General features: G+C 31.9%; 9 protein-coding genes across 16 annotated transcripts in view; 7 read left to right on the top strand and 2 right to left on the bottom strand.

The window, feature by feature from the left end:
• Positions 1-11,426: 11,426 nt before the first annotated feature.
• On the top strand, positions 11,427-12,089 carry LOC133036085 (uncharacterized). The gene has a single exon (XM_061112563.1). The coding sequence runs from the start codon at positions 11,427-11,429 to the stop codon at positions 12,087-12,089; it is 663 nt and encodes a 220-aa protein (XP_060968546.1).
• A 1,096-nt stretch (positions 12,090-13,185) lies between these two features.
• On the top strand, positions 13,186-16,162 carry LOC133035370 (11-beta-hydroxysteroid dehydrogenase 1A-like). Its single transcript, XM_061111208.1, has 6 exons — positions 13,186-13,423; positions 13,532-13,724; positions 14,887-14,972; positions 15,084-15,215; positions 15,311-15,475; positions 15,570-16,162. The coding sequence occupies exons 1-6, from the start codon at positions 13,238-13,240 to the stop codon at positions 15,864-15,866; spliced, it is 1,059 nt and encodes a 352-aa protein (XP_060967191.1). The 5' UTR covers positions 13,186-13,237; the 3' UTR covers positions 15,867-16,162.
• Positions 16,163-17,693: 1,531 nt separating this feature from the next.
• On the top strand, positions 17,694-21,112 carry LOC133035371 (11-beta-hydroxysteroid dehydrogenase A-like). Of its 2 annotated transcripts, XM_061111209.1 has the most exons (6): positions 17,694-18,062; positions 18,844-19,036; positions 19,182-19,270; positions 20,151-20,282; positions 20,412-20,540; positions 20,620-21,112. In XM_061111209.1, exons 1-6 carry the CDS (start codon positions 17,874-17,876, stop codon positions 20,815-20,817), a joined length of 930 nt encoding a protein of 309 aa, XP_060967192.1. In that variant the 5' UTR covers positions 17,694-17,873; the 3' UTR covers positions 20,818-21,112. The 2 variants fall into 2 exon arrangements, with proteins under 2 accessions (XP_060967192.1, XP_060967193.1); XM_061111210.1 differs by lacking the exon at positions 20,412-20,540 and having other exon boundaries at positions 17,728-18,062.
• A 2,093-nt stretch (positions 21,113-23,205) lies between these two features.
• On the bottom strand, positions 23,206-25,800 carry LOC133035744 (11-beta-hydroxysteroid dehydrogenase-like 3). The gene is made up of 6 exons (XM_061111901.1): positions 25,451-25,800; positions 25,173-25,362; positions 24,620-24,705; positions 24,405-24,536; positions 23,672-23,788; positions 23,206-23,583 (listed from the first exon to the last, which is right to left on the bottom strand). The coding sequence occupies exons 1-6, from the start codon at positions 25,634-25,636 to the stop codon at positions 23,371-23,373; spliced, it is 924 nt and encodes a 307-aa protein (XP_060967884.1). The 5' UTR covers positions 25,637-25,800; the 3' UTR covers positions 23,206-23,370.
• Positions 25,801-32,443: 6,643 nt separating this feature from the next.
• On the top strand, positions 32,444-35,102 carry LOC115703170 (11-beta-hydroxysteroid dehydrogenase-like 3). 2 transcript variants are annotated; one of them, XM_061111206.1, is made up of 6 exons: positions 32,444-32,917; positions 33,131-33,320; positions 33,426-33,511; positions 33,595-33,726; positions 34,415-34,534; positions 34,795-35,102. In XM_061111206.1, exons 1-6 carry the CDS (start codon positions 32,729-32,731, stop codon positions 34,795-34,797), a joined length of 720 nt encoding a protein of 239 aa, XP_060967189.1. In that variant the 5' UTR covers positions 32,444-32,728; the 3' UTR covers positions 34,798-35,102. The 2 variants fall into 2 exon arrangements, with proteins under 2 accessions (XP_060967189.1, XP_060967188.1); XM_061111205.1 differs by having other exon boundaries at positions 32,449-32,917; positions 34,776-35,102.
• Positions 35,103-36,750: 1,648 nt separating this feature from the next.
• LOC115715099 (11-beta-hydroxysteroid dehydrogenase-like 2) lies at positions 36,751-38,799 on the bottom strand. The gene is made up of 6 exons (XM_061111204.1): positions 38,336-38,799; positions 38,048-38,237; positions 37,854-37,939; positions 37,604-37,735; positions 37,333-37,449; positions 36,751-37,213 (listed from the first exon to the last, which is right to left on the bottom strand). Exons 1-6 carry the CDS (start codon positions 38,519-38,521, stop codon positions 36,995-36,997), a joined length of 930 nt encoding a protein of 309 aa, XP_060967187.1. The 5' UTR covers positions 38,522-38,799; the 3' UTR covers positions 36,751-36,994.
• Positions 38,800-42,909: 4,110 nt separating this feature from the next.
• Positions 42,910-43,236, top strand: LOC133036084 (uncharacterized). The gene has a single exon (XM_061112562.1). The coding sequence runs from the start codon at positions 42,910-42,912 to the stop codon at positions 43,234-43,236; it is 327 nt and encodes a 108-aa protein (XP_060968545.1).
• A 7,546-nt stretch (positions 43,237-50,782) lies between these two features.
• LOC115711213 (pentatricopeptide repeat-containing protein At1g05600) lies at positions 50,783-60,601 on the top strand. Of its 6 annotated transcripts, none has more exons than XM_061111198.1 (3): positions 50,783-51,054; positions 58,426-58,609; positions 58,728-60,601. In XM_061111198.1, exon 3 carries the CDS (start codon positions 59,005-59,007, stop codon positions 60,508-60,510), a length of 1,506 nt encoding a protein of 501 aa, XP_060967181.1. In that variant the 5' UTR covers positions 50,783-51,054; positions 58,426-58,609; positions 58,728-59,004; the 3' UTR covers positions 60,511-60,601. The 6 variants fall into 6 exon arrangements, with proteins under 6 accessions (XP_060967181.1, XP_060967184.1, XP_060967186.1 ...); XM_061111201.1 differs by having other exon boundaries at positions 50,792-53,600; positions 58,508-58,609; XM_061111200.1 differs by having other exon boundaries at positions 50,795-51,054; positions 58,508-58,609.
• Positions 60,602-69,217: 8,616 nt separating this feature from the next.
• The window catches only part of LOC115708747 (11-beta-hydroxysteroid dehydrogenase A-like), a 2,510-nt gene continuing 845 nt past the window's right edge, over positions 69,218-70,882 (top strand). The window contains exons 1-2 of the transcript XR_009686616.1: positions 69,218-69,557; positions 69,701-70,882. The exon at positions 69,701-70,882 is cut by the window's right edge and continues 91 nt beyond it. The gene's annotated coding sequence lies outside the window, so the exon portion shown is untranslated. The remainder of the gene's footprint in view (positions 69,558-69,700) is intronic.

The following is a 70,882-nucleotide window of genomic DNA, read 5'->3' as shown; positions in this document are numbered from 1 at the left end:
AATGTCAAACATACTTAATTTTGATATTTTTAAGTAATTAGCTACTGAAAAAAAAAAATGCATCTTAATACCCACCAATCCATTAAGTTTTCATCGTCTCACAATTCTATATAGTCTAAAATCATTATAGTATTTGACCTTCCTTAAATAATATGAGATTGTACAACTTATTCGATTTTTCGTTTTACAGATCCAAGACTCTAATTATATGTATTTATATAATTGATCACATGATCATAATAAATAACATGTTTAACTATCCTAATGTAAGTAATGTTTGTGAAAAAAAAAAAACGTAGATTTTTTTTTAAAAAAAATAATTTTGAATATTTAGTGAAAAATTGTACAAAAAAGAATTGATTAAACAAAATTTTCCATAACAAACATGAAAATTAATTTGTCTCCCCCTTTTTTTCCTTACTATTTTCTTTTTCTCACCAAAATTACTTCCAAATACATAGCCTTCATGTTGATTCATTAATTTTGTTTTTTGTGTTTTGTTCGATTTTTGTGATGATACTTTACCATATATTGTGAATTACCAAAGAATGACGTATCACTATTATTATTTTACTTTCATTACTACAAAATTTGTTATAAAAGTGAAAAAAAAAATATTGTGATTAATGAAAAATTATATATTCATATGTACATTACCAAAAAAAAAAATATAAATATTAGTTATAAAAATTATAATTTGCTATAAGTAATTTAAATGTGATTCTTAGTAAGAATTCTATTTTTTCTTTTCCATCAATGTGCTACTTATTGTAAGAAGAAAAATGGGCTAAAATTTCATCACTATTTTTACGGATTGCTTCGTCTTGTCCAAGCTATTAATTAAAAAATAAGTGTCAAATTGAAATTTGGTATTAATTTGGTATTTCTATTCATGATATTTTATATGTTTGACATTCTTCTTCTTCCATTTCTCTTTCTCGTTGTAAAAGGGCTCAAAATGCTATAGCCTATTCACTTGCACGTTTGGCTTTATCCTTTGAATTCTCTCATGTTGGAGGCCTAGCTTACTGCCTTGCCTATAATCTTTGATTTTGTATTGATCTTTTGATCTTTTTGGCTTTGTGCCTTTTAATAAAAAAAATTATTAAAAAAATAATAAATTGTGTGATTCTTGTAGTAACCGAAACAAATTAGCATGCAATTATATTTAAATATTGATTTTTAGTCGCAACTAGTGACTATCGTTTGGTAGGTTGTATAAGAGTCTTATTGCATTAAATAACAAGCAATACTATATTTGGATAAAATATTATATTGTATTAATTATTAAGACCATAAAATTTAATACAATGTCCTATTAGATTAAAAACAGAGAAAAGAAAAAACAGAGGAAAAATAGAAAGAAGATAAAAAGTCACACAATGATTAAAAGCCCACCTCATTGAATCATAGAGCAAGCGAATTTCTTTTATAGAGAGATATTGGGTACATAATAGAATAAATGAAAATTACCAAAAAAGAATTATACACAGAATTTACAGAGAGAATATTCGTAACAAACTTTTGACAATTGTACAATTTGTTATTTTTGGGACTACACAGTGCTAACGATATAATGTCAGCATGATTGTCATCTAGAAGGAAGAATAGTGAGGATATAATTCTAATAAGCTCATTTCCTAACACCCCTTCTCAAACTAGTCCAACCACTTTAAGTTTGTCCCCGAGGAAATGAAAATTGTGACTTGTTAAGCTCTTAGTTGGATAGTTAGCAATTTGATCGTGAGAAGGTATGTATCTGATGTCTAATTGTTTCTTCAGCACCTTGTCTCTTATAAAGTGCATATCTAGTTCAATGTGCTTAGTCCGAGTATGATAGATTGAATTTGCTACCAATGCGCTTACTCCCATTTTATCACACCAACTGATGGGAACATTTGAAATTGGAAAATTGAACTCACTGAGTAAGGCTTGAATCCAGGATATCACTGTAGCAACTTGAGTCAAAGCTCTATACTCTGACTCGGCACTTGATCATGACATTGCTGCTTGCTTCTTTGAGGACCATGATACAAGTGTGTCACCCAAATAAACACAATAACAAATCACGCTTTTCTAGTCATCTGGACAACAAGCCTAATCTGTGTATGAGTTGCCGGTAATATTAAGTTCATTGGAGTACTTGATATGGAACCCATAGTGAATTGTCCCCTTTATGTAGCTTAGTATCCGCTTTGCTACTGACTAATGTGTTGTTGTGGGGGCATGCAAGTATTGACTGAGTTTGTTAACAACGAATGAAAGATCTGGTCAAGTGTGAACTAAATATTGCAGCCCCTGATAGCACTTCGATAGATTGTAGGTTGCTACAGTAAGTCACCATCCATTTTGGCGATGGCTTTGCCAACAACTATGGGTGTAGAACATGGTTTGAGATGTAACATTTTTATTCTTGTGAACAAATGTTTAATTACTTGGCTTGACTAAGATAAAGGTCTGTTTTGTCTCTGTGTACCTCTATGCCAAGAAAATAGTTAATGCTCCAAGGTCTTCGAGGGAGAATATGTTGTTTAGTTGAGTGGTGAATTCCTGTAATATCTTCGAATCATTCCCTGTGACAATTATGTCATCCGCATAAATAAACACCATAATAATTATGTCATTCCATGTTCCCAAAATGTACGTATCACCCTGACCAAAAAGTAGGTTTAACTAACAAATCAAAGAACATGAATAACACTCTTGAGATCGAACCTAACCATATCAAGATTAAGATCATTTGATCTAGGATCAACTAGGTGATATTGAATTGAATAGATATTACGATAAATTTATCATATCTAATCAAAGTTCAATATCGGTCCCTTCCAATGTATACTCCATACATCCGATACTGGTAAACTTTGCCAATACCTTGGAAAGGACATAACACTTATCCAAGGTGTAAGTATACCTATCGCTGATTATCATGCCAGTCTAAATCCAGTGAACTGACAAATCAGGGAATTAAACTTTCGAACATATAATTATGATTATATTCCACTATGTTGACAACACTATAATCATGAACAAATACATATGTTCTGGACTTAATAGAATTTATACATTAAACAATCATGAAATAAATCATGTGAACCATGCAACATAAAATGTGATTCTTTATTAATTAGTAAATCTGATTATATTGAAATAAGTTTTATTTAGGGCACAAAACCCAACAGCTGGCGGCCAACGACCGGGGTTTAGGGTCTAAGGTCCTGGTCAGGTGCAGGGTCCAAGGTTTTGGGTCGGGGTCCGGGGTTCGAGTCCTAGTCTGTGTCCGGGGCATGTTTCAGGTCCAAGGTCTAGGTTGGGTTTCGAGTCTGAATTCAATTTCAGGTAATGGTTGGGGTTGGGTTCAAGTTTATTGTAAAGAATTTATAATTTTACACAACTTATTAGTACAAGTCGATATCAAACCTAGTATTGTATTGAATAATACTAAATACAATTCAACATAATACAATACAGTATAATTCAATACAATACAATATAACTATTTGGTAAAATTCGATACGCAAGTATACGCAATCGAAACAATAATATAATGATAAAGTAGAGTATCGTTCCCACGAAGATTGGTTATCAATTGTCAATTAATTAATTCTTTAGTTCTATTTAATTAATAAAAATTATTTGACAGAAAGTAATTAAAATAAGACAATAATTAAAATTAGAAAAATACACAATAATAAAGACAAAGATTATTATGATATCCAACTATCATTTATTTTACTTCCCAATGCAGTTACCCAGTTTGCCTTCTCCCTATTCAATTGACAAGTTGAGTTAAGAAGTTTATAATCTGGTTAAAACTTATAAACCTAACCTATATAAAAACTTCCTATATTCCTATGGTAAGTTTAATCACAAAGATAGCATTAAGTATATCAACTAATAGAATCATACAAATAACCTAGGTACTTTCATTCTAAATTAATTTACATCCATAACAATTATAGCATATGCAAATCTCACATTCCAAAATTTTGATTTAAATTCATAAATAATAATTATAGATGGTCAGTAAATAATTGTAGAATTAAAACAAATTGTATGGAATTGAATTAAAAGAAGAAAAAGAAATTGAACAACTACATTAATCCATAAAATAAATTCAAGTAGTTCACATAATAATCCTTAAAAATAATTAGCTACTAGAAGTCATTCTAAAACAATAGAGATTTAATTAAAAACATAAAAGATAGAAGTGAAGAGATAGAATACTCTTTAGAATCCTCCAATGGTGCCTTCTCCTCCTTGCCCTCCTTTTATGCTGAGAATTTCTCTAAATTTTTGAATGATGTCAAAGCTTTGTCTTTAGCCTTCTTTAAATGGAGCCAAAATTTGAGTTTCCCAAAAACACTAAACTCGCAGCCTTACAAGCTAGTTTTCACTTTTACGATCGATCTTTGTTGATTTCTTTATTTCCCAGTTTCCAATTTTCTTTCAACGAATAAGTTAAGCCGCGGCCTTACTTACCAAGTCGCAACCTTCAAGGTCATGTTTTTATTTTTTCTTAATTTTTTTTTACTTAAACTTGGAAAGTTCCTAGTTTGACTATTGACCACGAAATTATTAGCAGAAAAAGCTATCTTTGACCCATTTAAGGCAATAAAAAATCCATCCAAGCTAATAGAAGTTTTATTTCTTCATTATATTTTCTCAATTTTTATTCAAAAAGGCTTGCAGAACACCGAAAATACCAAAATTAAAGATCTCTAAATATTTTTCTTAGAAAACAAATAATTCATCAAACAATCATAAATCTAAACAATAAAATAATAAAAAGACTAAAATACACCCTAAATTAGACTCTAAAAAAGTATAAAAATAAACCTATAACTATAATACATTACGATATACCAAAACCCTAAAAGTAATATTTAATACTAAAATTTGTCACAAAATGTAAGCTTTTTTTAGTGTGTATACTAGCTAGACTTGATCAATATATTAGTATTGGATGAAACCTTAGTATAATTTTTCCTAAATTGAAAAAAAGTTTGTCAAGTATTTGAGTTAGAGATAAAGGGTTGGTAAGATTTGCCTTTGGCTATATCTTAGTAGTGATCTAAATATATATCATGACTATTAAGATGTAATTAAAAGTATTAGTACTATATATATATAATAATCTTTAAGCTTGGTACTCGGATTACAGGGGTTAATATATCTGAACCAAAAGCTTATATATATAATCGATATACATTTATATAATTGTATTATGTGTAATATATATCTCTGAATTGCTTAATCAGATATGACACAGTTCTGACAAGGACTTATAATAACAAAATTCTCATGTCTCTTATGTAACCTTTTGTGTGGCATTCCACAATGTGCCGTCTACTAATAAAATTATGATTGAAAAAAGCTAACTAGCTAATACTTTAAACAAACAAAAGAAGAAAAAGTATACTATAAATGCTTTCTAAGTGGAAATTATGCTTTATTAGATGTGGAGAGAAAAAGTAAATAATATCAATTAAAGTTCACTCTTTATTATGTTTTTCACCCAATAAGTGAAGTTGATCCCAAAAGCTTCTGCTCAATTAATATATATATAAATCAAGTAAATATCAAGAAATACATGATAATAAACAAAATCACAAATAATTAATCACTATCTTGATCTATACATAGTCATGAATCATGATGATATATAAAACCATATATAGATATGGATTTTGGAAATTTTGTTTTTCATTATATATTTAATGTGATTAATTAATGGAAAAGAAAAATGATAGCTCAGTAATAAAATGAGTATTGTTCGAGTCAATACAAAACTCCACAAGCCAATAAGCTTTTACATTCAGCATAAATCTTTTGAAATTCATTCTTCTGCTATTTATACTAAGGAATAAAAACAGAGAAAATAACAGATTGCTAGTGCTCCCGCGAGTTCCTCAGCTCCTCTCCATTCTAACAAACTCTTGCATCCATCGAGGCTTCACGCGCTTGCGAGTTCCACGCGTTCCCACTCTCTCTGCAATGTTGGTTTGCCCAGTTTCTTGTTCGTTAAGTTGCTGGTTCTCCTCTTCGGTTATTCCCTCCTCTAACCAGCCCTTTATGCTGTTCTGGGCTTTGTTTGGGTCAATTAATATTGGGCCTGGCCTAATACTACACCCCTCCTCGACAAAGACCTTGTCCTCAAGGTCATGGAGATCATACAATTGGCAAAACTCATGAAAATTCTCCCATGTTGCATCTTCAGGTGCACTTAAAGTCCACTGTACCAAGACTTGGAGCTCCTTGTCACTTTTCGTGCCTACTGTTCGTTGAGCCAGGATTGCCTGTGGAATCATGACAGGCTTGTTGTTGATGCTGACATCTGGTAAAGGATAGCATTGTGGAGTTGAGTTTCCGTGAAATGGTTTCAGCAATGAAACATGGAAAGTTGGATGTATACGACTCCCTTCCGGTAACTCCAATGTATAAGCCACTGGACCCGCTCGCGCCTTCACTTTGAATGGGCCAAAATACCTTCTGCAGAGTTTGGAGTTGAGACGTTTTGCCACTGTGGACTGGCGGTAAGGTTGTAGTTTAACCAAAACCAACTCGCCAAGATTAAATTCCCAATCTCGCCTTTTTTTATTCGCTTGTTGCCTCATTCGGTGCTGTGCTTGTAGAAGATTCTGTTTTAGTTGCTGTAAAATGCGATCTCTAGCAAGTAAATCTTCCTCTACTGCTTGGATACTGGTGGAGCCTCTTGTATATGCTGGAATTGAAGGAGGATCTCGGCCATAAACTGCTCTGAACGGAGTCATACCGATTGCTGAATGGTGACTTGTGTTATAATGGTATTCGGCCCAAGCAAGGAACTTACTCCACTGGCGAGGATTATCTGCTGTAAATGCCCGCAAATACTGCTCCAAATATCTATTAGTGACCTCTGTTTGACCATCTGTTTGTGGGTGATATGCCGAACTCATCTTCAGGGTAGTGCCCATCAGCTCAAATAATTTCTTCCAGAACATGCTGGTGAAAATTGGGTCACGGTCGGATACAATCGATCTAGGCAGACCATGTAGGCGTATGACCATGTTAGCAAATAATTCTGCTACTTTGGTGGCTGTATAGTGATTCGCCAATGCTCCAAAATGAGCGTATTTCGTAAATCTATCGACCACAACTAGAATATTAGTAACACCACCTGAGTTTGGCATCCCAACAATAAAATCCATAGCGAGATCTTCCCAAACTCTTTCTGGTATTTCCAAAGGCTGCAGCAATCCAAGAGGGGGCGTTGGCGAGTATTTCACTGTTTGACAAACAATACAAGATTGGACAAATTTCCGCACCTCTGCCTTCATATTGGGCCAGTAAAAATTTGCACTTAAGCGCAACAAAGTCCTGTCAACTCCTGCGTGTCCAGCAACTGGTGATGAATGAAATTCCTGCATAATTTGTTGTTTCAGATTAGAGTGAGGGCTGATATAAAGCTTCTGTTTAAAGTATAATAGGCCATCACGTGCTGAAAATTCAGTAACTCCATTACGTTCCACTAGAAGCTGGTTGTGTAAGTCTCGCATGTCAGGGCAAGTGATGTTTTCTCTCTTTAATTCTTCTAAAAATTCGAAACAAGCTGATGACACAGCTGCTGCCAACAGAGAAAAAGAACCTTCATGTTGCCGAGAAAGAGCATCAGCTACTGAGTTTTCTTTGCCCGCCTTATATTCAATTGAAAAGTGAAATCCGATGAGTTTCCGAAGGACTTGTTGCTGCTCGGGTGTTTGAATGACCTGTGTAAGGAGCTCTTTAAGACTCTTATGATCCGTGCGAATGGTGAAATGTCTACCCAATAAATATTGTCTCCACTTTGTAACAGCTTCTACAATTGCCCGTAGTTCCCTAAAATACGCTGAAGTACCAGCGAACTTGGGTCCCAATTTCCTACTGAAAAAGGCGATGGGATGACCTTGTTGCATGAGTACCGCCCCTATTCCCACACTTGAGGCATCAGCCTCTATAATGAACTCTTTGGAAAAATCGGGCAGCGAGAGAACGGGAGTCTCCGTCATTGTTTGCTTGAGATGATGAAAAGCAGCGTCTGCTTGAATGGTCCAATGAAAACTATCCTTCTTCAGTAATTCTGTTAAAGGAGCTGCAATAGAGGCATAATGTGCAACAAATCTGCGGTAATAACCGGTAAGCCCCAGAAATCCCCTCAATTGTTTGATGTTACGTGGTTGTGGCCATTCCAACATGGCTGAAATTTTGGAAGGATCTGCCTGCACCCCTTTAGCCGACACTAAATGGCCCAAATAATCAATGGTTGGCTGAAAAAATTTACATTTGTTAGCTTTAGCAAAGAAACAATGATCACGCAGTATTTGTAATACCATTCTCAAATGTTGGCAGTGGTCCTCCCAAGTGCGGCTGTAGACAAGAATGTCATCGAAGAAAACTATCACACAACGGCGCAAAAGAGGCTTGAACACCCGATTCATGGTTGCTTGGAAGGTGGATGGCGCATTTGTAAGTCCAAATGGCATGACGGTGAATTCGTAGTGACCTTCATGCGTGCGAAACGCTGTTTTATGGATATCTTGCGGAGCCATGCGAATTTGGTGATAACCCGCTCTCAAGTCTAGTTTGGAAAATACCTGTGCACCCCCCAACTCATCCAACAATTCGTCAATAGTGGGTATAGGAAATCGATCCTTAATGGTTATATTATTCAGCGCTCGATAATCCACACAAAAACGCCATGACCCGTCCTTTTTCTTTACTAACAACACAGGTGAAGAATATGGGCTGTTACTTGTCCGAACAAACCCATAGCTCGTCATTTCGCCTACTAACTTCTCAATCACATCCTTCTGAAAATATGGGTAACGATAGGGTCTAACTTTGACAGGCTGAGTACCTGGTTGTAAGCAGATGCAGTGGTCTGTACCCCTATATGGTGGTAGTTGAGTGGGCTCTGCAAAAACATCAGTAAATTCCGTGAGAATACCCTTCGCTAACTCGGGTAAGGTGGCCTCGATCTCCTGTATCTCCCCAACTGCTTGCTGATGGTTGTCACGGCCTGCTGCCAACATAAACATTTCAGTCACGTCTCCTTCCCGTACCGTAGAACGTAGCTGAGTAATAGATAATTGAGGAGCATCGGACTTCGACGTTCCCGCGAGTTTTATGTTAGACCCCTGCCATTGAAATTCCATTGTAAGCTCCTTGTGATCATGAATGCATGGGCCAAGTGTCTGTAGCCATTGCATCCCCAAAACTACATCAATTCCCCAAATAGGCAGAATATATAAATCCACCGTGAATTTATGGCCCTGTAAGAGTAGCTCAACCCCTCGGCATAACTGTGAACACCATAAGGAATTGCCATTGCCCATATATACTTTGAACCTCTTCGTTTCCACACAAGTCAAACCCAACCTGGCTGCCAAAGCTTCTTGGATGAAATTATTATTACTCCCTGTATCGATTAATACCTCCAACTGCTCCTTGCCATGAAAGGCTTGAATCCGAAATATCCTGGGATCCGTTGAGTTAGCGAGAGAGTTCAGGCTAACTTCTTCAGTTTGAGAATCATCACTGTCCGTTAAAACTTTCCCTGTCTCGTCATCCTCGTCCTCCTCTTCGTCTCCCTGTGTGCAGAGATTTAGCACTCGGTTTTTACACTTATGACCGAAGCTGTATTTCTCGTCGCAAGTAAAGCATAAGCCCTTCTCCCTTTTCTCTTTAATCTCAGCCGGTGATAACCTTTTAACTGGCAAGGAAGGGGCGCTCGGCATTGAAAACTTCGTAGTTGCCGGTGTACTTGTGTTGGAGCCGCTGGAACCCACACCTATTCCCTTCTGAGTTACCGGAGTTGGTGGATGCATAAACTTAGGTGACCAATTCGAACGTCCGGTTTCCCCTCTAATCCGACCCACGAGCTCGTCATTACGATCCTCAAACAATTGTGCCTTCGCCATAGCGTCGGCTAAATCAATGGGTTTAGCCAATAGTAATTCTCTGCGAATTTCATTCTTCAAGCCCCATACAAAAAAATTCAGAAAATACTGTTCTGAAACTCCTGTGATTTGAGTCATCAGTGACTCAAATTCTGTCCGAAAGGATGAGACACTCCCGGTCTGGACCAGCTTTGAAATTCTCCCTAAAGGATCATCATAAATAGAGACTCCGAAACGCATCCTCAGTGCCCGTATAAATGATTCCCAATTTGAGAACCCTCCTCCTTTCTCCATCCACTGAAACCAAGTCGAAGGAGCTCCCTCAAGGTGAAATGCGACCATGGCCAATCGTACTTCCGGTAAGACCCCGTGTAAATCGAAGAATTTGTTGATTTTATAAATCCAGTCTTCCACATTTGTACCATCGAAGCGATGAACCTTCACACGCAACACCTTCAGTAGAGAGTTGACCTCTCGAGAATCAAGAGTAGTTGTTGGTTGATGCCCCGACGGAGATCCGATTCCACTGCTAGCTTGTCCGTGACCGCCGAGCGATTTCGATAATGGTGATTGCAATTGGTCCACTCGTTCATCCAGGCGAGATACCTGCTCTTCCAATCTCGCTGAAAACCGAGCAAATTGTTCCTCTGAATTTTTCTGAAAATTCTGAATCATGGCGGCCAGTTCTTCGTTCTTCATGCTGGAGGTGAAGAACCAATGAAAGCACCAGTGATAGCTCAGTAATAAAATGAGTATTGTTCGAGTCAATACAAAACTCCACAAGCCAATAAGCTTTTACATTCAGCATAAATCTTTTGAAATTCATTCTTCTGCTATTTATACTAAGGAATAAAAAACAGAGAAAATAACAGATTGCTAGTGCTCCCGCGAGTTCCTCAGCTCCTCTCCATTCTAACAAACTCTTGCATCCATCGAGGCTTCACGCGCTTGCGAGTTCCACGCGTTCCCACTCTCTCTGCAATGTTGGTTTGCCCAGTTTCTTGTTCGTTAAGTTGCTGGTTCTCCTCTTCGGTTATTCCCTCCTCTAACCAGCCCTTTATGCTGTTCTGGGCTTTGTTTGGGTCAATTAATATTGGGCCTGGCCTAATAAAAAACCCCATTTGTTCAAAGATATATATATTTGAAAAAAAAATAAAGTAACAAGAAGGGGGAAAGTAAAGTGTAGCCTAAAATACAAAGTGAGCAATAACTAAACTCCCATTAATGCTTTTTAAAAAAAGTCACCTCCCCATACAAAATAACTATATAGTATATCATGTTATTAATATTTATAATTACCAAAGTGACCCCAATATCCCCACTATATATAAGGCAGTCTTAAGAATTTTTATATGGTCAGGCAGATGAAATCTCCCTCATGTATATTTTATCTAGGCCTTGAGCCCTTCCTTCTAAAAAAATTAGTCCTTTTGCCAAACATTAGTTTTACTCCATAACCCATATTTCCAATCCATTTTGGGAAACCAAAAAAAAAAAAAACCCATCAAAATGGACCCAATCAAGCTTGAAAAGATTAAGGCAATCAACAAATATAGAAAGAATGAGCTTTTGAAGAATCTCTTGTTCTATGCCTTGACAACAATAGCAAGTCTATACTTGTTGAGCCCTCTATGGCTTCCCTTCATAACTTCTTCAATGGAGGTCTTATTATTTGTGTATGTCCCAAAACTCCCTTCACTCTTTTTTAGCTCCAAATTTGTTTTCATAGTGGGAAATCTCATTATTGTTGCCCTTATTGGAGAGTCCAAAATCTTTTCATCCTCACAAAATAATAAGTCATCTCCAATTATTAGCACTAGTACTAGTAATGATCACTCTTACTATGAAGAGTACATAAGCACTAGTGCTAAGCAAATCATCAAATACCAAGTAGTTTCAGCTCCTCCTCATGAGGAAAAGAAAGTAATATGCATTGAAGAAGAAGAGAAGAAAATGATCACTTGGGCAAAAGTAGATGATGATGATGAGAAAAAAATTGTGGTTGTGGAGAAAAAGTTGGAGGATTTTCATAATGATGATGAGGTTATAACTACTAATTATTTGCCCAATGAGGATTTGAAGAAAAGGGCTGATGATTTTATTGCAAGGGTCAACAAACAAAGGGTGTTTGAAGCTAGAGAAATGCTTTCTAGTGATGATTTTGAATATTAATGGACTATATATAAGATGCATGTATAAATTAATATTGGGAAGAAGATAATTTTATGTTATATGTAAAATAAGTAATGTGTTTGGAGAAAATCCATATTATTAGTACTGTAGATTAGTTATAGGTTTTTTTTATTCATTGGTGTTTCAGACATGTCACTAGTGAAGTAATATCTCTATGATAATTATATATATGATATGCATGGATGCTTGCATTATATAACTAATTAATTCCTTATGTATGTATATTCAAGAAGTGTGTGTTTTCTCTTTTTGAAAAATAAATGGGTTGGCCAAAAGAAGCTAAAAAAAAATACAAAATATGGATAAATTTGATCGCCTTTTAATTAAAGGCAAAGAGAACCAGTTCTTCTTTTTTTTTTTAATGAAGAAAAAAACTCTAGCTCAAAACAACACTTGTATATGTATTGACTTAACGAGCATAGCTCTTTCGATAAATCGTTCTAGAAACTAGAGTGGTAAATAAGGGCTGAACTTTTTTGATACGGCACAAGTCCAAGAGACACAAACACACTATATGAAAAAATATAAATTTAAATATCACATGAAATAATATAATAAATTGAAAATTTAAGCAGGTCACACACAAAATGATAAGTTCGAAGACATTATACGTAAGTACAAATAAATTAATTTAAAAGTACAATATCTTAAAAATTCTTTTAATTTAATAATAATAATAAAATACATATATATTTACTAATAAATATTTAAATTTTTAATTATAATATTTAATTAGAGTGTTAAATTTTTTTAAAAAAAATTAAAGAAATTTTATCAAAAAAAATTATGTATAAAAATTAAAACATAGAATTTCGCCGCAAATTGTTATATAGAAGGCTTATCCACCGTTTCAAAAGCGGATAAAATCATGAAATGATCAAGGCATGAAAGCAAGACACCTATTCATTGTATTCAAGTGATTTTCTTAGTTACTAACTCAAAAGTTTGGATCAACCCAAAATAAGAGCCTTACTCTTCTACGTGTCATATCCTTGCCATGCAACACCTCCACACACCACCTTCTTCTTCCTTCTTCTACTACTTCTTCACTTATATATACCAACACCAAAATTCACTACACAACCTTTTTCCAACAAAAATAATAATAAATATTAATAGGTTTAGCCATGGTTGAACTAATTCACAAGCTTTTGAACTTGTCAGCACCAACATTCACCTTCTTTTCACTCCTCTGTTTCTACCCACCTTTTATGTTCTTCAAGTTCTTTCACTCAATTTTCAACTCTATTTTCAGTGAGAACATTTCTGGAAAAGTTGTTCTAATTACTGGGGCTTCTTCAGGAATCGGTGAGGTACATAAAAATTCTCTCTTTCTTTCTTCTCCAATTATTTTGATTATGTAAATATATATACATGGTTTTTTATTTTTTATTTTTCCTCTGTTTTAATAAAATTTGTAGCATTTGGCTTATGAGTATGCGAGTAAAGGGGCTTGTTTGGCTCTTGTGGCCAGAAGACAAAATCAGCTTCGAGAGGTTGTTGAACATGCTCGAGAGATTGGTTCACCTGATGTGCTTATGATTGTTGCTGATGTTTCTAAAGTGGAAGATTGTAAAAGACTTGTTGATGACACTATCGATCACTTTGGTAGATGTATGTCATAATAATTTCTATATCAAATTTCACCTTTGTTTAAATAATCTATAATTTCATGTATTAATGTTTGTTTTTTACTTGTTTTATCATATATGAGTTAATGAATAGTTTTTTTGTTGTATAGTTAGTGATATGTGGTTAATGGGTTTAGTGTAAAGTTTTAGTTGAAGTGGCCTTTTATAGTTGAAGTCCAGGGCCAGTCTTTGAAGTCCAGGGCCGGTCAGTCTTTGAAGTCCAGGGCCGGTCCTAAGGTATAGGGGCCTAAGGCGAAATCAAATTTTAGAGTCCCTATATATAGTTTAAGTATTATAAAAATGATAGTTTTAGTGCTTAGTGTAATGGTAAAATTTTAAAAAACTCTTTAAGAGGTCAAAGGTTCAATCTCTCGTAACTACACCAAATAATTTTTGTTATATTTTTTTCTTATTTAATACTTTATCTATGTATTAATTTTTTTTTTTTACAATTTCGGGGCCTTGAGCGTTCGGGGGCTTGAGGCGCATGCCTAGCCCGCCTACTCTCAGGGTCGGCCTTGTTGAAGTCCTGACTTTAGAAATTTCGCCTACCCCCAGGACCAGCCTTAGTTGAAGTCCTTTCTTTAGAAATTTAAGTGGAATATTTAGTAGGTTAGTATGGTAGTACTAATTTTTATTATTTTTTTTATTAGAAAATTTTCTATAATAGACTAAAAATTTAAAAAAGAAATTACAAAAAATATATATATTTTTTATTTTTATGATTATTTTTTTTTTTATTTACAAAAAAAAATGAACACTTCAATAATGATATTCCTTTTGGTTATTTTATACATAGTTGTTTTATAGTTGGGGTGATTGTTGATTTTTGGTTCTTCTTTTAAGTTAATTTATAGTTTTTGGGAGTTTTTTTTTTCTTTTGGATTGTTTTTTAGTTGTTCTCTTATTTTTATAATTTTAGAACTTTAAAATCGTAATTTTGTAATAAAAATGGTAGGTCTTAAAATTGTAAATTAAAAAAATTGAAAAAATCTCCCATTTTTTTATTATTGCAATAGATCAATCCAAGTATAATTTCTATATTATTCAGTTACTTATACTGTTTTTTTTTTCTTATATACAATATAGAATTGTATGCAATGTAGTATCTGGTGTTAAAACAAAAAGTTTGTTGTTAATTGCAGTGGATCATCTTGTGAACAATGCTGGGATCAATTCAGTTTCCTTGTTTGATGAGATAACAAATATAACTTCTCTCAGAAATGTTATGGTACTTAAAATAATATATATATAAGTGACTTCCTTGAAGTAATTAGGTAAAGATTACACAAAGTTATGACTCAATATATTATGTGTTATTGCTTTGTTGTGTTTTTTGCAGGATACAAATTTCTGGGGTTCAGCTTATACAACTCATTTTGCAATTCCACACCTTAAACAAAGCAAAGGGAAGATAGTAGTGCTTTCTTCCTCTGCTTCTTGGTTACCAATTCCAAGAATGAGCTTATATAATGTATATATATAGATACAATAAATTATGGTTTTTTATTACTTTCCCATTTCTATTTTTTCTTTACTAAATATTTAATCATATTGGTTTTGAATTAGGCAAGCAAAGCTGCATTGTTTGCATTGTTTGAGACATTGAGAGTTGAGCTAGGACAAGACATTAAAATAACCCTTGTCACTCCTGGTTTCATAGAGTCAGAACTCACACAAGGCAAATTCCTAGACAAAGAAGGCAAAATGATCTTTGATCCTGATTTGAGGGATGTAAGAATCTTTTCTTTTTTTTTTTTCTCTTATGTGGGCATTTTATTACTCTTTATATCTTAATAATAATGTAAGTTTTGGGGTTTATTTTTAGGTTCAAGTAAGTGCTATTCCAGTTGGGACATGTCAAGGTTGTGCAAAAGGAATAGTGAAAAGTGCTTTAAAGGGTCAAAGATACTTGACTGAACCATCTTGGTTTAAGGTCACTTATATATGGAAAGTGTTTTGTCCTGAGATTCTTGAGTGGGGATATAGATTGTTTTATCTGAACAAACCAGGAACTGAGGCCTCAGAAACTCCAAGCAAGAAGATCTTGGATGTGAGTGGTGCTAAGAACTTTCTCTACCCAGATACTCTCCAAGCTCCTCAAGAGGTTGATAAGATTGATTGAAAACTTTGCTTTGCTTTTTGAGTAGTGTGTGAGAAGTGGTTTAGTTGTGTATTTTGTAGTATATATTTAGCTTGAGAAGATATGAGTTTTCTGTTTATAAGAGTCTTTTGGCAAATTTGAGTGTTGTCTCTTTTGTTTTTGCTACTAATTTTGTGTATCAAAATAATAGACGGAATGTACATTTGTAGATTATAGACCACATGTTGTTTTCAATGCTTTGACAAAATAAAGAATTTTATATCATTGGCTGAGCACTATTTCAATTAAATAGAATACACAATGAGAAAGCATAAAAATTGCATTTCATTTTATATTTTCTGAAAGGAATTTCATGAAATATTATAAGGCATATAGCCAAAGCGGAGCAATTTTTTTAATACATTTTATTGGATGTGTTTAATCATTTTTTGTACTTAAAAATTATTATTGGATTTATTTGGTGTACAATTTATTAGATGTATTTTGTTTGATTATTTATTTTTACTTAGAAATTATTATTATTGGAAAAAAGTTTAGTATACCCTCCAATCAAAAGGACCAATATTTTTTTAGTATGACAAATTAGGTCTTTTTTTTTATTAACAAATAGCGCTTAATTGTGTCTAGAGTTGTTAGTTGTTTCTTATGAATACCTAATTCTAGATTGATGTAAATACTAGTCTTTTTATACTATTACACACTACTACAAAAATAGTTTTTCTCAACGTTTTTAAATAGTCGTTTAAAGCATTCTTGTCAGTTATCGCAAAACAGGTAAAATAAGCGATAGTTAAAAACCGTCGCTAATATGGACTTCTCGACGGTTTAAAACCATCGTTTATACTTTGGTATAGGCGACGGTTTTTAATCGTGCCCTATATTATAAATTGGTATTAATTTATTTTTAGGTGTAAAATTAATTATTAGATAAATATTTAAGGATGGTTATTGAAATTTTCTTATTTAAAAAATATTATTAGATACATAATTAAATTTAATATAATAGAGATATATTATAAGGTGCACCTTATAATTTTTTCCGGGGCAAGTTGAAAAATGCCTCTTTTATTAATCAATTAACCAAATTTGCCTCTAATTTTATATTTATTTGAAATATACCTCTTTTTATGTGTATTGTACCCAAAATACCCTGACATAAGAGAGTCACGTGGAGAGTATCTTGAAATGACAGGGGCAAAATTGGTACAATGTTTAAAAAAAGAGGTAAAAATGATAGACTTTAAAAAAGAGGGTAAAAATGAAAGAGGACAATATAAAAAGAGTATAGAGTATAATTTCCTCATTTTTTCCTTACAAAGAGAGAGGTAGAAAAATAGGAGTTGGTAGAGAGTTAGGGTTAGGGATTTAGGGTTGTAAACGCCAATGGGTTTAGTCTTATTTAATTTTTTTTAAAAAAAAAAAAATTAACCCGCCAACCCAACCAATCTGATCATCATACAGGTAGATTTTGGGTGTAATTTTTTTTTATCTTAAAACCTCGCAAATAATAAACTTGTCTGATGTTGAACTCTAAAACTAATCCCATAATAATACTAATTGGATAAATATTAGCAGTTTTTTTTTATTTTTACACTTCAAAACAGTTTTTTTTTATTTATTTACATTTTTATAAAATTTTACATAAAAACTCAAACAATAAATTTAAAAAACAGTATATGGAGTAATTCCTTTAAGTATTATGTGTAATTAAAAAATAATTAATCTAGCTTTGTGGTGGTTTACATAGGAAAACCCACAATAAATGTCAAGTGGTAGTGTGACAGTTACAACATGCCAACATTGCCGGTGGCACAAATTATGGTATTACATATAATTAATTAATTTAGTATACATGTAATTGAGATTGTTACCTACTCTTATCTTCATTGTATGTATATAGTTTACTTATTATTATAATGGTTCATGAAGACCAGGGCGATGAGATCTATTATCTATTATCATCTCTCATTATTATAAATCACAAAACAACCATTATTGATCTCTTTTAATTTCTTGTTCCTTTTGGATATGGATTTTATTCACAATTTCTTGAATTTATTTCTGCCCACTATTTCAGTTATTGCTATTATTTTATTTCTACCACCTTTTCTGTTCTACAAGTTATTCAAGTCCTTCTTCATCAAAATATTTATTCCAACCCAAAACTTGGCTGGAAAAGTCGTCCTCATCACAGGTGCCTCCTCAGGAATCGGTGAGGTGAGGTTTGTCTATATATCTAATGTGTATATATATCATCATTTTGAATTAAAATATATATAACTTAAAAATTAAACTATTTTAAATCATCTATTAGAAATATTCCGAAAATTATATTATATTTATTAGGCCAAATAGTAAGTATGTAAAATTTTAAATTTATACATGTCATAAATTTAAAGTTTATTTTTAGTAGCACAAGTATCAATAAAATTTAAATTCTAGATCATTGGATCTAGACAGAAACATGTAGTATTAATTACTTTCAAATTTTCTTTTAATAAATTGAAAATGGAATCTATAGTACTTACAATTTTACAAACATTGAGTTTATACCACTTACAAACTTAAACCTTTCGATACTTCCACTACAAAATTTTTGACTAAAAATAAAAAAGTTGTGACTAATTATAAAACATCATTCTTATATTGTGACTAAAAGGTCTGTGACTAAATGTATTACAATTTGTTGTGACTAAATGTGTTTTTAATCACAATATTTATTGTGACTAAAAAATTAAATTAGTGACAACTTGTAACTAAATGATATATTTTAGTCACAAGTATATTTTATTGTGACTAAAAGTTAAATTTAATAAAAAAAAATTTATGTTGTGTTACTCTAATTATACTGCTATTTTTTTGTAGTGTTATACTGCTATTTACTCTAATTATTATTAGGAACTTGAGCTTAGTTTTCTTTTTATAATGGTAGTACACTTTTTCTCAACAAAATAATGAAATAAAATGCATGTTACTTTTTTTCTTTTATATATCCAAGAACTTGGCTTATGAGTATGCAAGGAGGGGAGCCAATCTGGCCCTGGCAGCCAGAAGAGAGAATAGGCTGAAGAGGGTGGCCGATGAAGCTATCCGGCTAGGATCGCCGGACGCAATTGTGATCCGAGCAGATGTTAAGGAAATTGAAGATTGTAAAGCACTTGTTGAAGATACAGTGAACCACTTTGGACAATGTATGAGTAATTACTTACCTTCAAACAACTTTTTTTTCCTCAAGAAAAATGATATTTTTCTAATACATGTATTGTATCCACATTGACTATTTCTCAATTGTTTGTTATTTTCTTATTATGGGACATATGCATTTATGTGTGATAGTGGATTATTTGGTAAATAATGCTGGAGTTGTACAACTGAGCCTGTTTGAAGATTCCACCGATCAATTCTCAACAATCAGATCAATTATGGTACATTATCTCATTTAATATTAGCAGAACATGTACAGCCTAGGTTCTGAGGTTAATTTATTCTTCCATACACATACTAAACCAAGATATTAATTACATATATGATAATCCTCTCTAAAAAAAAATTACACATGGGCATAAATATTCAAAATTTTAAATTTATAACTAGTATAAATTCAATAATTTACTTTTAGCAACATGCATACTTAATATTAATAAAATTGTAATTTTCATTAGTTTCGTTAATATCTTAAGTATTACATATATAAGATTCAGGTACTAAATCATTGAGTTTGGATAAAAACATGTACTATCAGTTACTTTCAAATTATTTTAATAAATTCAAAACAAAATCTGTACTGATAAAACTTGACGAAAATTACAATTTTACTAATATTAATTAAGTACTTATACTACTTACAAACTCAAAATTTTAAGTATTTAGAGCAACTCTAATGATAAAATTCCAATTTAGTGTCAATTAACACTAAAAGGGTACTATTTTATCACTAATTTTTTTCTATTCCAACCACACATTACAAAATATATTCTTTATTATTATATTATTTTATTAATATAATAAAATTATTTAATTATGTGTTTCTCTATAAAGTAATTATTTAGTTATTGTAAAGTTTATTTTCTTAAAAAAATTGTCATAGTTTATGTTCCACTAATAATAGTAGGACATTGTAGACTCCCTTATATAGGATGGATGACATTTAAGATTCGCTTAGATCATTTTTGTGTTAAAACTTTACTATGTCTGAATTTTTGTTGTTCCATTAAGAATGACCATTATGTCGCTATTTACTTAAAAAATTAAAAAATTATGGTTCATGAAATCTCTGTTATTAACAAGAGCTCAAATTTTTTGTAGGACATAAATTTTTGGGGTTCAGTGTATTGTACCCAATTTGCAATTCCACATCTAAGAAAAACCAAAGGAAAGATAGTGGTTAATTCTTCATCTGCTTCATGGTTTTCAACACCAAGAATGAGCATCTACAATGTAAGTAATAAATTAATTAATTACCTCATAAATCTATTATGCTTGATATCCCAAACTCATGAACCCAAAAAACATATATCATTAATTTTCTTGGTTTAGATTATACATACTAGAAGTGTAATATTTCAGGCTAGTAAGGCAGCCCAACTATCCTTTTTTGAGACATTAAAAGCTGAATTTGGTTCTGATATTGGAGTAACAATTGTAACACCTGGGTTGATTGAGTCAGAAATGACAGGAGACCAATTTTGGTCAAAGGTAAAACAAAAACTAATTAGCTTCAAAAAATCTAGTGATTATTAAGTCTAATTCAAAAATAATTATTGTATTTTTTCAGTCTAGAATTAAAGGTGTCCCAGTTGAGTCAGGTGAAAGGTGTGCCAAGGCTATTGTGGAAAGTGCTTGTAGAGGAGATATGTACTTGATTGAGCCATCTTGGTGTAGAGTTGGATATTGGTTCAAATTCTTTTTTCCTCAATTAGTTGAGAAATGCTTCCACTTGACCTTAATTCATAGACCATGGAAACGTGAATGAAAGATCATTAGCTGGGATTTGATCAAAGCCTCTACCATTTAAAATCTCTGAATTTATGGCCTATGAGGATTAACTTAATGGGCTAAATGAAATTTAGAATATTGCTTTGGTATATGTTATGATTTTATTAAGGGTATATGGTTTTCGTTTTGTAATAATTGAAGAATGTAGATTAATTTGTATCATGTAAAATCTGGTATGTTTGTTATGTTTTTTGTTTTCAATAGTATGTTTTTATTTTATGATACTACTTATATATACAAATAACATAATTTTTTTTCACATTATTCCATCCTATATGATGTTTTATATTAATTGTCTTTTGTCACATCTTATTATACGATAAATTATTTTTCACCGAGTATAATCTTGCATTCGATTGACATGTGGACCCATTTCCCAATATGAAAAGAATACCGTGTCAAGAAGGCTAACCCCAACAGGGTATCCTCGCATGATAGAGACATGTAAAAAGGTGTGACTGAGACAAGATCTAGTCGCACTGTGTCGTGCGCAGTGAAAAAGGGATAAAAGCGAGACATAGAGATAAGTTAGCACATTCAAAGTATATATTTATTATATGTGATGATCAAGTATTTCTCCCCGCACCCTATGTAAAGACCATGTCTTTATTAACGGTTGGTCCAAATGACTAAACGTCTGATAACTCGTCCAAAACCCACGGATTCTATGTTGTTGTTTATCGAGATTTTCAGAAATCGATTTATAATATGTGAAAGCTAAAGAAATTAATCAAAGATAAAGAAAATAATAACAATAATTTTTACATGGTTAGGGCGTTAATGAGCTTTATTCTACAAGCCAATATTATTGTTTTAAAGCTAGAAAAGCCTTCAGGTTTGCAAGAATATCTGAACTCTATATTTTGTCTGAGCAATTGAGGAATGAGTTTTCAACCCCTTTGCATGAAGGGTTCTTCGTATATTATAGTGTTTAGGGTTTTTATTCGATAACATTTTTTCTACTGATGGGGTAATTATAAGTAACATATTGACTTGGGCTTATTTGGTGAAGCCTAGTTCTTAATTTTATTTTTCATTGTTTAGTTTTATTTGTTTTAGTTGTTAATTAAGCTAATGTCAATTTTTTTCTGCTGTTGTTATTTGTGGAATGGATTAAAATTTTAAACCGTGTGCTTGATTTTTTTACTCTTTGAATTAATTTGGATGCTTGTAAAAATTTTGTATTGATGTAAATTGTCAATAGTTGGATTGTATCATAATTATTTTACTTTGGTTTGTGGTAAGATTGATAGAATATAGTCGAATTTAGGCTTGAAATTTTACTTTTTTTCTCTTTCAAAATTTCCTCTATTTTATAAATCACTGTTTTCTGAAATTTGTCCAATTTATACATTCCAAGTGTAGAAACCTGAAATCAAAGAAAACAAGCGTAATTCTATTCCAAAAATAATAATAAAGAAGAAAAACAACTATAAAATGTGACCCGAAACTTAGGCTAAAAATAGCCTAACACTAGTCCATGAGGCGCTTGGTGTATATTGATGTGGATGCCACATCATGGTACAGTTGTCAAAAACGGTATCTTCGTAGAGAATTAAAGAAATATTAAATGCTTGATTTCTAATTACTCTCTTTCCATATTTAAGAATGTATGATCTTTGGGCGAGATCCTTGGGAGTTAATTCTTGATATCTCTGACTAATGTGTGGGTCCAAGTTAGCAATCTTTTGTAGGATTTGTTTGGGCCAAGCCAAGTTTTCTTCCCTTAGAAATTTGTGCTTTGACATATGTCGTGCAATTGTGATTGGAAAATCTACTGAAGTTAACTTCCCTCGAGGCTGCACAGACCTCCTAGAGGGAAGGGTGTCTTTAGCATCTGGACAAAATTTGTACGTCTAGGATGAAGGGAGAAAGCGCTTCTAACCTTTCTTCAATTCCTAAATATGACAACCATAGACTTTCGTTTCCTATCTGGTCAGAATAAAAATGGTGTTGAAAATTAGATTTCGAAGAATCACTAGATAATTTTTCCTCGCTAGTCACTGGAAAAATGGACGAACTACTCTAGGTCGAGGACAAACTATATACATGAAGAGTTAGGGTACATTCAGTCAAAAGATGGAGTAGGTTGTCGTCATTTTGGTGTTCACCTCCTCAGAAGTCGGTTGGGTTCACTTAAAAAAAATTGAAGGATGAAGAGGTGAATCACCGAACTACATTAAAATAAAAACACGTTCAATATGCCGACCAGATGAAAAATAAAGATCCAATAAAAAGATCCTTCGTTTTCTTAAAGATTACTAAGAACAAAAATTCTTGAAGTTTTCCAACCAACCTAGAGATCATGTAAACTAATTACCAATATGGAAAAGCTAGATTAAAAGAAATATATTGAACACACATATAAAAGAAATATGATTAAATATATTGATTAAACACACATAGGCAATAATGTTATAATATTTGAGCAACTCATAAATTAATGCATGGAATGTTATTTATACTCTTATAACATATTATTTTTTACCAGTGTTGACTTAATTATACATTATTATTCTATAAAACTTAATTATATATTGTTGTTGAATGGGTTGATTAATTTGGTAAGATAAGAGATGCAAGAGTAGATAATGTGAGGAAAGATCATGTTTAGGGGAAAGAGGAGCCACCATAGCCACATGGGCTCTGTCAAGTTCAAGTCTCCTCGGCACACACTTCTTACAATGGCCTTCCCACATTCTTCAGCTGACTCTTCTGGAATAACTGATCTTAACTTTATCTCCTGTAATTGATGATATATATCATTATTTATTATCAACCAACCACACTAATTAATTGCAATTAATTATATTAATAAATCATATCATTACCAGATCACGTGACAATTTGGTCCCAATTAGCCCAGGTGTGACAATTGTTATGCCAATTGTTGAACCAAGTTCAATTCTAAGTGTCTCGCAAAAGCTTATCAATGCTGACTTGCTTGCCTATATATAATTTACAAAATAAAAATATATATATAATCACAATTAATATCTATATATTACCATCTTTTATCCTAAAGAAACTCTAAAAATACCATATTTGATCCGAATATTAGACGTGTTGTCACGATTTATTAGTTATATTCTCGAGCGGTGTGGGTCAGGGAAATTGAACATAAAAAGAAGAAGAAATTTTTTCATTTTTACACTTTAAAATAGATTTTTTTATTATTATTTTTACGGAATTCTATATAGAAACTCCTATTGCAACTAATGGATCAACTTAAATCGCAATCAAAAATCGTATAGCAACCCACATAGAAACTACCGGAGAAACTACTTTAGAAACCCAAACCGTAAATTAAAAAAAAATTAAAAAAATTGTATATAGAATAATTTTGTGTTTAGGGTTTAGGTAGCTAGGAACACGTAAGCCAACCCAATATGTAACATGTCTATGACTATTGAGATATAAATGATGTTAATTTTGGTGGTATATATGGAACTCAGCTCACCAAACAATACTAATTTATTATGTTGTTGAACAAGTAGTGAATGCTTAATATAATTCAGTATGATCATATAAAGTAATGATAATTAAATTAATTTGTGTACTTACGTTATAGATGGACAGAAATGGAAGAGGGCAGGGTCCACACACAGATGAAATCACTACTATCTTCCCTTTGCTTCTTTTCAAGTGTGGAATTGCAAAGTGAATGCTGTTAATTGTACCCCATAAATTAACATCCTATACCATAAATAAACTTAAAATAATTATTCCTCTACGTTTTGAAGAAAACCATTATGTGACAATATAAATAAAATTATTACCATAATAGATTTGTAATTAGAAATGTCATCAATATCTTCAAACTTTCTCAGTATTATTATCCCAGCATTGTTCACTAGATGATCCACTGCTTGTATCATAATCCAAACACATTAAAATTCAATTGAAACCTTAAGGATTGCAAAGAATAAAGAAAAAAAGTTAATTAAGATTTTTTTTCTTAAAGTTTGAACTTTTAAGGTCGTTAAAAATACTACCTGAATTATTGAGATTGTTAGATTTAAGGACTTTTGTCAAATTTTAGTAAAAATAGTCTAACGTGGATGAAAGTTCAGAAGGCATGATTTAGTACATGTCAAAGTTCAAAGGACATGATGATTTGGTAGATATCAAAGTCTGGAGGCATGGTTTAGTACATAAACAATAATTGAAATAGTAAAATTGAATGAAATTAAACAAAAATCCTTAAATCTAACAATCTCAATAGTTCATGAGAAATTTTTAACAGCTAAAAAAATTCAGGGAACATGATTTGGTACATGTTAAAATTTAAGGGACAAAAATCCTAATTAGCCAAAAAAAATGATTAATTACATCGGCCGAAGTGATGAACTGCTTCATCTATAAATCTCTTACAATCTTGGAGCTTAGAAACATCTGCAACAATAGAAATAACACCTGGGGATCCTAATTTACGAGCTGTTGTTGTAACTTCTTCAAGATTGTCTCTAACTCCAACCAAGGCTAAAAAAGCTCCTCTTCTAGCATATTCATAAGCAAGTTGCTTCACAAAAATTATTTGAAACAATAGTCATATATATAATCATATGTTTATAATATTATACATACTAGATTAATGTATATATATATACCTGTCCAATGCCTCGAGCTGCCCCAGTAATGAGAACTACTTTTCTAGCCACCTTTTGTTGAGTGGTTATGGATGTTTTTATAGATTGTAGAAACTTGAATGGAATATATATTGGTAGAATCAAAAAGTGTAGAAATATGATAATGGGAGGAAATGCAATGTTCAGCAAAGAGTGGATCCATTCCATAATTGATTATTGGCTAAATTTTGTTATTGAAAGATAGAGAGTATAATTTCCTTAGCCTTATAAACTCTTTTTTTTTTTTTTTTCCTTTTAATGAATTTATTTTGGGGGTGATGAGATTCAGAAAGATTTGAAAAGTTGGTTGTGGTGGGGGTGCTAAAAGTAAATAAATATTAAATAGTTGATGTGTGCAAATGTGCAATGAATAGAGAAGATATTGTGATCACATATCTAAATAGTCACTAACTACTTTGTCATTGTTTGACATTTCTTTTTCAACAATGCTTTCTCAGTGTTAGCATTTATATACAGATCATAGATCTCAAAATGTTATTAATTAGTAAAAACCTACAAATTTACATATAGAGAGTGTTATAAGACATTAGTTTAATCTTCATGAGATGTGATGCTTTATGAATAATATACAATTTTAATTATTATTAAAATAAATAAGACCTCATACTTAATTTTATAATACTCTGTGCTCGTGAACACCCTTTAGTATTTTTCATACATATATCAATTGTGAAAAAAAATAATGATTTATTTAACTTTCAAATTGTACACTATAATATATAATATGTAAGGGTGGAGGAGATTTTAATGGTTATATATTTGTAACATTATGGTTACATTTTTTAGCCATTAAATTACTATTGAATGGTTATGATTTATTTAGAAATTAAATAAAAATAAATAATGATTAACTTGTAACCTAATAGTCACCTAATAATTTATTTCTTTATAAAACTTTAATGAAGATTAATTATATTTTATAATTAAATTAATTATAATTATTAATTAATTTTTTCGTAGTTTATTATTAAATAAGGATCTTTTAATAAAATTTTTTGCCCTTAAATTATTAAAATTTTTATACTAAAACTCTTTATAATTTAAAATTATACACATATAATTTCATAATTAAAATTTTATTATACTTATAACTTTAATTTAAAATTATTACACTTAATTATTTACTTTTTTATTTAAATATTTAAAAAGTAAAAAGTGAAATATGTTGAATGTATTTTCTAAAAAAAAATGGCTAAACTCCTCCATTTTTTTTTATAAGGAGTACTCATTTACTCAAAAAACCAAACTAGAGTCAAAAAACAAAGTCAAGCTCCCTCAGAAAACTAAGCAACCACAGACTCGAATAGAAAAACTCATACTTAGTTCTTCTAGTTATAAAAAAATAATTTAATATCATTTAAAAATAATTAAATATTTAAAAATTTATTATACAAGAAGAGAATTCTAAATTGTGTAAAAAGAAGTCTAATTTTTGTAAAAAAAAAAAATAATAAAAAAAAAAATTGGTAAAAGAGATCTTGTTAAATATTTAATTAATTATTTTAAGAAAATAATTAATTATAATTAATTAGTTCTAAAAATAAAATTTTACCTATTAGTAACCTACTATTATTGGTAAAAGAAAAATGTAACTATGATGGTTACAATAAAAATATAACTATTGAGTAGTCACCTAATATGTAATTATTTATGAAAAAATGTATTTTTACATAATTCAATAAATTTTTTAATAACAGTAAAAAACAAATAAGACTGTAAAGATCTACAATAATATAGATTAGAAACTTGTTATTGCAGAACACAAATTTACATTAACTTTATAAAATAATAATGCATAATATAAAAACTTAACACAAGATAATTATATGTGATATCATTATTCTTTTAAACACTCTTAGTCCATGGAGTCGTGCTCAGAGAATAAAATCAATTAATAAAGTTTCAAATAATTACAAATACAATTGACTTAAATAAATATAAACTCCCTATAAAATTTTGTCGTAATCTTTTGTACTTTACTTTGCCAATCTAATTTCTGATCAGCACCACAAAACAATGAACTCCCTTCGACTTTTAATGTGTGTGTGCTTATTTCCTCCCGAAGTAAGACTTGGACAAGTCTTCTCCAGAAGACCCTTCTCTTGTTTAATGAAGATCTTCAACCTATTCTAAGAACAGTATAAGAACAATAATACAAAGACTAAAACCTAGATGAACACACAAGGTTTTCACAAGAAAAAAAATTCTCTTCTCACAAAGATGAATTTATGAAAAATAAAACTAGAAGAGATGAGAAGGTTTGGCTAGGTCTTATTTATAGAACATAGAAATCCTAGAGACAGCCACAAACACGTTTACACAGCTGTACAAAATTTTCCTAAACTAAACCTTGATTTGCAACGATAAAATCGCACTCAACAATTGTAGATTAGGCCAAATCGGGAAATATTCTAAATAAGTCCAAGATCACGATTTGAACTTTAATTCTAGCCATAGATCTGTTATATTCATAGCAAAACCGAAAAGAGCAACTAACAAAAGGGACAGACAATTTTTCCAAATAAAACTAATTTAATCAAATTTTTCATAAAAAGAATTCATTCTCTTTTTTGAAAACTATTCTAAATGAAAAAGGTCAGTTGTGAAATCGAATATACACACAAGAAAACACCATTTAATTCACATTAAATATTCATTATTATTATGAAATATTATTTATGGATGTCCAAATCACCAAATTAATTATCATCATTAATGCTTGGTTGTATTTTTCTTTATTACATTGATTTAGTTTCCTATTCTTTTAGTCATATTTTTGTATAAATAGGAATTCAGCCTATTATATTATTCTATATTATTTTATAAGACGTTATCAACACGAGTCTCTTGAAGTTCTTGAGTTATTTCAAGGTCATGATACATTAAATATATATATTTATATATATACTCATCTAACTGAAACAATTTCAAGAATCCTTTTTTTTTTCTTTTTATCTATATGTCTATATATTATATATGTATGTATATGTTTTTATATGTTTATTATTGAATTCATATATATTGTATGCTCTATATAAATTATACATATATTCAGAAGATTATGTATCTTCGATAAAATATTACATATATCTTAAAGATTATGCATCTTCAATTAAAATGCTTGCAAACTAACTATGGGTGAGTTTAGATCCTTTACTAAGTATATCTTACAGACCATGGGATACAACATAGATACCCTATCCTACAACACACCAACAAAATGGCCTAGCAGAAAGAAAACATAGGCACATTGTTAAGAATGGCCTTGCCCTATTAGCTCAAGCCTCCTTACCCCTTAAATTTTGGGATGAAGCCTTTAGAACTGTTGTCACATTCAACCAGATTATACAGCCTTTAAAACCATGGGATGTAGGTGTTTCTCAAATATTAGACCATACAATAAGCATAAGCTTGAGTATAGGTCCACACTATGCATTTTCTTGGGGTATAGCCTCAACCACAAAGGATAACAAGTGCCTTGATCCTAATGGGAGACTTTACATCTCTAGGGATGTAATCTTTGAAGAGTTTTCTTTTCCATATGAAACACTCAGTCAGCACACATCTCACTTAAAAATTTCTGACAAATCCCCAATAGTGTCTGTTATAATCCGCACATGCTCTCATCATCATTGCACTTATTCCATATCTGATCTAATGAATCCCCAATCTGAGATTGACCAACCTGCTACAACAAATATTGATCCACCCTAACTGGTTTCTACTACTAACAATTGGCTTCCAAGTCAACCATCTATTTTTAATGTAGGTCAATCTTCTAGACAGAATGATGCTCAGGTTGATACTCCAATTGTTACTTTGTCAACCTCTCTTGCTACAGATCCTCAGCTAACTGTTACTCACTCTGAACAACATCTGGACACACAGCATCTCACCACAATTGAGCCTCCTGCTACAACTGATGCTCAGCTCACTTCTGGTTTGAGCAGACCTGGATTAGTTAATACTGTTGTTACTCCAGCAATGACAATTGGCAAAAATACTGTTCAGGGATGCCATCAACCTCTTGACCATCATAACACACATCATATGAAGACTAGATCCAAGTCTGGCATCCACAAACCAAAAGCTCTTTTAGTAACCAGAGAACCATCATCTCTTCAAGAAGCTCTAAGTCAACTAGTTTGGAACAAAGCAATGAGTGATAAAGTGTTAGCCTTGGTCAGAAACAAAACCTACACCCTTGTTAGATTACCACCAAGAAGGAAGGCAATTGGTTGCAAGTGGGTTTACAAGAAAAAAGAAAATCCTGATGGATCTATCCTCAAACATAAGGCCAGGCTTGTTGCTAAGGGCTTTCATCAAGAATATGGGTTTGATTCACTGAGACTTTTAGTCCAGTAGTTAAATTACTATTAGGGTTGTCTTGACAATGGCCTTATCAAAAGGTTGGTTTATTAAACAATTAGATGTCAATAATGCCTTCCTTAATGGAGACTTACAGGAAGAGGTGTACATGTTACAACCTCCAGGGTTTGAGGTCCCTGGAAAGACAGACTTGGTGTGCAAATTGCACAAGGCTATATATGGTCTTAAACAAGCTCCAAGAGCTTGGTTTAAGAAGCTTCAAAACTGCCTTTTGTCTCTTGGTTTAATCTCATCCAAATCAGACCATTCTCTATTTATTCAACATACATCTACTTCTGTTACACTAATCCTAGTTTATGTAGATGATATGTTGATTATAGGGAGTGATAACACCACAGTTGACACCATTGTTGCATCACTCAACAGGCACTTTGCTCTTAAGGATCTAGGCTCTCTCACATATTTTCTTGGTATTGAAGTGACACAAACAGATGCTGGTCTTCACCTGTCTCAAGCAAAGTATGCAAAAGACCTTCTAGCAAATGCTCAAATGAGCAATGCCAAGCCTGCTCCCACTCCAATGACAAGTGGTATTCGTTTATTAGCTTACCAGGGGGAACCCTTGGAAGATGTCCAATTGTATAGGTCAATTGTTGGAGTCTTACAATATCTGACCATTACAAGACCTGAACTTTCCTTTAGTGTAAACAAGGTCTGCCAGTTCATGCAAAAACCTTTGTTTACACATTGGTCAGCAGTCAAACGAATACTCATATATGTGAGTGGTACAACAGATCATGGGTTGCACTTGCAAAAACTAGGAACTTTGGATCTTATGGCCTATTGTGATGCAGATTGGGCCTCAGATCCAGATGATAGAAGGTCAACTACAGGGTTTGTTATCGTTTTTGGCTCAAATATAATTGCTTGGAAAAGTAAAAAACAGCAAACTATCTCTAGATCCAGCACTGAGGCTGAATATAGAAGTGTTGCTAGTGTTACAACAGAATTGACCTGGTTACAATACTTGTTTTCTGAACTCTAGATACAACTATCTCAACCTCCTACCATATGGTGTGACAATCTAAGCACCATAATGCTAACTCAGAACCCTGTGCTCCATCAAAGGACAAAGCACATTGAACTTGACTTGTATTTCATCAGAGAAAAGATTCTTAACAAGACTGTTCAGATTAGGCATCTCTCTTCCTATGACTAGCTAGCTAATGGGTTAACCAAATTCATATTAAGTCAAAGGTTTGCTGAGTTTAGACACAAACTCAAAATTGAAGATCGTTCAATTATGAGTTTGAGGGTAGGTGTTGAAGGCAGTTAAAACAGTTGGTGTTAGTTAGTATCGTTGAAGTTAGTTAGTATTGATTAAACACGTGCTGATTTCTGTTGAGAGTTAGTTGTGATATTCTTGTTATGAGTTGTTATATAAGCTGTAACACTTCATTTTAATCAATAAGAATCTTTCCTCAATCTTTGCATCTCTTTCTTCCTTCTTCTTCTCTCTTTTCTTCTCTCTCTGTTTTTCTCTGTTACTAGTTCTAGTGTTCATCAATGGCTCGAAACTTCAACAAACGGTAGCACTCCTGTTATTTTTTTTATAAGAGTATTGCTATAAAGCACCAATAGCACCACCTAGAGGTGGCATTTTGTGATTAGTTAGCAATACTCTATAAAATTTATTATAAAAATTTTGTGGGACCCAATACTTCAGCCAGTGGCGTACCCATGATTTAATTTTAGAGTAGACTTAGTTATATATTAAATATAATCTAAAACAATAAATGACAAGTTAAATTTAATTAAGTAGAATGATTGTTTAGCAATGTGCTCCTAATTTAGTGGTCATAAGTTAGAATCTAGTTTAAACCTTATACTTCATTGGTTTTTTTTTAAAAAAAATAATAAAATATAAATAAAGAAAATGGTCAGAGGATTGGAAACATTGGAAATATGGTTTCCCATGTAAATTGAAAGCATTTCAATCAATCTTTCTCTTTAACTAATATATGTAAGCAATAATTATATATTAATATATTTTTATATTTCAAGGTGGATTTTAGTTCTTCCGGGCACTACGTGGATCCATCTATATCAATAGTGATATTAATTCTTGGTAGATCTCTTTTAACATTTTTCTTTCTACAATATTTAAATATATATATTTATATCTTTTTTTGAATTAAACTAAGCAACTTTATTAACTAGCAATCATTAATAACAATAGAACGCACTTCGTTGGAACAATCCTCCAACTGAAGCACACGACATGTAGAGAAACAAGAATCCCTGGCTAAAACATGAACCAGCTTGTTTGCAGATCGTTTGAAAAAACACAACTCAACATTATTTAAGGATAAGAGAAGAGTACGAACATCATGAACTAAAAGACCAAAAGAGGATGACAAAGTAATTTGGCTTTGCACGGCTTGAACACAAACTAAACTATCAGTTTTCAAAATCACTTGTCCCAACGAATGACGGTCAATCCAGCTTAAAGCTTCTCTGATGCCAATAATTTCAGCTATTTCAGGTTGCACCCGCCTCCTTCGTGTAAGCTTCTACCAAATTACTGTTGGAATCGTGAGCCACACAACCAAAACCAAACCGACCTTCTACAATATATAAATATATATATATTAAATTGATAAAGGGATGGTAAGATAAAAGCATAAAAATAGTATTACACATCAAGTGGCGCATGTGGAGTCCATCCCTGTGGAAATTGTTGAACCAATACTACTCTATATGGCATCAAATATTCATTACTCTATCTACCTCTAACACATACCTACCTACTACCAAAACTCAAAATCATTCAAAACCTTTCAAACTTCATAATAAAAATAGTTTATAACAATATATACTCTTCAACTTTCACTTACCAAATTAACAAAAATGGGGGATTGGATTCACACCTTGTTGAACATTGCAGTTCCTCCCATAATCATATTTCTACATTTTATCATCCTGCCAATATACATTCCATTCAAGTTTCTACAATCTATAAAAAGATCCCTAACCAATCAAGAAAACGTGGCTAAAAAAGTAGTTCTCATTACTGGAGCAGCTCAAGGCATTGGAGAGGTATATGTATATATATAAAAATAAATTATTATGATCTACATCTACTAATTATATATATTACTTTTATTTTAGGGTTTTTTTTTCATTTTTACACTTCAAAACAGTTTTTTTTTTTTTTTTTTTTGCGTTTTTACGGAATTTTACACAGAAATCACTATAGCAACCTAATGGATAATTTTCCTTTTTTGTTTTAATTATATTTATTTTGTGAAGCAAATTGCTTATGAGTATGGTAGAAGAGGAGCTTGTTTGGCCTTAGTTGACATTAAAGACAATCTTGAAGAAGTCAAAAGAAAAGCTCGTAAATTAGGATCTCCAGATGTTATATCTATTGTTGCTGATGTTACCAAGGTGGAAGATTGTAAGAGGTTCATAGATGAAACAGTTCATCACTTTGGCCAATGTAATTAATTATTAGTGTTCAATTTTATTTTTGGGGGGGCAAGATATATATATCATAAAAAAATTTGTTTGAATTTTAATGTGTTATGAAATTAAAATTGTATAGTGGATCATCTGGTGAACAATGCTGGGACAGTAATACTGAGCAAGTTTGAAAAGATTAGCCAGATCTCTGATCACCAATCAGTTATGGTATAATTTCATGAATACATTTTTATTTATATATTTTTATTTAATAAAAATTAAAATATGGGCTATTTATTTAATTTTGGTAGGATGTTAATTTCTGGGGTACAGTGAACAGCATTCACTATGGAATTCCACACTTGAAAAGAAGCAAAGGGAAGATAGTAGTGATTTCCTCAATATGTGGAAGGTACCCTCTTCCATTAGTGTCCGTCTATAATGTAAGTACACACAAAATAACTCATTATTATATTCTCTCAATTTGTTAATTATAGAAAATATTACTATAAATAATGTCATTGATTGGAATAATAAAACAAAGAATATGATTGTATGTAAATTTATAATTAGAAGTTTTGTATGAAAATATGTAGTTAAATTACTGTTAATTTGATTATATTTTTAGTTTGATAAAGTATTGTGAAATGTTATTAAAAACAAAATAAATAGTATTTAAGATTACCCCAATAGTGGATAATTTTGTTTTCAATGTAATAATTTTTCCATAAAAATTTCATACCAAATATTGTAATGTAAAAATTATCATTCCCATAAAAAAGATTATAAAATAGTCAAGATTTCTGGTATATTAATTATGTTGTACTTTTAATAGCCAATTATGTTAATTAAGTAGAGTCATTATTTCTACTAAACTATCTAATATATTTAGAGGCTTTACATTAGCAATAATTTGTTGTCTCTAATATAATTTTAGAAGCCAATTTGAGATTTTTAGTGGCCCAAAATATTTTATTTGTTGTAGTGTGTTCTATAATTACGACATAGCATGCCACCATTTTAGGGTGTCACTTAGCATTTTATTTATTTTTTAAAATATAAATAATAATAATAATAACTCGTTTTTATTGTGAAAAAAAAATAAAAATATATCTAATTAATTTGTGGTAGGCAAGCAAGGCAGCACTAATAAGCTTTTGTGAGACGCTTAGAATTGAAGTTGGCTCAACTATTGGCATAACAGTTGTCACACCTGGCCTAATTGGGACCAAAATGACACGTGAACTACAGGTATATATAAGCACCCTCTTACGTGTCAATATCGTTATTGGTTTAATTTAGTATTGGGTCCCATATAGTTTAATATAATAGCATTTAGGAAGTATCGCTAGTCAATCGTAAAGCGACACGTCTTAAGGGTGCTAGGCACCACTGGTGCCCAATAACAATGCTCATATACTCATTTGATTTTGAAATAAGTTTAATTGTAATAATTAGTTTATTAATTGGTCTAATTAAGTTAATTAATTAGGGGTTAAAATTGAGGTCAGTAATCCCAGAAGAGTCAGCTGAGGATTGTGGTAAAGCCATAGTGAGAAGTGTGTGTAGAGGAGAGACTTATTTGATGGAGCCAAGGTGGTTGTGGTGGTTGTTTCCGATGAAGATGATGTTTCCTGAACTCATGGATTGCTGCACTCGTTTTCTTCTCAAATTAATTCAACAAAACAATAACAAGAATAATTGAATTCACCACTCAATTATATCCTCTCACCTGCCAAATAATAAATGATGAATTTCATATCTTATCTCTATGTACTCAACAACTACTACAAATCAATGTTATGAGCTCTTTTGGATATAGTATATAAATTATATTGTATTAAATAATAAAGAATATTATATTTTTGATAAAATTTTGTATTCTATTAATTATTATAACTTCAAATTTTAATACAATGTGAATTGTATTATTTCATACAATATAATTTTTATACTATCTGATCCTGGATTCGAACCTAGACCCACACTCCAAATCCGAACCTTGATCTTGTACCCCGCCCTAGACCCGACCCCAGTTCTGACCCCGACCCTAGACCCAAACGTGGACCCGGACCCCAACCCTAGCCCCAACCCTAGACTTAGGACCCTAGCTCTGGCCGCGAACCCCAGACCCCAACTTGAACCCGAAATCAGCACTGAACTTGAATTCTGGACCCAGACCTCAGCCCCAAACCCGACCCGAACCACGAATTCGATCCTGATCCTGAATCTCGAACTCTGAACCCCATCCAAAGCCTAGGTTGGATCCAGGATTCAGGTTGGGATTGAGATTGGATCGAGTTTATAATATGGATATTATAATTTTGGATGTTCGATACAAGGAGAGGAGAGGAGAGAAGAGATATGCATGTGAGACAAATGTATCAAATCAAAATTATTCTCTCTATTTTATCTTCATTATTTTCATCAATTACTTATTGAGCAAAAGTAAAGATTATTCTCTCTACTCTTTGTTTTCCAAAAAAAAAAACGACTCTCATAGGCGTTATTGATAATAATATTTGCGAGGAAACTAATTAACACTACTAAAAATTACGTTTTCCCGACTGTTTTAAACCTTTAGCTAATGTATTAATGTTGGTATCTATTACTTTCGCCTATTCGACCGTCGCAAAATTGGGTAGAATAGGCGACAATTTAAAACAGTTGAGGAAAAATTTACCGACAATTTAAAACCTTCGACAATAGTAAACGCTATAGACGAAGATTTTGCACCATCACATTCAAAAAAATTGATCGCCTAATCAACCCACTCCCCTCCCAGTGTTATCATTTAGCTTTCCCAATACAAGGATCAAGACCATATTCCAATACAAGGATCAAGACAATAACAAGATCATTATCAAGATTGAAGTTGGCAAATTTACATCAAAACTCCAAATGGGTAAGAAGTAAAAGACTAAAAAAACAAACCTTGAAAGCATGAACAACGGGTTTGGGCATACACTCATCTCTCCACCAATATCAAAATTCTGGAACGATTTGAGTTTGAGCACTCCACAACTTGAAAAAAAAAAAGGACACAAAGATGAGAGAGAGAGAGAGAGAGAGAGAGAGAAGAGTGAGATCAAGAGAGACCGAGATGGAAGGAGAGGTGGAAAGATTGAGAGATACAGACCGACATTGAGAGAGACTGAGATGGAGATGGAGAGGAGGGAGAGAAGGTGGAGAGATTGAGAGAGAGGAGTGAGATCAAGAGAGACTGAGATGGAGGGAGTGAGGTAGAGAGAGAGAGAGAGAGAGAGAGAGAGAGAGAGAGAGAGAGAGAGAGAGGGAGGGAGAGGGTAGGAACAAGGTAGAGAGAGCGAGTTTCAAAATTTGAAATGAGATCTGAGCGTGCAAATATTGGGGTTTTATATTAATAGAGGAATCCTCGACGGTTTAAAATCATCGGGGTGCCTTTTAAAATCCTGTTTCTTTTTTTGGCTTGTAACTCTTTTAAACTATTAGGAAGAATACGCAAGTGTTTAAGACTGTCGGGAATAGTCCACTATAGCTGACAATTTTAAACACTTAATTTTATTAGCAATAGTCTCTAAGAAAAAGCAACCGACAAGAATAGTAGTTTTTGTAGTAGTGTAAATTATTACATTTGTTACAATTAACTTTGGACACTAAAATATTACAATTAACATAACAATTTAAATACTTCCACTAGCTAACAAAGTAATATCATCTTATTAAATATTTTCAACAATTCTTCTTAGTGGATGAGTTTTGATCAATTAAATTAAGAAGGTAAGAGTTGCAGCAGTCAATAAGGTCAGGAAATATCATCCTTGCCGGAAACAGCCACCAGAGCCACCTTGGCTCCATCAAAAAGGACTCTCCTCTGCACACACTTCTTACAATGGCCTTGGCACATCTCTCAGCTGACTCTTCTCGGATAAGTAATCTCAATTTTATGTCCTGTACAGTTTAATATATACAGTTATTTATATAGAAACAGAATCAGAAACACTCCTACATAATTAGAAGGCATATAAACATAACCCCCAATTAATTATGTTCATATCATAGCTACCTACCTGTTCACGTGTCATTTTAGTCCCAATTAGCCCAGGTGTGACAATTGTTATGCCAATAGTTGAACCAACTTCATTTCTAAGAGTCTCACAAAAGTTTATCAAAGCTGCCTTGCTTGCCTATATGATATGATATGATATAGTTTTCACATAGAGAAAGAGAATATAGAAAAGAGTTTGATATATGATATATAATAGAATTTTAAGTTGAATATATATTATAAAAGGAAGGTCACTTTTTTTCTTAACAAATTATGAATTTAATTTTCCTTACACTATAGATGGATACTAGTGGAACAGGGCACCATCCACTGATTGAGGAGATCACTACTATCTTCCCTTTGGTTCTTTTCAAGTGTGGAATTCCAAAGTGAATGCTATTAACTGTACCCCAGAAATTAACATCCTATACTAGAAATTATGAATAATGTTACACTTACATATTATATTAGATGAGAAAAAAGAGCCAGATGTGACAATATATATCAAATATATATATTTGTAGTGATTTTAATGCAGTTTACCATAATCGATTTGTGATCAGAAATGTGGTCAATATCCTCAAACTTGCTCAGTATTACTGTCCCAGCATTGTTCACCAGATGATCCACTACTCATCATCACATTAAAATTCAGATAATTAAATTAATTGTAAGTGAGATTTTATATATAGATTAAGAAAATACACACACACAAACTAATTATTATGATTAATTACATTGGCCAAAGTGATGAACTGCTTCATCTATAAACTTCTTACAGTCTTCTACCTTAGTAACATCTGCAACAATAGATATAACATCTGGAGATCCTAATTTAAGAGCTCTTCTTCTAACATCTTCAAAATTTTCTTTAATGTCAACTAAGGCCAAAAAAGCTCCTCTTCTACTATACTCATAAGCAAGTTGCTTCAACAAAATAAAAATATATATAATGGTTAAAACCAAAGTCACATATATAGATAATTAGTGTATATATATATATATATATATACATATATTTATACCTCTCCAATGCCTTGGGCTGCTCCAGTAATTAGAACTACTTTTCTAGCCAGGTTTTGTTGAGTGGTTATGGATGTTTTTATAAATTGTAGAAACTTGAATGGAATGTATATTGGTAGGATTAAAAAGTGTAGAAATATAATTATGGGAGGAAATGCAATGTTGAAGAAGGAGTGGATCCAGTCCATTGATTGAATTTTTAATTGTGAAATTGGAAGAGGATATGAAACGTGTGGTATCAATGGTATGTGTGTTATAGTTTTAGGTCAAAAATCATGTTTATCCTTCTCTACACTTTATTAAAGCAAAAGACAGATGTAGGGCCTGTTTGGTAGAAAAAGCTAACAACTAATCTTTAAAAAAAAACTATGACAAAAAGGTATTAAACCTACCTCCATTAAACTTTCTGATTTTTTTTACTTTTTCTTTGAAAATGAAATAAAAAAAAAATATTAAGAAATGCAATCATCTAATAAAATCTACATATGATCAGCAACAACTTCACCCTTATGAGAAAATAATTTACAAAGGAAACTCTATAAAAATTATAAGTCACCCTATTAACAAAACAATGAACCAACAATAACAAAACTCACTTTAATTACTAAGTAACACTTTACAATCATTAACCACTAAACTTAAAGGAGAAAACATGAAAAATAATCTGAACAAGGACTAATTTTTTTAATTATTATTAATTAAAATAAATAAGATTTTTTCTTCGAAATATGATTGTTGTAGAGTTTTTTCTCTTGAATTTTTTTTTCATTATAAAAATTTCTAAATTATAAAAATTATTACAAATATCTCTTTTCAGTTTCATATTGATCATTTTTTATAACAATTTATCTATGTAGTCAACCGTCGCTATAGTTGTAGTATCCTACGAGAGTCTATTTAACAATTTTCAGCTAGCTGAAATTTAATTTATTATTAACATTAAATATACAAATATTATATATTTAAGAATGTATATATATATTCTCATAATTTATTATTAGAGTACTATTCATGTATATATTATATGTCTGTGTTGGATTAAAATTATATTGTGGGCACATATGTATAATGTATATAGTATTATAAAGTTGATACAAAATTAAATGACCAATTATGTTATGGGTATCAAAAGGGTATTAAATTGTCATGGAAATAATGTGTAGATACCATAAGTTAATTTATAATTTGTTGAGGGGCCAAATTATAAATACCCAAAACTCATTCTAAGATGAGTCTATAAATAAGTAGTGGTCCCCAAGAAATACTGGGGTTTCTGTATTCTCTTCTTCCCCATCATAGAAAATACTTTAGAAAATAGTGTATTCTTGGAAAATCAAAACCTTTTCTGCAATCTCCAACAATGGCTTCAGGTTAGTGCTTCTGCTCATCTTTTATCTTCTTCTTCTTTAATTTAGCAAAGGCTTTATAGATTTATGATTTAGGGTTTTCTATATTAAAGCATGAAAAACCGTGTTTTTGCAAATGTCAGTTGTATATAAGAAAATATAAAAACTGTACGCGTTTGCAGCAGCAGAAAGTAATTCTGCTACAGCAAAACTGAACAGGCAGAATATAAAATATTTGCAGAAAAATAAATAACTTGACACAAGAGATTTGTACGTGGTATCAGTGTTCTCCCGAACACTCCTAGTCCACGGGGCCACGCCCAGAGAATGAAATCAATTAATAAAGTATCAAAATTACAAAGACAATTGACTTAAACAAGTTTAGACTCCCTCTAAAGTATTGCCGCAAATCCTTTGTAATCCACTTTATGAATCTGACTTCTTGAAACACCTTCAAGCCCGAACTCCCTTCGTCTTTGAAGTGTGAGTGCTTACTTCCTCCCGAAGTAAGGCTTTAACAAGTCTTCTCCCGAAGACCAAGTGCTTACTTCCTCCCGAAGTAAGGCTTTATCAAGTCTTCTCCCGAAGACCAATCTCTTGTTCAGTCAAGTAGTTCTTCACAACCTCTAGGATAGAGTAAGAACAGAAATAGAACAACTAGAACCTAGATGAACAACTAGGCTCTCACAAAACAAAGAAAGACTCTCTTCTCTCAAAAGATAAATGTAGAAAATGAATAATGGAAGAGGTAATTCGAATGGTTGCTCTCTAGGCTCTATTTATAGATCATAGAAACCAAAGAGGCAACCACAAGTTCGAATTAGCAGCTGTACAAAAACTTTCCAAAAGAAACACGATCTGCTATATCAGATTCTTCTGCACGACGCAATAGACCGCGAAACGGAAAACTTACTAAAATCGGGTCCGATCTTCTTTCAATGCTTGATTCCTGCCAAAAACAGATTAGATATTCTGATTGAATCAAGATATAATCGAAATCAATAAGGAAAAGGCAATAAACAAAGTTTCCCTAAAAAAGACAACTTTCCAAAAGAGAATTCCTTCTCTTTTGAGAAGTTTTTCAACAAAGGAAAGTTCAGCTGAAAGTGCAACTTTCCAAACAAGGAAAATGGCAACTAAAAACCGAATAAAAGAGGTAATGATTCGAAAATGAATGCATAGCAATCTTACCATAAAAAGGAAAAATTATTTTGTCACCTAACTTGCCAAAAAAGGACTTTACAAAGCACTTTTAGAATATGTTTAGATCTGTGATTTATATATTTCTTGAGTGTTTTATAAACCCTAACAAGTGGTATCAGAGCCACATTTGTTGAATTAATTGAAGATCTGATGTTTTTGTTTATGAAATTTAGAGATTTTTAAAAATTAGGGTTCTAATTTTTTTAAAATTATATTTTTGATCTTTGAATACTATTGTCGTTAGACTTTTTTTTTTTTTTTTTAAGTATTCGGTTTATAAAGAATGCAATTTGTATGTATAAGGTATAGATTTGTTTTTTGAAATTGAATATTGATACTATAGATAATAATGACAACTTCTTTTATATTGACGGCAATTTCGGTTGATGATTAATCTTGGGTATATGATTGTTTACTGTTATATACAATATTTCGTTTTTGTTGTCGATGTGGCTTCAGAATTAAGTGGATTCATATAAATATATATATATATATATATTTGTCTTATATATACTGTACTATATATATGTATATATGTTTCGTTTTGATATATTGTTTCATCTATCTCGGCATGGAATTTTCTTTCACGTTTCCATTCCTGTCGTATATATTTGGCTTTCGGTTTTTCAAATTTGTAGATTTCTGTTAATATATATAAATGTCCAATTTTTTTTTTTTACATAATCGGCAATTATATAAAGATGAGGTCCAACATACTATTAATTGGTTTGGGTTCATATTTAATTGTGATATTGTATATTGTAATATATTGGTATTATTATATATATTTTGGTTCAAATAATTTAGGTGTCGTTTGGTAACACTTTTGTTTTTTAATTTTTTAATCACAAAATGAAAGTAAAATTTTTGTTTTTAAAATTTTTGTTTTTGAAAAACAAAAATGCATTTTGTAACCACTTTTATTTTTCAATTTTAAAAACAGAAAACAAAAGTGTGTTCTGTAAAGTTCATTTTTATTTTTATTTTTTGATTTTATTTAAGTCGGGTCTAGGTTTGAGGTCGGATTCGGGTTCGGGTCACATGGCCGGGTTCAGCGCCAGGGCCGTGGGGGGAGGATTTGGGTTCGGATCTCGTCGGAGTCTAAAATATTGATTAAGAAAAAAAGTTGTTTAAAAAAATATTGAAAGTCACTTTTTTTGTTTTTAAAATTTTGATTCTTAATTAAAAAATTAAAAAGAAAAAATAGTTTTATAGAACATGTTTTTAAAAAATATTTTCACTTTTCCAATTTTAAAAATAGAAAACTGATTAAAAAAGTGTTACCAAACGCCACCTTAATTTAAATTTTGGTGTTGGTTTATGACTAATATTTTGAGTAAATTAATTAAAACAATATGTCGCCAAAGTGACCTCTTTTGTGTAGATTAATTTATTTAAATATTAGGATGGTTGTGTGTTTGTAACTGATGTTTATATTGACTAGCCCAAAGGTAAGTGAATATTTTGCTAGATTTTAAACATACATGTGGTAATAAATGTGTGACAATTATAAGGTATTTTGTGTGAACAATATGTTAGTCCAAAGATTAACTTATTGTTTGGCACAGTTTTATTGTCAATATTTGATTGCTACACTAAGAGTACCGCTTACAGTTAATATTACTGTCCAAAGACTTGATATTAATGTGTGTTTGGTATCTTGAGATGGGATTAACCAATTTTTGAATTTATTGTTTAATTATGCATATTAATGTGAGCTTGTTTTATTTGTTCTATATTCAGCTAGTTCATCTTCTACTGCCTCGATATCTGCTAATATAAATTTTATTCCTATGCTTAATGGGACCAATTTCAAGGATTGGAAAAGGAACTTACTTATAGTTCTGGGATGTATGGATTTAGATCATGCACTAAGGAATGAACAACCTGCACCTCTCACTAAGGAAAGCTCCCATGATGATAAAAGGAAATTTGAGAGGTGGGATTGTTCAAATCACATGAGTCTAATAATTATGAAACACAGCATTCCAGAAACCTTTTAGGGCACAGAATCCGAAGGGGTTACTATGGCTAAGAATTTTCTTGAACAAATTGAGGAACGTTTTGCTAAAAACGATAAGGTTGAAATGACAACACTTCTTGGTTCTTTAATGAACATGAAGTATAAGGGTCAAGGAAATGTAAGGGAGTACATTATGAAAATGCATCATGTTGTCTCAAGATTAAGGACACTTAAGATTGAGCTTTCAGATGATGTACTTGTACTCATGGTTTTGTTAATGCTTCCTCCACAGTTTAACCAATTTAAGATCAGTTACAACTGTCAAAAGGAGAAATGGACTCTCATCGAGCTCATTTCCCATTGTGTGCAAGAGGAAGAAAGGTTGAAATAGGACAAAACTGAAAGTGCTCACTTGGCCACTACCCCTAAGGATAAAGGCAATAAAAGGAAATTTGAGAATGAAGCTGCTAAGGGTCCAGTTCAAAAGAAACAACAACAGGATTCTAAGGGTTGTTTCTTTTGTAATCAACCTGGACATGTGAAGAAAGATTGTGCCAAATATCACGCATGGCGTGTAAAGAAAGGTATTAATCTTGCTTTGGTACGTTTACGAGGTTAATTTAGTTTCAGTACCTAGAAACACTTGGTGGATAGATTCTGGTGCTACTACTCACATAAGTGTTTCTATGCAGGGTTGCCTGAGCTACCGAAAGCCAAGTGATGGTGAAAGATACATCTTTGTGGGCGACGGACAATCGGTGGAAGTGGAAGCAATTGGGCATTTCAAATTGTTATTAGGAACTGGTTTTTATTTGGATTTGAAAGACACTTTTGTTGTGCCGTCTTTTAGACGAAATTTAGTTTCTGTTTCTTTGTTGGACAAATTTGGATATTGTTGTTCATTTGGAAACAATCAGTTTACTTTGTCTTTAAATTCAATGTTATTGGAACTGGTTATTTGAACACTTATGACAATCTTTATTTACTAGAAATAATTGCATCCTATAATGAAACCTTGTATGTGGAATCACGAGGTACTAAACACAAATTAAACAAAGAAAATTCAGCGTCATTATGGCATAAACGCTTAGGTTATATCTCAAGAGGTAGAATTAAGCGTCTTGTATCTGATGACATTTTAGAGTCTCTTAACTTCAAAGATTTCAATGTTTGTGTAGATTGTATCAAGGAAAAGTAGACCAAAACTAAGAGATTAGGTACCAATAGAGCTTCATAAGTCTTAGAATTGATTCACACAGATATTTGTGGGTCATTCCCTACAGCATCTTGGAATGGTCAACAATATTTTATATCATTCATAGATGATTACTCACGTTATGGGTACCTATATCTCATTCATGAAAAATCTCAGTCTGTGGATGTGTTCAAAGCTTACAAAGCGGAAGTTGAGAATCAACTCAACAAAAGGATTAAGAATGTCAAATCTGATCGTGGTGGTGAGTACTATGGTAAATATGATGGCTCAGGTAAACAACGTCCAGGACCATTTGCTAAATTCTTAGAGGAATGTGGTATTGTCCCACAGTACACCATGCCAGGATCACCTAGCATGAATGGTGTTGTTGAGAGACGAAATAGGACCCTTAAGGATATGGTAAGGAGCATGATCGCTCATTCTACCTTACCTGAGTCCCTCTGGGGAGAAGCATTAAAGACAGCAGCTTACATTCTGAATAGAGTACCAAGTAAAACAGTTGCAAAAACACCTTATGAGCTTTGGACAGGTCGAAAGCCTAGTCTAAAGCATTTCCACATTTGGGGATGTCCAGCTAAGGTAAGGCCTTATAGGCCACATGAAAATAAATTGGACTCCAAAACAGTTAGCAGCTACTTTATTGGTTATTCTGAGCGATCTAGGGGCTATAAGTTTTATGATCCCACTGTCAAAAATATTTTTGAGATGGGAACTGCAGCATTTTTTGAGGATGTTGAATTTGGAGAGAGAAATAAGGTTGGAGACATTACTTTTGAGGAGGAATTGAATTCAAACTCAGTTCTTAATATCATTTTAGACAGTGTTCAGGCTTCCACACCTATCATTGATCAAGAAATGAATCTGGAACCTCAACAAGTCAATGTTGAACAACTCCCAAATCAGGATGAGGTTATTGTTCCAGAAGAACAAATTCAGCACCCTCAAGAACAAGAGCCATTAAGGAGGTCCACAAGAGAGAGAAGAAATGCTATTTCAGATTATTATTTTGTATTTCTTCAAGAACATGAGGATGAAATTGGAATGATGGAAGATAATCCAATCAACTTGCATCAGGCCATGAAAAGTTCTAACTCTCAAAAGTGGATTAATGCCATGAATGAAGAGAATAAGTTTATGCAAGACAATGAAGTTTGGGAAGTTTTCCCATTACCAGAAGGTGTAAAACCAATTAGTTGTAAGTGGATACTTAAAACCAAGAAGGATGAATATGGTAATGTGGTGAGATTTAAGGCACGTCTTGTAGCAAAAGGCTATACTCAGAAACAAGGCATTGATTATACAGAGACTTTCTCTCCGGTTTCATCGAAAGACTCTTTTAGGATAATATTGGCACTTGTTGCTCATTTTGACCTTGAGTTACATCAGATGGATGTTAAAACAGCGTTTCTCAATGGCGACATTGATGAGACAATTTATATGGAGCAACCAGAAAACTTCGTGGTTGGTAACCCAAAGACTATGGTTTGCAAATTAAAGAAATCCATCTATGGACTCAAGCAAGCTTCTCGTCAGTGGTATCACAAGTTTCATCAAGTAATTATCTCATTTGGTTTTGAGATGAATATTATTGATGATTGTGTATATCACAAGTTCAGTAGGAGTAAATACATATTTCTAGTTCTATATGTCGATGACATATTGCTTGCCACTAATGATATAGGCTTATTGCACGAAACCAAGAGATTCTTATCCAAGCAATTTGAGATGAAAGATCTTGGTGACGCCTCTTTTGTATTAGGAATTCAAATACGTCGAGATCGTTCTTGGGGTATGCTTGGATTATCCCAAAAGAGCTATATCGATAAAGTACTTAAAAGGTTTGGCATGCAAGATTGTAGACCAGGTGATACCCCTGTTGCTAAAGGAGACAAATTCAGTCTTAGACAATGCCCTAAAAGCAGCCTTGAAATTCAGGAATTGAAAAAGATTCCCTATGCATCAATTGTAGGGAGTCTAATGTATCTTCAAGTATGTACGCGTCCAGATATTGCGTACATTGTTGGGATGTTAGGCAGATATTTAAGCAACCCTGGTATGGACCGTTGGATAGCAGCCAAGAAGGTTATGAGGTTTCTTCAGAGAACAAAAGAGTACATGCTCACATACAGGAAGTCAGATCATTTAGAGGTTGTAGGGTATTCTGATTCTGATTTCGCTGGATGCCAAGATAGCAGAAGGTCTACATCAGGCTACATTTTCCTGTTAGCTGGAGGAGCTATATCCTGGAAAAGTGTCAAACAGACACTTATAGCTTCTTCCACTATGGCAGCTGAATTCGTAGCGTGTTATGAGGCATCAAATCAGGGAATATAACTGAGAAACTTTGTCACTAGGCTGCGTATTTTGAAGAATGTTGAAAGACCACTTAAGATATTTTGTGACATTAAATCAGCAGTGTTGTATTCCAATAACAATAGGAGCTCATCCAAGTCAAAGCATATTGACATAAAGTTCCTAGTTGTGAAAGAAAGAGTGCAGAGTGGACAGATATCCATAGAGCACATTGGGACAAACTCCATGATAGCGGATCCGCTCACAAAAGGATTACCACCCAAGGTCTTTCATGAGGACACTGCTCATATGGGTGTAGTATTACTTGAGGATATCATGATTTAGTGGGAGTTTGTATTTTCTTTGCTTTATGTTTGTTTAAGACATTTATGTATTTGGTTATTTTCTGATCAGAAATAAAGTTTTCAGTTTATTCACTCTGTTTTGTTATGTTTAAGTCTGACCTCACTTTGGTATAAGGAGGACCAGTTGGAAATAGGCATGTTCGGTTCACATTGCATGTAATTTTCATGCTACACATCCATGATTGATCTATGTCATTTGGCTATATTTGTATATGTGACCATTGATAGGTTTAGTCATGATTGATATGACGAAAATCGTTTTGATCCTATATGAGTATAGTTGATGGACGAGATTGTTGTGAATACCTTTACATAATAGCAAATTTTGAGCTCATAAGGTTATACATTTATCAGGTAACATATGTTGCCCAAGTGGGAGATTGTTGGATTAAAATCCTATTGTGGGCACATATGTATAATGTATATGCTATTATAAAGTGTGATACAAAATTAAGTGACCAATTATGTTATGGGTATCAAAAGGGTATTAAATTGTCATGGAAATAATGTGTAGATACCATAAGTTAATTTATAATTTGTTGAGGGGCCAAATTATAAATACCCAAAACTCATTCTAAGATGAGTCTATAAATAGGTAGTGGTCCCCAAGAAACACTGGAATTTCTGTATTCTCTTCTTCCCCATCAGAGAAAATACTTTAGAAAATAGTGTATTCTTGGAAGATCAAAACCTTCTCTGCAATCTCCAACAATGGCTTCAGGTTAGTACTTCCGCTCATCTTTTATCTTCTTCTTCTTTAATTTAGCAAAGACTTTATGGATTTATGATTTAGGGTTTTCTATATTAAAGCACTTTTAGGAATATGTTTAGATCTGTGATTTATATATTTCTTGAGTGTTTTATCAACCGTAACAGTCTGCACTCCTGAAACTATAGTAGATTAACGTTAAGTTAAGAATACATTAACAAATTGATTAAAGAAATTAGTATAATTGTAATTTTGAAAGGAGATTTATTTTATATGATTTTTATAGTTCATAATAAATTCTTGCAATAAGAAAACTATACGATATATACAAATCTTTCCAAAAGCCATAATTTTGGGTACAAATTTTATTGGAAAATTTTATGATGTACTGATGCACTTTTTTTGAGTTTTTAATATAAGAAGTTTTAATTTTATTTTTTTATATGATAATATAAATTGTAGTTAAGATATTTTGTAAATTTTTTGAAAAACTTAAAATAATTTAATGCATTGAAAACAAAGTTCTAACGGTTTGTAACACTCGTGTCTATTTTATTTTATACATATGTGAAATAGACGATTTGAACCGTACTTGCTATATTGTAAGTTATTCTAAATTTCTCAAAACTTTTCAAAATGTCTTAAATAATTATAACGTCGATCATAGAAAACATAGACTTAGAAATTCTTTCTGATGCCAAAACAGACAAGTGTGGTGCATTACTCTTAGTAGTCCACAATAAAATTTTGAAAAATTTACATAAGAGACCAAAATTTAAGAAAAAAATACAAAAATACGTCAGTACAGAAATATTTTTATTTTTGAACTTTTTATTTACAAAACTATCTCTTCAATAAAACAATAAATTGTGTTCTTAGTTGTTTTATAGTATATTTATAGTTGGGTGCACTCTTAATTGGGTATTACCCATGAATAGGTAATATTTAGAAAATTTAAGTTTTTATGCTTAATTTTTTTTATTTAATTAGAAAAATTTCTTATTTTTACATTATATGGACTGAGGTTGTTCCATCGGTTGAAAAAAATTAATAAAATAAATTTTTTGACAAAAAAAAAAAGATAAGTTTAACTTAAATATTTTTTATATAAATATATTTTTTATATAGTGTAAAAAGAGATACTTTTTGATATTTTTTTTAATTAAGTAGATAAACTAAACATAGAAATTCATTTTTCTTTTATTATTTGTCATCGGATCAAAATCTAATGGTTTAATATTTTTAATATTAATATTTATAGTTAAATTTATTTAGTACCCATCAATGGATAATACTCATTAAGAAGTGTTCTATTTATAGTTATATTATAGTTGTCATGATGTTATTTTTCTAGTTGTTTTTGGTTATTTTATAGTTGATTTAATTTATAGTTGACCTATAGTTGTCGTGAGATTGATTTCTCGTTATTTTTAGTTTTTTTTTTATTATTATTATTTGTTGAGAAAAGTATTTTTTTAATAATTTTAAAACTTTACAAACGTATTTTTGTAAATAAAAATTTTAAATTGTAAAATTGTAAATAAAACTTAATATATATATATATATATATATATATAAAATTTATGAGTTTTTATATTTTTGTAAATAAATATGACTTTTTTTCAAAAAGGTTATTTTATAGGATTGAAGAAAAAGTTAAAAAAAATATGGTAACCAAAGGGTAACCAGTCACTATAAAGGGGTAATTAGGTACCTTATGTTTTTTTTTTATATATATATTTTAACTTTTTCTAAATTTTCCTATAAAGAATTTTTTTTAATAAAAAAACTATATTTTTGCAAACTTATACTTTAAAAGCCATAAAAATAAAACTTCCAAAAAAAAACATAAAAAAAAAACTAAATTTTTTTCATAAACTCTAAATTAAAAAATTTAAGTGACGTTTGGTAACACTTTTTTAATTAGTAATCTGTTTTAAAAATGAAAAAGTAAAAATATTTTTCAAAAATTATGTTCTATAAAATTGTTTTCACTTTTTAATTTTTTAATTAAGAATTGAAATTTTAAAAACAAAACAAAATCACTTTCAATATTTTTTTAAACAGTTTTTTTTTCTTAGGTGTCGTTTGGTAATAGTTTTGTTTTTTTAATTTTTTAAATCATAAAATAAAAGTAAAATTTTTGTTTTTAAAATTTTTATTTTTGAAAAATAAAAATGCGTTCTGTAACCATTTTTGTTTTTCAACTTTAAAAACAAAAAATAAAAATGTGTTCTGTAAAGTTTATTGTTTATATTTATTTTTTAATTTTATTTAAGTCAGGTCTAGGTCCAGGGTCGAATTTAGATTCAGGTTAGAGATCGGGTTCAACGCCAGGGCTGTGGGGAGGGATTTAGGTCTAAATCTGCTCAGAATCTAAAATATTAATTAAGAAAAAAATCTGTTTAAAAAATATTGAAAGTGATTTTGTTTTATTTTTAAAATTTTGATTCTTAATTGAAAAATTAAAAAGTGAAAATAGTTTTATAGAACATGTTTTTGAAAAATATTTTCAATTTTAAAAATAGAAAATTGATTAAAAAAGTGTTACCAAACGCCACCTTAATTAATATTTTGAATTCTGAACAGACTCGGACTTAAATCTCTCCCCACGGTCCTAGTGCTGAACCTGACCTCTAACCCGAACCAAATCCGACCCCGGACCTAGAACCAACTTAAATAAAATCAAAAAAATAAAAATGAAAATAAACTTTACAGAACATATTTTTGTTTTTTATTTTTAAAATTGAAAAACAAAAATGGTTACAGAACACATGGTTGTTTTTCAAAAACAAAATTTACTTTTATTTTATAATTAAAAAATTAGAAAACAAAATTATTACCAAACACACCTTATATTATAATTTTTCTCGTATTATAATTTTTATGTTATTATTTTTAACATTATTATTATTAGTAGTAGTATAGTTAAATATAGGGTAAATACCATTTTGGACCTTCTGTTTTACAAAAGTTACTAACTGGACCTTGTGTTTTGTTAAATGACAAAATGGACTCTGTGTTTTCTAAAATACTACAAATAGGACCCTGAATTGATTTTTTGTCAAAATAAAGTATAATTATAATCCGATCTAAAAGTGTTATGACAAAACTGTTAACATTTTATGTATCTGTTCGTATTAAGCATTGTCTTCAAGTTGGTTGTATTAAAAAAAAGTTGTTAAAAATTAAGCTCAGCATCCTATTTTTACTATTTTAGAAAATACAGGGTCCATTTTATCATTTAATAAAACACAGGGTCCAATATATAACTTTTACAAAACACAAGGTCCAAAATAGTATTTATCTAAAATATATTTGTTTTGTTAATTTATGTTTTTGTTGGTTTTATGGAAGTTGATTTTCTGTTATTCGAGCATAAGTGTGTGGTTTTACTTTAGCATTGGATTGGACTCTTAACCTAATCACTATCAGACTCAGACCCCCGTGGACGACGACGGAGACGCCGACGATCGAAGACGACGACATCTTCTCCCCTACTCGCTGACGACGAAGGTCATCTCCTCCCTAAGTTGCCGACGGCATCTTCACCAACGACGAAAGCGACACAGCTCCTCCCTCCCCAACGAAGACACATCTTCTCCCTCGCTAACGGCAGCAACTCAGGTCTCTTATTTTTCATTTTTCAGAGTATGATTATGTATATATGCATTTTATTTTAGGAATAGAAGTACAATTTTCGAGTTCCACAACAAGAATGAGATTGGAAATTGATTAGGAGAACTTTTGCATTCTCATTTCCCCCAAAATTAGAGAAATCAAAACCAAGAAAATTGTCCCATGATGATATTGTTTTTGTTGTTATAGCCTCCGAATGATGATGAGAGTGTTCTAGAACTAAAACTAATCTTATGGTGTTGTTGACCCAGTTAACCATTCTTTCACTTTCATCTTATTATGGTTTCACCAACCATATATATAAATATATAAAGTTATAAAGTTATCTAGCATAACATTTGTAGATTGTTCTCTGATGTGATTATTGTAACTCTATTAATTAAAATAGGCTGAGATTAGAGTTTAGTCAACTAGAAAGGGCTAAACATGTTGTATCAATATTTATTTTAATTTAAAGAAATTTATAAAATATATATAATGATAGTTTTTTTTTTATAAATACATGTTATGATTTTTATATATACAATTGGGAATGGAGAGATTTAGTCGATATTTTCATTTTTGTTGCCATACCATTACCATAGCAGGGGAATAGATAGAGAGATTGAGAGAGAGAGAACCTAACTTTGCTTTTCTGCTGTAAACACGGATCAAAATCCTCTTCTTCTTCCTATCAAGCTCTGAGACCCACGTTCACGTTTCTCTTTTTTCTTTTTTCTTTTTTTTCCTTCTCCTTGCTCTGTTTCAAAGATCCAGTCTCTTCCTTTAGCTCATATTAGACCTCTCCATCAGGTTACGAAGAACCCTTTCAACATTCCCCTTAATTCATTTGATTCTTAAATTTTTTGAAGAGTCGCACCACTTTTGGACATGTTCGAATCTTTCTGAGTTACGATAATTCAAGTACGGTATTTTTAAAGCCCTACGACTATTGGATTTGAAGTTTTTTTGTACCTCTTTCATTAATTTTGCTGTTCTGGATTTAGTAAATTACAACTTCTTTGTATGAAATCTTTCATGTGTATTGCATAATTCACCACACACTGATTGCCAATGAAATCCTAATTATCTAAAGTAGAGAGATTTATGGTTTAGGATTCCTTAGATGCAGACTCTGCCTATTGAAAATTGGCTTCATAATTTGACAATGTCTTTGAGAATGAAAGTTAGATCAATAATATTATTCCCTGTAGAGAATAATTAATATGAAGAAATAGGTGGTTGACTCGGTATCGTTGGTTTAGCTATAGAATACTTATCATTTTTTTTTTATTTTCAAAAATATTGGCTGGAATTAGTGATATCAGAATTGAGTGACATTGTCACTTTGGAGTTTGGACTGATGAAGTATTTTATGATATTCATAATTTGTGCACTCTTATTTATGTAATATGTATTATTATAACTTGATGTTAGACTCATGTTACAATTTAAGATGGATTTATGTTGGGTTTATGTTACAATTTAGGTTAGATTTATGTTGGACCTATGTTCCAATTTAGGTTGGATTATTATGTTGGGTTGTAATATTTTGAACCAATATATTAGTGTTAAGGTAAAAAATCAGGTTTTACTCTTTTAAGGATTGGATTGGATTATCTAAAAAATATTGAATCACAATTATTGGATGGATCCGATCCAATACAGGGATTCATCCATTGGATGGAATCAATCCAACCCAATGATTTATTGGATCGGTTTGGTTCGGTTCGGTTGAGCCTATAGTATTGGATTGGATCGGTTTGAGAAATCCAACATCCAATGTATAATTGGATTGGACTTGGATGGGTCTAAAAATATTGGATGCGATCCAATGAACAAACCTAAGACCCAAGCCCAACTATGATAGAATAGCAGACCCAATACCAGAGTCATATTTCTCCCATAACCTCTCTACTGACATTGGCTTTCTTCGGTTTTGACACCGTAATCATCAGCAGTATGCTAAAAATACTATCAACCAACTAATCGAGAATCGAAGAGGAGGAACTCCGTTAGGGTTTTGGCTTTTCAGGTTACTAAGGATGGTAAATTGGGTCTTTTTCGTAGGTTGGGTCGGGTCCTTTCTCGAAGAAACAACCTCTAACCCGTGTGAAAGCGGGGACTTATCCAGGTCGCTGCCCCGACCTAACCTGACACTTTTCATTTTGGACCAGGGCTGACCCGCCCCGGTTTAGACATTAGTTAAAAAAAAAAGAATTACCTCATATGCTATTTTTTTTAACTTTTTTTTTTCAAATTTACAGTGCTAGTTGCAATAGGGGTTTCTGTACGATTTTTTGTTGCAATTTAGGTTACAGTGCTAGTTGCAATAGGGGTTTCTATATAGAATTTCGTAAAAATGCAAAAAAAAAATGTTTAGACGTGTAAAAATGAAAAAGGCGCTAATTCTCTTCTCTTCGACCCCGTGAAAAAGCAAATCCTTAAACGCCCAGACCTAAATCAAAATCCCTAAACAATGGGTCAGTGAAATCTCTTGTCTTCGATCCTGTTGGTTGGAAGTATTTCTCTGATTTCTCTTCAATCTAAGAAAGGTTAGGGCTCTCTCTTTCTCTCTCTATTTCTCGTTTATTGAGTTCGTTATCTTCAATTTTGGATTTTCTCCTTTTAGAATTTTTGGGCGAACGTTCTCTGTTTTCACTGCAACAGTTTTGGAATTAGAGAAATTTATGTTTTCTCGGTTTATGTCAATTAGACTCAAGCCTAGCATAAATTAAAAGTGTGGGTTCTTTGTGTTTAGAGGTTCTGGTGTTTCTTGTTTTGATTTTGTTGTTAGAAAGGGAAAGAAAAGAAAAAACACATTTAGGATTTGAGGGAAAAGCTCAAAATTCTGAAGCTGTTTCCCCGGCACTGACACCTAAAATAGGGGCTTAGTGTAATATTTCTGATCTGTATAAAGCCTGGTTTGAAAATACTGTAGCTTTTGTGATTTCGTATGTACATCAGTGCTTCTTTCCAAGTAAGTATATTTATTTGGAGTTTTGATTCTTGCTTAGTTTGTATTGTATTAGGACTCAATTTCAGTATTTGGGTAGTCATTTGTTTTCAATTTTTGTTTAATTGGATTGGCTTTTGAGGTTCTGGCAATTCCTTTTTGACTTCTTCATAAAATGCAGGTATTTTAATTATCATTACCATTATTATTATTTTAATTTTTTGAAGCAAAGAAGAATAATTTATTTCATCAACCACCAACCAATACAAACCAGCTACCTAAGTAGCAAAAACAAAATAATGACTTGCCAAGCAATGAAGCGATACTTTGGAATACAAAGCCTATTCCACACAGCCTTGGTATAGCAAACTTTAACAACAGTAATGAGAGAAAGGTAAAAAGTTTTTACCTTAAAATTTCCTTTCCTTCCAGCAGCTACCAAATCCTAAAAATCAATAGTATTTCTAAGCTTGAGAAGCTTCTTGAAATACCAACTATAATCCTGCTTAGCGGTGAATCTCCAAAAATCCTGCCTCTTTAAGTAAATGGTATTGATCCACTTTACCCAAAGCCAATCTTTTTTAGAGGAGCCCAAAGGAAATCATTATCATTATTTTTTTGACAATAATTGGTCTGGTTTTTCAAACATGGCAGCCAGCTCATTGTATAATGATGTTATGAGCTTTTTTTTTTCTTTACGTAAAATATATTTATGAGCATTTCATTTACCAAAGTGGGAATTTCATATTTATTTTAATGTTGGTAGTTGTTTTACAGTGATATCTAGTCTTTGACAGTGTTAGAATTAGTTTTTATTTTTTAAGAAATAGTAATTAATCTTTTTTTTCTTACAATTGGGCCGGTTTAGAAACCGGGTTGGGTCTGAGTCGCCCCGACTCAAAAACCCTGATGGGTTGGGACAGGTCAAAACACTAAGGCTATGTTTGGTTGGAAGGAGGAAGAGTAGGACGGATGGAGAGGTTAGAGAGGATGAGGAGTGAGAGGGATGGAGAGGATTGTTAATCTCCTTTGTATTGTTTGGTATATGTTTGGTTGGAGGGAGGAAGAGTAGGATGGATGGAGAGGTTAGAGAGGATGGGGAGTAAGAGGGATGGAGAGGATTGTTAATCTCCTTTGTATTGTTTGGTATTAGGTGTGAGGTGGGAAGGATGAAGAAAAATTAATTAGTAAAATTACAAAATTATCCTTTTAAAAATAAATTTTATTAATTTTTTAGGGTAATTATTGTATTTTGCAAAATGTATTTTGTCCTTTTCTACAATCCTTCTAAATTTGGAGAGATTAAATTTTGAAGATTTGGAGGGAGAATGTCTCCCTCTATCTCTCCTCTCCCTCTTGCCGAACAAGTGATTTAGTGCATGTTTGGCATCATAACTAAAAAACTGTTTTTTGTTTTTAAAAACAGAAAATTGTTTTTAAAAACAATTTGGCTTGTTTGGCCTTGCTTTTTAAAAACAGTTTTCAGAAAACAAAGTTACAAAAAATAAGAATTTTGAAAGGGAAATTTGATTTTCTATGCTTAAAAAATCCTAAAATTATATCCCTAAATCTAAATGTTATACCATAGGCAATATATGACTACTTTTGCTTTATCCCTATAATACCCCTCACATTTGAACCAAAGCAATTGTCTCTCTCTCGGCCAAAACACCTCCACCACCTCCTGTACCACCTCCAACGACGACGACGAGGACCACCCAGCCCCCTATGTCGGACCCGAAGCCTCAACCCACCCAGCCCCCTCTCTCTTCGTCTCTCTCGGACCCGAAGGCTTAACCCACCCAGCCCCCTCTCTCCGTCGCGAAGCCTCAACTGACGGTGACGGCGCACGGCGCACGGCGCACCGGCCCCCATAGCCCCCCTCTCTCCGTCGCGAAGCCTCAACCGACGGTGACGACGCACGGCGCACCAGCCCCTCTCTCTCTTTGTCTCTGTCAAACTCTGAAAAAAAAAAAAAAAAAAAAAAAAAAAAAAAAGAAAGACCCATCGGACTCCATGGTCCGACCATCGGACCCAGCCCCTCTCTCTCTTTGTCTCTGTCAAACTGAAAAAAAAAAAAAAAATTCAGTGGTCCGATGGTATTTGAAGGTATCATTGTCAAAGTCGATCTTTTCCTTCTAACGTCCACTTTTACCATTTTCACTATTTTTTCAAAATCTTATAAAATGCAGCAGCTATAGCTCATATCTTTTCCTTATTATATATATATAGCATAATTTTTAAATTGATCGTCGTCTATTTTGTTTCAGAACTAAAGCTATTATATCATTTAATGATCCATACAAGTGGTTCATTGAATATGGTGGAATTAGCTGAGGTAAATTCTAAGGGTGATATTAATAATAATGGTGATGGAAAATATTTTTATTCAAGAACAAGTAGAGATGAGGCCCTCTCTCTCTTTGTCTCTGTCAAACTGAAAAAAAAAAAAAAAAAAAAAAAAATTCAGTGGTCCGATGGTCGGACCATGGGGTCCGACCAATCGGACCCATGGTCCGACCATCGGACCCAACCCCTCTTTCTTCGTCTCTCTCAAACTGAAGAAAAAAAAAAAAAAAAAAAAAAAAAAAAAAAAAACTCAAGTGGTTCAAATGTGAGGGGTATTATGGGGATAAAGCAAAAGTAGTCATATATTGCCTATGATATAACATTTAGGTTTAGGGATATAATTTTAAGATTTTTTAAGCATAGAAAATCAAATTTCCCTTTTTAAAACAACAAAATGTTGTTTTTCTGTTTTAAAAACTAATTCACTTTTGGTCCATATTGTTTTTAAAAATCACTAACCAAACGTGACTTGTGTTTTAAAAACTTTAAAAACTATTTTTTGTTCTCATTTCTAAAAATAATTTTTTAAAACAAAAAACAGAAAACAATACCAAACATGCTCTTAGTCTCTCCTTCTATCACTCTCCCTCCACCCCTCTCCATCTACCTATCTCTCCCTCCTACCAAACATAGTGTAACGGAGCAGGGCTGACCCGCCCCATTTGCTATCCCTACAGCTAATGGGGTTGAAACTTTGTCTGATTGTTTGAGTTTTCTCAAGTGATTTTCTCTGTTTTCTTTTTTTTCTTTTTTTTTTTTTTTGTATAAAGGGATATGCTTTACCTATTATACAATTCTCTTTTCTTTTTTCCTTCTTTTTAATAATAGTTAGGTTTTATAGTGTTTAGTTCGAAGATTATTATTACCATTTGAAACGTTACAATATGAATATGTGTGTTAATACTGAATCATACCAGATTTTGTTCTAATAATCTGAATAGAAAGATTTGGTTTGTAAGGGCCAGGGCTAAAGAAAGTTTAATAGTTTTCTGATTTTGGTTCAATAAAAAAGATTTATGTTTCTTACTTTCTTTCATGTAAATCCCATTTGTATGTATTTGTTCTTACATATATTTTGTTTCAGTACTGTACTGTTTTTAAGTTTGGGATAATTCTATATCTTGCTGTTGATGAAGTGTTTGGTAACATTGTGAAACTTCTCTCCAAATAAAATCTCATTTATGGTTTTTCTAGGCAATTTTAATTGTAATTATTTTCAGTTTGTAAGATTTGGAACAAAGAAAATTGTATCTATTTCTTTTTTTTAATTTTGTTATTGTCAATCAGTTTGTAGTCTTTCTTTACATTTTATTGAGTTTGATTGTTTAACAGTTGTAAATACGTTTTCTAAACGCTCTTCTTTCTTTAATAAACTTAGTTCTTTGTTAGAGAATTTAACTAGTTTAATGTCCAGTTTCTTTGAAGTATCCTTAATCCATATATGTCTGACAGCTAATAGGTCTGTATATAGATTAGCTCAACATACTCTTTGGGTGGATAGAGAATTAGTATAATTTGATAAGATTTCTTTTTTATTGAGATTTCTTTATTGGGATTTCTTAATAATTCTTAAAGTTTGTATGATATTTTCATTTTTTTTAAATGAAGTTTTTCGTTGTTAAAAAATAAAAGGCTAATTAGTAATTTTTCCCCTCGAACTTTGACATGTACTAAATCGTGCTCCTTGAACTTTTTTGGCCGTTAGAAATTCCCCCTGAACTATTGAGATTTTTAAATTTAAGGACTTTTGTCTAATTTCATTCAATTTTACTATTTCAGTGATTGTTTATGTACTAAACTATGCTTCCCAGACTTTGATATCTACCAAATTATGCCCTTTAAATTTTGATATGTACTAAATCATGCCTCTTGAACTTTCATACATGTTAGAATTTTTTCACTAAAATTAGACAAAAGTCCTTAAATTTAACAATTTCAATAGTTCGGGGGGAATTTTTAACGGCCAAAAAAAGTTCAGGGGCACAATTTAGTACATGTTAAAGTTCGGGAGAAAACATTACTAATCAGCCAAAAAAAAAAAAAATCATTTTTAACCAATTTATATGGTATCTCAGCCTTCTTCTTCCCTCTTGTGTGACTCCTCTGAATGAGTTTCTCTTTTCTCCCAACCACTGCTTCTCTCTTCCCTCCTCGCAGCCACTGCAACTTATCTCCCTCGCCTCCTTTCGGCTATTCACCACCGTCTTTCTCAAATGTCTACGCCTATGCTACCCTCTTCTCACTTTCTTCCTTCTAATCGTAAGTTACTTATTGATTTTGAATCGATTGTTGTATGGTGTACTTTTAATTTGATGTTCCTGAAAGAGTGATTGATTAAATTTGTATGCTGCTGTATTGATTTTACCCAATTTTTCAGGAATCTTGAAAATCTATTGGAGATATAATTAAATATGGCTCTTTAATTCTTCTGAGAACTGCATTTGGGATTTTGTCATTATCTGATGGTACTGCGAGACCAGGTCTTAATTTCATCTCATCACTCAAAATAGGAGTAGGGTTTAGGGAATGGGGGGAACTTTACATTTTTCTAGGTCTCTTAATTTTGAGTCTTAGCCTATTTCTTGTTTCATATAAATTTAAGTTCTTCTGAGGTGAGATTTGGTATTGGCATTATTTTGTCTTGTTGAAACGCCATGTGTATAAGGTGGCCGAGGATTTTGACACCTACAGACCTCTCCCAAATTATAAGGAAGCAGAAAAACCCATTAACAGCTCTCCAAATCTTTAATGAAGCTAAATATATGTACCCAAGTTACCGTCATAATGGTCCAGTCTATCAAACCATGGTTGGAATCCTTGGAAACTCAGGTAGAATCAGTGAGATGAAGGAGGTAATTAATCAGATGAAAAATGACTCATGTGAGTGCAAAGATTCAGTTTTTGTAGCTGCAATGAAGACATATGCTAGAGCTGGATTGATGGATGAAGCTTTTTCTCTGTTTAAGAATATTCCAGAATTCAACTGTGTGAATTGGACCATGTCTTTCAATACCATCTTGCAGATAATGGTGAATGAGTTGAGGTTTGATGATGCTAGATGCCTTTTCTTAGAGAATTGTTGTAAATGGGAAGTGAGCTCTCGTATTCGGTCTTTGAATTTGTTCATGAGTACGCTTTGCGAAAAGGGTCGTTCGGATGTTGCTTTAAAAATCTTCCTAGAGATGGATTATCAGGGTTGTTGTCCGGATAGGGAAAGTTATAGGATTTTAATGAAAGGATTGTGTCAAGATGGCAGGTTGAATGAGGGAACTCATTTGTTGTATTCAATGTTTTGGAGGATTTCTCAAAAGGGTAGTGGTGAAGATGTTATAATCTATAGAACCTTGTTAGATGCTTTATGTGATAATGGACAGGTTGAAGAAGCAGTTGAAGTTCTTGGTAAGATATTAAGGAAAGGGCTGAAGGCTCCTAATCGATCTCGATTCCGCATTGATATCACTCAATGTAGTAATGTTCAAGATGTAGAGGCCATTAAACGATTGCTTAATGAAGCTCTGATAAAAGGTGGAATACCTAGTCTGGCTAGCTTTAGTGCAATGGCAATTGATCTTTACATGGAAAATAAGATTACTGATGCTGATAAAGTTGTCAAAGAAATGCAAGACACAGGTTTTCGCCCGACATTATCGGTTTATGAAGCAAAGTTAGCTGCCTTATGTAGGGAAAGTGAAGTTGATGAAGCAGTGAAGGTTATTGAAGTGGAGATGGTGAAGGCTCACTGTGTTCCAACTGTGAAACTGTACAACATAGTCTTAAGAGGACTTTGTGATGGAGGCAAATCGGCATTAGCTGTTGGGTATTTGAGAAAGATGGTTAAACAAGTTGGTTGTGTTCCTGATAAGGAAACATATGATATTTTAGTTGATGGGTTGTGTCTTGAGGGAAAATTTATTGAAGCAAACAGAGTTTTGGAGGAGATGTTAATCAAATCTTATTGGCCATGTGTTGACACTTTCAATATACTTATTAGGGGTCTTTGCTCTGTGGGTAGACAATATGAAGGTGTGATGTTGTTGGAAGAGATGATAAACCAGGGTAAGTTACCTGAACAGTCTGTGTGGAATTCATTGGTGACATCTCTGTGTTCTAACATAGTTAACAACTACAAGATATATACTGTTATGCCTATGACTAGTTGAGAAGCTCTTTGAGCATTTATTGTTGTTTTGAACTATGTTTGGTTGTTGGGAAAGAATATAAGAATGAATGAGAGGTAAATTACTTGAAAAAGGAAATGAAGAAAGCTATGTTGTTGTGTTTGGTGTGAAAAGTAAAAATATCATAATACTAGAATTCCATTTGACACATAAAATTACTGAGTTGAATAGTAAATTAATTTGAGTCGTTACACTATAGATGGACACAAGTGGGAAGTGTGGAACAGGACACCATGAACTGATTAAGGAGATCATTAATATTTTTCCTTTTGGTTCTTTCCAAAGTATGGAATTCTAAAGTGGATGGTATTAATTTTTATTACTAGTAAATAACATAAATAAACATATACATTAAAATGTATTCAAAAAAGAAAACAAGCATTTGTAAATATACGACAGGTGGATAAACAGCTAGTAATTTTGTTGAGCCCTTTCATCTACGTGTAGTTACCTTGCCATGCAAACTTACTACGTGGCTAAACCTTACATACTCTTTTTAACCATATTTATTTCTTACATGGCCAAAACGACCAAACAATTCAACTCAAAGCAAAAACGATTGATTTCATCAACAAAATGATGAACATTATAATCCCTCTTGTGTCCTTAACATTATTGATCGTAGTTTTGCCTCCATATCTCTTCTTCAAGTACATTTTAGCTATTCTATTTCTATGACCCATCTTTTCTGAAGACCTTATGGGAAAAGTAGTCATCATTCATGAGCCTCCTCTCGCATTGGTGAGGTAATAATAAGCTAAGCTAATTACAAGTTTATATTAGTTATATATATACATAGATATATATATATACTAGCAAAAAACTAGGTGCGAGAGGCACGTATACTAAATTTTGTGCTAGTTTTTTTCTATGTTATTTGAAAGTGATACAACTACAAATTAAAGAAAAAATATTATTAGTTATTAGGTGAGATTATTATTATGTGTATGAAGAACTCAGAAATTATTAATCTTATACCCTTAACTTTAATCAAATAGGGTTCTAGATATATGAACAATAAATAATTACGAAAAAATCAAAAATAATTATTTGAATAAAGAATTCAATATACATAGTTATATATATATATATATGAATCCCATTAATTAAAAATAATTATTCAATATATGAACAATAATTTATCACGCTATATGTTTCCCAATAAAGAAATCCACCTCCTTATAGTCAAAAATAAATAACATGTAATACAGATCTTTGTAATAGAGTACTTAAAAGAAACAAAATTTCAGTTACCATAATGGGAAAAGATTTAAGTGAACTAAATAATGACTAAAAAGATCTAAATTACAAAATAAAAATAACATGTCTATATGAGTATGATTTTTTTGCTATATGAGCATGATTGATCTAAGAGAAAATAGATAAACCTATAAACATATAAATATACTTAATATTAATTTTGACAAAGAAACAATTCAATTATAAACAATTCTAAATATCAGCTTAATAATTTCAACACACTAATTACTCATTAAATAACCATAATGTATACATCATGATAATTTTATTTTATTTTATATCAAATGATAGGGATTATTGAGGTTTTCAGCCATGGAAAACACACTATGATCAAAAAGTAATGCTCATTAATTGTATATTTCAAAGAAACTCAAATTTCCATGAATGTCCTAATAAGATATAAACAATAAAGTAGTAAATTAAAAAAAAAAAAGTAGCAAAATTTCAGTTAATATAAGAAATAGAACAAATTGAAGAATTATACAATACTAGAATTTGAACTCTTAAAGGTCATTAGCGAAGGGACGAAACTTGTTAGATCTCCTAGTAGAACACTACCTTAATGGTCTGAACACAAAAATTGTAGAAATCAAAATATGAATAAATTAGCATCATCAACAAAAGGAAAATTAAAGGGAAAAGACTTAATAATTACGTGACAAATAATTATTAATTGAATTAAAAAGTTAAGATTATAAGATTAATTCAAATTATTGTTCATATATTGATTAATCCCATTAATAGAAAATAATTCAATATATGAACCCTATTTGATTAAATCTAATCAAATAGGGTTCATATATTGAATTATTTTCTATTAATGGGATTAATCAATATATGGACAATAATTTGAATTAATCTTATAATCAAATAGGGTTCATATATTGAATTATTTTTTATTAATGGGATTAATCAATATATGAACAATAATTTGAATTAATCTTATAATCTTAACTTTAATCAAATAAGGTTTATAAAAGAGGCATAAATAATCAAATAGGATTAGAAATACGGTAATTAAAGAAAATCTAGAACCCTATTTTTTTTTTTTTGGATTTAATAGAATTTATTTTATTTTATTATATATAAATAAAAAGTAACCTATGAATTTCTCATAAATCATTTTATTTTTAATATAAATAAAAAGTCACCCATGAATTTTTCATAAACTAAGAATTCTGTTATATAGGCACACTTTATATAGAATAATTATTAAAAATGTAAAAAGAAAACCATGTTTTAATTTATTATAAAGAGAATGGTGTATGATTATGCTAGCGGAGGAGCTCGTCTAGCACTAGTGGTCAGAAGAGAAATAGCTGTTGGAAAAGTTGACTTAGTCAACTATTTTGTTTTGTGAATGAAAAATTAGTAGGTTTTATCCCACATTTGTTTTGTTTTGAAGTAATTGTTGGCAAAATGCTATATATGAGCCTTTTTCTTTGATTTGAATTACACCAAAAATCTTGTTTAATAAACAAGTTTATAACATAAACAATTTATTCTTCTAAGTTATAAAGTTTGGGCATATTTAGTTCGCTAAAAGTAAAAGGCGGTGCGCCTTGTTACTTTATTCTATTGTATCCCAGGATACTTTATTCTGTTGTATCCTGGGAGACAAACGCTGTTGAAATTCTCTCACACCAACGGGAGAAGACGAATCTGTTTTAAGAAAACTGTATGCTACACATGCCTCAGATATTCTCCAATAGGAATTGCGTTCACGGTTCATTTTTTTATCTCTATAAATTATATAGTGTTTATTTAAGCATATTAATAGAAGTATATTATTTATATTTTATCATCAAGTTTATATCAAAATATTATATTGGTCCCGGTAAATTGTGCAACAATCTTAAAACAGATTATCTTTAATATAATATTTGATAGTTAGATATAGTTTTGTGATATATGTTTTATCATAAATGTTAGAAATATCTAAAGTTTTGACGATATAAATATATCTATTAATATGTGATTTATGGTGGTAAATTATTACAGATTGTGATATACTGTCTAGAAAGATTGGCTTTAAGGTCTGTGATAGAGTATCCTCCATTACTTGTTTAAAGAACCCCGGGGAGTTCAAACAAGTGTGGGACGCGTGATACCTTGGCAACCTTCCCAATTCGCTTGGGATTTAACAAACTCAAAGAAATATTCGACGAGAGGTTAAACCATGAATGGTTGGGTTTAAACCCTTCCAGGTTTTTTCTGAGAATTATCTTTAGAGTATAAATTTGTTTTCGTTGTGAGGAAATTAACACTATTTTTGGTTACTTGATTTCAGTAAAGAATGACTACTGAAAAGGATCAAGATAGTAGAGGTAATGATGTAATGGCTGAGACTTATGGTCTGGCAGCTCAAACTCATACACAAAGAGTTTCGAAATCTGTTCCAATGAACCAACTTCTGAGTGTTGGGGAAAAACCGAAAAAATTCACAGGACTAAATTTTAAGAGGTGGCAGCAGAAGATGCTATTCTATCTGACTACCATGAATCTTGCAAAATTAGTCACTGATGACGAACAAGTGCTCAAAGAAGATGAAAAAGACAAACGTCATCAACGATGTTAAAGCTTGGAAGAAAGATGATTTTCTATGTCGTAATTATATTATGAATAGCTTAAAAAATAATATGTACGAAGTATATCTTACAAAGAATACGGTTAAGGAACTGTGGGAGTCTTTCGATCGAAAATATAAAACTGAGGATGCTGGCACAAAAAAATTTGTTGTTGGTCGTTTCCTTGATTTTAAAATGGTAGATTCCAAAACTGTGATTAGTCAAGTTCGGGAATTTCAAGTGATTTTACATGAGATACATTCTGAGAGAATGATTCTTAGTGAGACCTTCCAAGTGGCTGTTATGATTGAGAAGCTACCCCCTTCGTGGAAGGAGTACAAAAGCTATCTTAAACACAAGCGAAAACAGAGGACTATTGAAGAGTTGATTATTCGACCATATCGAAGAAGGTAACAAGAACTCTGGTTATAGTCAGGTGGTGGCTAAAGCCAATCTGATGGAGCAAGGTCAAAACTCCAAAGGGAAGAAAAACTTTAAACCCAATAATAAAGGGGTAAAGTTGGGACCGAAATGTGGTATCACCAAGAAGCAGTCCAAATTCCTTAGTAAGTGCTTTAACTGTAATAAGTTGGGTCACAAGTCTGTAGACTGTAGACTGCCCAAAAAGAATAACAATCGTGAAGCTAATATGATAAAAGACATGTCTAAAGATGATGATATACATCTTTCGGTAATGGTCTTAGAAGTAAACCTAGTGAAGTCTAATCTAAGAGAATGGTTGATTGACACTGGTTCTACTCGCCATATATGCTCAGACAAGAGTATATTCAAATCTCTTGAACAAGTGAATAATGGAGAGAAGCTCTTTATGGGAAACTCTGCCACGTCTGAGATAATTGGTCAAGGTAAAGTGATCCTGAAAATGACTTCTGGAAAGAAATTGACTCTCAACAACGTGTTGTATGTACTAGAAATTCGTAAGAATCTTGTATCTGGTTCACTTTTGAGTAAACACGATTCTTACGAATTTCTGGTACATACAACACGTTGTTGAGAGTCAGTTCCTTTCCAGAAGTCATTTTCAGGATCACTTTACCTTGACCCATTATCTCAAACGTGGCAGAGTTTCCCATAAAGAGTTTTTCTCCATTATTCACTTGTTCAAGAGATTTGAACATACTCTTGTCTGAGCATATATGGCGAGTAGAACCAGTGTCAATCAACCATTCTCTTGGATTAGACTTCACTAGGTTTACTTCTGAGACCATTGCCGATAGATGTATATCATCATCTTTAGACATGTCTTTTACCATATTGGCTTCACAATTGTTATTCTTTTTTGGCAATCTACAATCTACAGACTTATGACCCAACTTATTACAGTTAAAGCACTTACCAATGAATTTGGACTGCTTCTTGGTGATACCACATTTCGGTCCCAACTTTACCCCTTTATTATTGGGTTTAAAGTTTTTCTTCCCTTTGGAGTTTTGACCTTGCTCCATCAGATTGGCTTTAGCCACCTCCTCACTATAACTTTTCTTCTCAGAGTTCTTGTTACCTTCTTCAATACGAAGTCAAATAATCAACTCTTCAATAGTCATCTGGTTTCGCTTGTGTTTAAGATAGCTTTTGTACTCCTTCCACGAAGGGGGTAGCTTCTCAATCATCACAACCACTTGGAAGGTCTCACTAAGAATCATTCTCTCAGAATGTATCTCATGTAAGATCACTTGGAATTCCTGAACTTGACTAATCACAGTTTTGAAATCTACCATTTTAAAATCAAGGAAACGACCAACAACAAATTTCTTTGTGCAAGCATCCTCAGTTTTATATTTTCGATCTAAAGACTCCCACAGTTCCTTACCCGTATTCTTTGTAAAATATACTTCATACAGATTATTTTCTAAGTTATTCATAATATAATTACGACATAGAAAATCATTTTTCTTCCAAGCTTTAACAGCGTTGATGACGTTAGTGTCTTTTTCATCTTCTTTGAGCACTTGTTCGTCATCAGTGACTAATTTTGCAAGATTCATGGTAGTCGGATAGAAGAGCATCTTCTGCTGCCACCTCTTAAAATTTGGTCCTGTGAATTTTTTCGGTTTTTCCCCAACACTCAGAAGTTGGTTCATTGGAACAGATTTCGAAACTCTTTGTGTATGAGTTTGAGCTGCCAGACCATAAGTCTCAGCCATTACATCATTACCTCTACTATCTTGATCCTTTTCAGTAGTCATTCTTTACTGAAATCAAGTAACCAAAAATAGTGTTAGTTTCCTCACAACGGAAACAAATTTATACTCTAAAGATAATTCTCAGGAAAAACCTGGAAGGGTTTAAACCCAACCATTCATGGTTTAACCTCTCGTCGAATATTTCTTTGAGTTTGTTCAATCCCCAGGCCAATTGGGAAGGTTGCCAAGGTATCGCTCGTCTCACACTTGTTTGAACTCCCCGGGGTTCTTTAAACAAGTAATGGAGGATACTCTATCACGGACCTTAAAGCCAATCTTTCTAGACAGGATATCACAATCCGTAATAATTTACCACCATAAATCACCTATTAATAGATATATTTATATCATCAAAACTTTAGATATCTCTAACATTTATGATAAAACATATATCACAAAACTATATCTAATTATCAAATATTATATTAAAGATAATCTGTTTTAAGATTGTTGCACAATTTACCGGGACTAATATAATATTTTGATATAAACTTGATGATAAAATACAAATAATATACTTCTATTAATATGTTTAAATAAACACTGTATAATTTATAGAGATAAAAAAAAAATTAACCGTGAACGCAATTCCTATTGGAGAATATCTGTGTAGCACACAGTTTCCTTAAAACAGATTCGCCTTTTCCCGTTGGTGCTAGAGAATTCCAACAGCGTCTGTCTCCCAGGATACAACAGAATAAAGTAACAAGGCGCACCACCTTTTACTTTTGGCGAACTAAATATGTCCGAACTCTATAACCTAATTACTCTAAAGAGTATTTAAGAAAATTTTATAGCAATAACAATTATCTTCAAAGAAAGAATAAATTGTTTATGTTATAAACTTATTTATTAAACAAGATTTTTGGTGTAATTCAAATCAAAGCAAAAAGCTCATATATATAGCCTAAGATTTTGCCAACAATTACTTCAAAACAAATGTGGGATAAAACCCACTAATTTTTCATTCACAAAACAAAATAGTTGACTAAGTCAACTTTTCCAACAATCCCCCACATGAATGAAAAATGACTCGAGAATAACCAACAAATGGTTAGACCTTGTAATAGAGTTCAAAATTTGAAACCTGCATAGGATAGGTAGGTTTTACCCTTTGAACCTTCCCTTGTGTGAGTACATTTACTTTACTAGCTGCTCAGTAGACGCGATATCTTTGAACTGTTCTGCCGTTCTTGTAAACGATGATATACCACACACAGGAATCTCTCCTGTCATACATTAGTTCTCACTAATATGTTCGTTTTGGCCCTGAACATTTCCCTGGTTCTGCAAGAGATATTCTAGAAATTAAGCTTTAATCAATTCCTATAGAAGCGACTCATCTTCTCTCTCACATAGGTTATTACGTATGGTCTGGCAGCTCAAACTCATACACAAAGAGTTCTGGATACTGTTCCAATGAACCAACTTCTCAGTGTTGGAGAAAAACCAGAAAAATTCACAGGACCAAATTTCAAGAGGTGGCAGCAGAAGATGCTCTTCTATCTGACTACCATGAATCTTGCAAAATTAGTCACTGATGACGAATAAGTGCTCAAAGAAGATGAAAAAGACACTAACGTCATCAACACTGTTAAAGCTTGGAAGAAAGATAATTTTCTATGTTGTAATTATATTATATCCACGATGGAATCTGAGTTTATAGCATTAGATAAATGTGGCGAAGAAGCAGAATGGCTTCGTCAATTTTTAGAAGATATTCCAAAATGGCCAAAACCTGTGCCTCCAATTAGTATACATTGTGATAGTCAATCTGCAATTGGTAGAGCACAGAGTAATTTATATAATGGCAAGTCTAGACATATTCGACGTAGACATAATACCATTAGACAACTACTCTCAACTGGAATTATCTCTGTTGACTATGTAAAGTCAAAAGATAATATTGCGAATCCACTAACCAAATGGTTAAATAGAGAGTTAGTTGAAAAATCATCAAGAGGAATGGGGCTAAAGCCTATGAATGAATAAGTCAATACAGTTGATACCCAACCTAGTTGATTGGAGATCCCAAGATCCTGGTTCAAAGGGACAACTAAAGATTATGATGGATCACTATGGGGGTTATCCTCAAGTCCATTCCCATGTTGCAACAGTGGTACTCATAAGGAAAGGTTAAGTTATGCTTTTAATGATTCTTATGTGTCGAAACGTCGAGCAGAGTAATACGAGTTACTCTTAAATAAGTAATTACCTATGTGAGAGAGAAGATGGGCCGCTTCTATAGGAATTGATTAAGGCTTAATTTCTAGAATATCTCTTGCAGAACCAGGGAAATGTTCAGGGCCAAAACGAACATATTAGTGAGAACTAATGTATGCCAGGAGAGATTCCTGTGTGTGGTATATCATCGTTTACATGAACGGCAGAACAGTTCAAAGACATCGCGTTTACTGAGCAGCTAGTAAAGTAAATGTACTCACACATTGGCAGGTTCAAAGGGTAAAACCTACCTATCCTATGCAGGTTTCAAACGTTGAACTCTATTACAAGGTCTAACCATTTGTTGGTTATTCTCGAGTCATTTTTCATTCATGTGGGGGATTGTTGGAAAAGTTGACTTAATCAATTTTATTTTGTGAATGAAAAATTAGTGGGTTTTATCCCACATTTGTTTTGAAGTAATTGTTGGCAAAATCTTAGGCTATATATATGAGCCTTTTGCTTTGATTTGAATTACACCAAAAATCTTGTTTAATGAACAAATTTATAACATAAACAATTTATTCTTCCTTTGAAGATAATTGTTATTGCTATAAAATTTTCTTAAATACTCTTTAGAGTAATTACGTTATAGAGTTCAGGCATATTTAGTTCGCCAAAAGTAAAAGGTGGTGCGCCTTAGTTTATTCTGATGTATCTTGGGAGACAGACGCTGTTGGAATTCTCTAGCACCAACGGGAAAAGGCGAATCTGTTTTAAGGAAACTGTGTGCTACACAGGCCTCAGATATTCTCCAATAGGAATTGCGTTCGCGGTTAATTTTCTTTATCTCTATAAATTATATAGTGTTTATTTAAGCATATTAATAGAAGTATATTATTTGTATTTTATCATTAAATTTATATCAAAATATTATATTAGTTTCGGTAAATTGTACAACAATAACCACCTTGCTAGGCTGCAAAGATGTCATCACAATAACAGCTGATGTTTCCAAAGTTGAAGATTGTCAAAGATTTGTTGATAAAACAATCAAGTATCAACTACTATGGAGGATGTAAGTGTTCAAAAGAAAAAACAAATAAACTTAGGTAGCGTTTGGTAACACTTTTTTAATCAGTTTTCTGTTTTTAAAAATTGAAAAGTAAATCAAAATCATGTTTAATAAAATTGTTTTTACTTTTTAATTTTTTAATTGAGAATCAAAATTTAAAAAAAAAAAAAATCACTTTCAATATGTTTTCTAAACAGATTTTTTTTAATCAATATTTTAGACTTTGATCAGAATCGGATCCAAATCCCCCACACCCCCACGACCCTAGCACTGAATTCAGCCTCTGATCTGAACCCAAATTCAATTTCGGACCTAGACCAAACTTAAATAAAATTATGAAATAAAAATTTATTTTTTGTTTTTAAAATTAAAAAACAAAAGTGGTTAACGCAATTTTGTTTTCAAAAATAAAAATTTTACTTTCATTGGGTAAATACCATTTTGGACCCTGTGTTTTGCAAAAGTTACAGATTGGACCCTATATTTTGTTAAAGGACAAAATAGACCCTGTATTTTCTAAAATAGTAAAAATAGGACCCTAAGCTTAATTTTTAACAATTTTTTTTTTAATACAACTAACTTGAAGACAATGCTTAATACGAACAGATACAAAAAAAATGTAAACAGTTTTGTCATAACACTTTTAGATCGGATTATAATTAAACTTTATTTTGACAAAAAATCAATTCAGGGTCCTATTTGTACTATTTTAGAAAATACAGGGTCTATTTTGTCATTTAACAAAACACAGGGTCCAATTGGTAATTTTTGTAAAACAGAGAGTCCAAAATGGTATTTACCCACTTTCATTTTCTAATTAAAAAATTAGAAAACAAAACTGTTACCAAACGACATTTTTTTAACTAATTTCTATAGTGTTGAAAATTTGGTGAACAATGCTGGAGTAGCTCCTGTCTGCATGTTTGGAGAAACACCTGACCTAAGTTTGTTTCTGTTATGGTAATTCATTTTCTAAAAAGAATTCAAATGTAAATGTAGTACTCTCTCTGTCTACAAATATAATTTTTTTTGTTTTTGTTTTGATTAGGATATAAACTGGGTTCAGTGTATGCAACACATTTTGC

This window comes from Cannabis sativa, chromosome 3 (assembly GCF_029168945.1).
Source record: "Cannabis sativa cultivar Pink pepper isolate KNU-18-1 chromosome 3, ASM2916894v1, whole genome shotgun sequence".
Classification (NCBI taxonomy): Eukaryota; Viridiplantae; Streptophyta; class Magnoliopsida; order Rosales; family Cannabaceae; genus Cannabis; species Cannabis sativa.
The sequence above is the reverse complement of the archived record's forward strand: the minus strand, read 5'-3'. Positions and strand labels throughout refer to the sequence as shown.

Bases quoted from the DNA above. Each gene is read 5' to 3' on its own strand.
- LOC133036084 (XM_061112562.1), top strand. From the start codon at position 42,910: ATGGCTAAGAATTTTCTTGAACAAATTGAGGAACGTTTTGCTAAAAAC.
- LOC115715099 (XM_061111204.1), bottom strand. From the start codon at position 38,521: ATGGACTGGATCCACTCCTTCTTCAACATTGCATTTCCTCCCATAATT. The intron at 37,940-38,047 runs GTAATTAATCAT...GATGATGAGTAG, and splicing joins AGTTCATCACTTTGGCCAAT to TGGATCATCTGGTGAACAAT. The intron at 37,214-37,332 runs GTAGGTAGCTAT...TAAACTGTACAG, and splicing joins CTAAAATGACACGTGAACAG to GACATAAAATTGAGATTACT.
- LOC133035370 (XM_061111208.1), top strand. From the start codon at position 13,238: ATGGTTGAACTAATTCACAAGCTTTTGAACTTGTCAGCACCAACATTC. The intron at 13,725-14,886 runs GTATGTCATAAT...TGTTAATTGCAG, and splicing joins TATCGATCACTTTGGTAGAT to TGGATCATCTTGTGAACAAT. The intron at 15,476-15,569 runs GTAAGAATCTTT...GTTTATTTTTAG, and splicing joins TTGATCCTGATTTGAGGGAT to GTTCAAGTAAGTGCTATTCC.
- LOC133035744 (XM_061111901.1), bottom strand. From the start codon at position 25,636: ATGGAATGGATCCACTCTTTGCTGAACATTGCATTTCCTCCCATTATC. The intron at 24,537-24,619 runs GTAATAATTTTA...TTTATGGTATAG, and splicing joins CTAATTACAAATCTATTATG to GATGTTAATTTATGGGGTAC. The intron at 23,584-23,671 runs GTAATGATATGA...CATCAATTACAG, and splicing joins CCAAATTGTCACGTGATCTG to GAGATAAAGTTAAGATCAGT.
- LOC115703170 (XM_061111205.1), top strand. From the start codon at position 32,729: ATGGGGGATTGGATTCACACCTTGTTGAACATTGCAGTTCCTCCCATA. The intron at 32,918-33,130 runs GTATATGTATAT...TATTTTGTGAAG, and splicing joins CAGCTCAAGGCATTGGAGAG to CAAATTGCTTATGAGTATGG. The intron at 33,727-34,414 runs GTAAGTACACAC...AATTTGTGGTAG, and splicing joins CATTAGTGTCCGTCTATAAT to GCAAGCAAGGCAGCACTAAT.
- LOC133035371 (XM_061111209.1), top strand. From the start codon at position 17,874: ATGGATTTTATTCACAATTTCTTGAATTTATTTCTGCCCACTATTTCA. The intron at 19,037-19,181 runs GTATGAGTAATT...TATGTGTGATAG, and splicing joins AGTGAACCACTTTGGACAAT to TGGATTATTTGGTAAATAAT. The intron at 20,541-20,619 runs GTAAAACAAAAA...GTATTTTTTCAG, and splicing joins GAGACCAATTTTGGTCAAAG to TCTAGAATTAAAGGTGTCCC.
- LOC115711213 (XM_061111198.1), top strand. From the start codon at position 59,005: ATGTGTATAAGGTGGCCGAGGATTTTGACACCTACAGACCTCTCCCAA.
- LOC133036085 (XM_061112563.1), top strand. From the start codon at position 11,427: ATGGACCCAATCAAGCTTGAAAAGATTAAGGCAATCAACAAATATAGA.